This window comes from Crinia signifera, chromosome 6 (genome assembly GCF_055691185.1).
Source record: "Crinia signifera chromosome 6, ASM5569118v1, whole genome shotgun sequence".
In the NCBI taxonomy this organism is placed as follows: Eukaryota; Metazoa; Chordata; class Amphibia; order Anura; family Myobatrachidae; genus Crinia; species Crinia signifera.
The window spans coordinates 264,836,036-264,908,124 of record NC_139222.1 but is presented as its reverse complement, the minus strand read 5'-3'; the positions used below and the strand labels follow the sequence as shown (position 1 = coordinate 264,908,124).

Genomic DNA, 72,089 nt, shown 5'->3' with positions numbered 1-72,089 from the left:
ACCTTTAGTTGGACATACAATAAATTTTTTTAATGCATTTTGAATGCTCTCAAATCTAAACCTAATGCCTGGTCCAAAATATTACTATGTAATGTTGAAAATATGTATCCTACAGTATGTATTTTCTATGCAACTGCAATTTAATATGATTGACTTTTGTTGGCTTATATTTTATAAATGTTATTTTTTCTTTGATTCGGGTGCTTGACAAGTCCCGGAAAAGTGACAGTATATGGATTGTGTTCTTGTGTGTGATGTTAGTTTAGTACAAAATGTTCAGGAAAAAAGTATCTTCTTATTTCCTCAAGCTGCCATTTATTTTCTGTGTGGCTTACATTTGCTTGTTGAAAAACATACAACACTATCAGAAGATTAGAAAACTAATTTAGATGGCCTTAGGAGTTAATGCCTTATATATTGCATTTACAACCTTGATTATTTTCTTTATTTCTATTCTTCACAAATTCCCCTGAAAGAAGATATATGAAATGGGATCCGCCTTGAAGTATTTTCTTTTTTTTCTACTATGAAAGTACATCTATCATGCAACCTATTTAACCTACAGAAGAGTACTGTACAAGAGGATGAGAAGAAGAACATCAGCTTATACCATATTAATACAATATTTGTAATTTTATTTTTATTTTTATTTTACTAGAGGTCAGTGTTCGTTTATTTTTTTTATTTTATTTTTTTACAATTTTAAATTTTGGTTTAGGGGCTAAAACACATTACTGACAGATAAATTTTAATATTCATGTTTAAATGGTATTGAATGTAAACACAACATCGATATAAGATCAAATTAATAATAATAATATTAATAATTAAAAAAAACTCTATAAACATCAACCTTTATTTATTTTATTTACTTATTTACAGTTTCTTATATAGCGCAGCATATTCTGTTGTGCTTTCCAATTGGAATCTACAGCGATAAGACAAACTGATTAATCACAGATACACAGAGGTAGCAAGGCCCCGCTCGCAAGCTTTCATTCTAATAGGAAGGATACACAAGGATGGAGGTGAGTTTTCAGGGAACGCTTGGAAGTTTGGAGGCTGAATGAGAGCCTGATGTGCTTGGGAGGGCATTTCATAGGGTGGGTGCTGTCCGCTACCTTTAGTAAATGAACCTCTTGGTCTACAAAACAACATTTTCATTAACTTTGAAATATTTTCATTAACTTTGAAAAATTTTCATTAACTTTGAAAAACATATTCAAGAATGTACAAAATCATAAAGTTCTATCCAGGGTCGACGCCACCACTAGGCAGCTCTAGGCATTTGCCTAGGGCGCCGGCCACTGGAGGGCAGTAGTTTGGAGCAGGTGCCCCCCCAATGAATGGAGGTGAGTGGCGGCATCATTGTCCCTGGATCCCCCATTCCCCCTCCCCTCCCCTGGCAACCACCACCCCCCCACCTGCCGCCACAAAATCTGGCAACCCGGCCCTGGTTCTATCACCATAGCTGCTATTTTGTAATATTTTGGCATTTCATTCAATCCAAAGTACATAAAGGAATTCAGTTATAAACTAAAAAAAAACATAGATCTTCTTATAGCATTTTGCAATCATGAATATTGCCTAGACTATTTAGAGGACCCTCTGTAAATGCAATATATATTACATTTTTGTAGCTTTTTGCTGAAAAAAAGCTAAATTACTTCCATGTATCGTATAGGAAAAACAATATTGTTTATTATAATTTATACCGATTTTGGGCTATCATTAATAATTATTTCAAATATGCAAATGAGCTGAGAAAACTCCTTATCATTGTTTACTAAAGTTATGATTGTTTACTATAGTCATAAAATATTTTTAATTCTTAGTTTTTATTACTAATGCTGGAATTGCCAGTCATCGCCATCAATCAGGATAATCTGTCATAAATCAATTCTGTATACACAAAACTAGAAATTTTTTTAAAACAATGTACAGTATATATATAGTAAACGTTGGAGCAGAACATCTACAAGTCAAGTTATCTGAAGGTTTACCCCCTTTAATAAGGGACTTAATATTGCGGTTGATAAAAAGGTGGATTTACGGTATAATGGAATATGTATAGGTTTAGCATAATATAAAATTAATTTTAAATTGCAGCAATGGTTGTAACTACAGTTTAAATATAAACATAGCATTAAAATGTTCGATGTGTCTGATGAATTCTAATAAGAATAAACTAAAAATATAAATGTAGAAATAAAATAAATAATGTATTGCTTTATAATAGTTATTTTTAAAAAACATTTCATGTGTACACACTCACTATTTCTAAGGCACAATGTCAACTAATATATTATATTGACCAAGAAAATCTACTGTAAGTCATTAAGATGTACAAACATGTACATTTACACTCACCATACATCCCCTTCCACATAATGCATATGCCAGCATGTCCTAGGACCGAGATCATGATGTCATGTACTGTACCTCAGATCGTTCTCATAACAATTGGTCAAAATAATGCAAAAGCACACAACCCGCATTGTAGGGACTCAGTAAGCATGAGCTATTACAGCTGTGTGACTGTATGCATGGGTCAACTCGAGGTCAATGTAGGCTGATGGGTCCCCCTGTCCACCTTCCATGGACAGGAGGTTCTCTGTGGGGAGCTAGTTTGGCCATTTCAGGAAATCATAGTTGGATAGAGTTGGTAATCTGGGTCTCTTAGCAGAACCTTGGAAGTTTTTGTGGGACCTTTTTTACATACCCTAGACATGCTGTAATGTGTGCATTTATTATAACTGCAGAAGAACATGCACAGAGGAATGACCACTCCTTACTGCCCATTAGGGACAATGTTAAATATATTCATGCCAGGCACATGTGCTTATGTTGATTCATTAAAAATGACCCTCTCTGGTATTGTGTATTGAATTAGGATAGAAAGTGGCTTGAAAGTCCTGTTTTGTATGTATCTATATCTTCTGTGACTTTAAGATGAGTGGTACTTCTGTGAACATCTGTATGATCTATTCCCCCAAAAAGAAGAGTCTTTTTGAAGACGACTTGAGCAATAAACATCTTGCCTTCAAGTATACTGCATCTGTAGAATGCAACAATAATGCCAACAAATGCAATCATGTTCTCCAGCTGTTTGGTGGTTTAGACCAGTGTCTCCAAGCTCCACGATTGCCAGCTATCATGTGGAGCCTTTTTCATGGTGAGGGAACAGTGGAAAACAGCCAATACCAACCAGAAGGCATGGCCACAGCTTGTCTACTCACATGGAGCAGAACATTTTTAAAGTGTCTGTTGAAGGAGCCTGGTGGTTGCAGTAGGTTACCTGCCCACTCACAATGAGTGGAGTCAGTAACAGGCTGTTGCTGGTGGTAAGATGGAACCTCCTATTGGCCCAGTTCCAGCTGATTGCTGTCAAATACATCCTTTACAACATTATAGAGTACAGGTTGAGTATCCCTTATCTAAAATGCTTGGGACTAGAAGAATTTTGGATAATGGATTATTCTGTATTTCAGAATATTTTTATATTTCAATGATGTATCTTGGGGTATCTTATATTTATGTTGTATATATATATATATATATATATATATATATATATATATATATACATCAAACACATGAAATATACACAAATATATTTTATTTGTGCATAAAACAAGGTTTAAAAACATGAAACAAAGTTTGTGTACTATCTCAGGTTCTGAATTTAAATGCCAAGTAATCATTTTCCTGCACATATTTAGTACTAGTTACATATTATGTCCTCAGTAGTGCCAGTTACATATAATTTCCCCAGTAGTGCCAGTTACATATCATGTCCTCAGTAGTGCCAGTTACATATCATGTCCCCAGTGTGCCAGTTACATGTCATGTCCTCAATAGTGCAAGTTACATATCATGTTCTCAGTATTGGCAGTTACATATCATGTCCCCAGTAGTGCCAGTTACATATCATGTCACCAGTAGTGCCAGTTACATATCATGTCCTCAGTACTGCTGTTACAGATGTCCCCAGTAGTGCCAGTTACATACTGTATCATGTCCTCAGTATTGCCAATTACATATCATGTCCTCAGTAGTGCCAGTTACATATCATGTCCCCAGTAGTGCCAGTTACATATCATGTCCTCAGTAGTGCCAGTTACATATCATGTCCTCAGTACTGCTGTTACAGAAGTAGAGCTTTTAGCATAAAAAAAAATTAATTCACTTTCTGGAATGTATGATTTTTGGAATAGTTTAAGGGATAAGGGATATTTGGATAAGGGATACTCAACCTTTATATACAACTTATATGGATCTAAGTCAGTCCATGTTGTGAAACATTCTACCCCATGCACTGATTTGGTTCTAAATAAGTTGTTTATCCTGAGTCATATGTGGGCAAAAAAAAAAAGTGGACTTTTTTTGCCATATTTTGGCGTCCCGGCTATTGATATTTGTTCAGTCTGCATTATATATTATTGATTATTTTGTTGATGCACCAAAACAGTTATTTTACACTACAGTATTTACGTGACTATTCCAGAAACTGTATATATTCAATGATCTTTTATATTATTTATATATACCGTAAACACTCTTTTTGGGGGAAAAGTTGATTATTTCATACTGTTTTCTAAAACTCACGTGGAGGCATTAAATCACACTGTAGACAATCTTTCTTCGTCTTAGACATAAAGGAAAAGAAAAGTGAGATCACTTTTTAAATGTTGTACTTGAATCATCTACATTAACTATGCCTTGGGTAAAGGGCAGAAATCAATCAAATGTTGAACAGATTAACTTATCACCTAGTTAAATAGACTGTCAGTTTAGGCTGTCTCTGCTTGGCAGGGTGAATTCAAATACATGCAAATTTCCCCGGTGGCTGACTAGCTAGTATGGTGGAGCTGTCAAATGATGATGACATGCAAAACTACATTATCATTTTTTAAAATTTTATTTAAAAAAAAGGAGGTGGGAATTTCACAACATTCTTACTGACACATATAGTTTGCATCCCAAATGCACATATTTAAATTTTTTTTTTTACAAAACTTCATTTAAAATAATGCTATTATTTTTTATTTTTATTATTTTAGACATCCATCTGACAATTAACAATTACTACATAAACTGGTTAGGGTCCCATGTGCCGTCATTGTTTAGAGTCAGTGTTCCGGAAGTCATGCTTGTCACTTTCACTTGATCATACACAAAATGATTAGAATTTTGAAAAGAACCAATTATAGAGCCCATTGCATTAGGAACTTGTGAATGTGTAACCACAATGCAGTTTCCCTGTCATTATCATAATTGCAAGAAATGTCCAGAATTCATAAAATGTTTCCTTCCTAAACAGAGGTCTGTAAACAAATTATTCTCAAATTATACCTGGCTGATATTTAGAGGTTACATGGAATGTCTTGACCTTGTCTTATAACCAAAGTGCTTTCAGATGGTTGCGAAACATAGACATTTGCAAATACAATGTAAGATCAGGTGGTTTTGAGTGACATATCCATACAATCCAAACAGGTGGTGTCAGAGTGAGATATGTAGTTATAAAAGTCCAACATAAAGCAGAATAATAGCGGAAAGATGTATCAGTTCTTGGAGAAAGAAGAAATAAAGCACTAACCAATCAACTACTAATGGTAACTTTTTCAGACACAGCCTTTAAAACAACAGAAGGATGTACACAAATTCTGATAGGTGTACAAGTCATAGTTTGTAGTACAAGAATCAGATCAACGATAATAATTGTATCTTGCAAACAGGGCAGCCATCAAGAGGGTGAGGGGTGTGGGGTGTTGGACTGGTGTCCTGGACCCAGACACAGATAGGAGCCTGCCTCATGCGCCTACCACTGATTCATGGAGCTGTACCACTGTACCAGGATGTGCAACAACAGGCCGATGTGTGCAGGACTTTATGTCGTGCAACATAGTTCATGATGTTGCCTATTTTGTCAGCTCCTGGCTTCACATTTACTCATGGCAATCCTGAAGGATGGTGAAAGGCATTTTGGCCGCCTAGACCACAGGTTCTCAAAGTCAGTTCTCAGGACTCCACACAGAGCATGTTTTGAAGGTCTCCTGACAGAATCAAGTGAAATAAATACCTCCGCATGTGGATCTTTTAAAACGTGTCATTGAGTAATGAGTGCACCTGCCAGAAGACCTGGAAAACATGAACTGTGTGGGGTCCTGAAGATCGAGTTTGAAAAACACTGCTCCCTGGCCAACCCCACACTGCCACCCCTATCCACTTTGCCGACCATCATGTGAAAAAGTGGATGTGGTGTCTTAGAAGTTCTACAGATGCCACCTGCATTAAGTACAGCAAGGATGTCTTCCTCATAGACATACTTAATTTTGTGATAGGTAAACATTTTGGCATCCCCAAGATCTCGGTGCCCTAGGAAGCTGTCTAAATCTACCTAACGGTAGAGCTGGCTCTGCCAGTCCTGCTTGCCCATGACTTTAATGTATAGGCTCACACACACGTTCTTAGACCTTTCACTAAATACATTGATTTTCCATTTTTAGCTTCTGTCCTTGCTTCTGGTCTGTGTTGTTATACAATTGGGGTTGTGCATAGTGCCTCAGAATATGGCACCCATCTTCTATGTTTTGGGACTGATTGGTGTATCCACTAATATTTCTATTGCGCAGTGAGAACCTGGAATTAATAAAAGCTGGGAAGACAAAAAAATCTTAAATTTCATCAATCCATTTTAAAATACCTTTTAAAAATTTTTCAAGCTGACTGGAGATGTTATATATTTAAATGAAAACGGGTTCTAAACGTCAACCAACAACCTGTTTTGGGGGTTTCTTGCTGTGGAAGCGGGTTAGATAATTACTCAACAACAATAGAAATATTCTGAAAAAAATTGCATAAAGATCAGTAACAATAATTAATAATAAGTAATGCAATTTAATTGATTAATTTAAAAACACAAATTCAATTCCAGTTCAATTTAAAATATAATTGAGAAAGGAGCTCACCAATTCATTCAGTGTTCATATAATGTACTAATGGTTTCAATGTAGTCAGTGGTAAAATGATACAAGCCAAATGTGGATGTGGTTTACTTATATAATTAAGAACCACGATCCTAAACCTCAACCCTCAAGTATCCCTAACAGGACATGTTTTGAAGGTTTCTTGCTGTGGAAGTGGGTGGCATAATTACTGACCAGCAAAAAAGATTAACTCACCTGAGCATAATTAAAGAAATCCACAAAACATAACCGTTGGGAGTACTTGTGGACTTAAATATGAGAACCGCTAGTTTCATACTACATACGGTACATTAATCAGCTACAGTACCTCCGAGGTGTTTCTGGCTAGGACAATTATTTACTAAAATAGAATTAAAATTAGTTTCATAGCAGAGCATGTTTCCAATTGCGTATCTGGTTGACAGATCAACAGTCACGTGGGTTGACCACTCTTGGTGGAGCACATCTAATTAGATGCCTAAAATAGTCATCATAGTCCAGTATAAATAACAGTGGGGTAGATGTATGAAGCAGTGATAAGGAAGGAGAAGTGAGCCAGAGGAGAAGTAGCCCATGGCATTCAATCAGCACTAAAATAACATCTATAATTTGCATACTATAAAATTATGCAGAGCACCTGATTGGTTGCCATGGCCCCCTTCTTCTCTGGCTTACTTCGCCTCCCTTATATCTGCTTCATACATCTACCCCAGTATTTGCTAAGTAAGATTAACTGTAGTTAAAAAAGCTTAAGCTACTGCCATAAGCCCCATAAAGAGTCATCATCATGTTTCTTATATTTGTCAATTTTCATTCATTAATTATTAGAACATTTTGTAGCTTAGAGAGATTGGTAGAGAAACTCTAAATGAAATGCAACATAAATGATTATTATAATTTATTTATTAACAGTTATTTATATAGTGCACACAAATTTCAATAACATTTATGGAGAATATTTGTTAATTTCACATCAACCAATTCTGCAAATCATTTATTAATTTAAATGAACATTGTTATTTATGTTCCAATCTATTTATTCATCTATAAATGTATATAATTAGCACACAATTAAATAATGTCTTGCCTAAGACCAGGACTTTAGATATACTGTAGTTCTGAAAATAAAATCATATAACAAATGACAATCATTAAATATGTATAGGAGACAATTGAAATCTTCACAATCAAAATAGCAGTTTTTAAAATTTTAATGAGACTCGGTAAGAAACAACAATACAAAACAAGCATTTAGGAAATAAATGACAACACATTCCATTATGGGTTTTTTTTACACATATTTCCCATTTGCAAAATATATAATAATCTATTTTTAATTAAATTAAATTTTAATTTACTGCTTAAGATTTCAATGGTGAATTTAAATGAGACAATAAAAGCCACTGGAAAAAAAAACAGAACACAGACTTTTGAATAAATGCTTCGTTTTTATCATTTGGGATTCTTCTTATGATTCCCTGTAATGTATTTCCTGTTGGTTTTGCCGTCTCTTATTTAAAAACAATCTGCAACTGCAACTCGAGTTTCTTCTTTCAAGGTTAAAAGCTGATGAGATTTAAAAAAAAAAAAAAAAAGTCTTTTTTTCCCCTGTTGAGCTCCGAACAGTGCATTTTACATTTGAACACTTCAGACAGTATATTAATGAATCCTTAATTTGATTCAAGTACAAAATATTTATTAGGCGTTTTTCTGCACTGAAATAGCAATATGCTGATCATGTGAATTTTACATAGAAATACAGAATAATTTATTTAGCTGTTGAAGTTAGTCTACAAATGCATCATTATTGTGAGCTGGCAGTGTCAAAAATACAAATTGGAGAAGAGAAGAAAGTTTTGAAGTAAGGAAGATTTCTGATTTTTTTTTATGATGTTTTGATAAATGATTTATTATTAGATGAATTTGCACTATGTCGAGTATTCCAATTTTTCTTTGCTGTTCTTCATGTCAGTACAGTATATGCAGAGAATAAAGTAGTTATAAAGCTACAGTAAGGACAATTTTAAAGTTTGCATCAGTGAACTTTTGGTATTTTTCAGAATCTTAATTACATTTAATAAAATTTAGCTTTTTTAAAAACTACAATTAGCATTAGAATGTATTTTTCAGCGCTAGCCAACTTCTTTTAGGTCATGATAAACATGATATGTATATGTATCTATCTATCTATCTATCTATCTATCTATCTATCTATCTATCTATCTATCTATCTATAAATAAACAAACACAATTTGCGGCACATTCTATAAAACCTAATAGATTAATTAATTGATAAATAATCTGAATGTATAAAACTGCAAGGAAAAACGGCACTCGCACGACTTTTCAATGCCCAAAAGATGCCATAGCCAGTCAAACATTTTTGGTGGGGCAGCCCCTTTGCCAGGATCACAAACAGGACATAGAAACAAATTACATGAAAACAAAACCCTAATTACCCACCCTAAAACAACATATATACCAGCGGCCATGCTGCTCATCAAGATCCCCTGCCTACAGCCAGGCTCTGTGACATTCACAACCATCTATAGATAATAAATATTGCAGTAAGCCCAAAGCATTTTAAGACATTAAGTATCACATATTCTAGAGCAGTGTTTTTCAACCAGTGTGCCGTGGCACACTAGTGTGCCTTGAGCTGTTCTCAAGTGTGCCCCCACATCTAGAGATGCCCAAACCCATTTACAGCCACCACCAGTTCAAATGTTGTTTACTGGTCTCTTCTTTTCATGTAGAGGGCCACTGTATTTTATTTTTGTTATTTGTGGGGATCAGTGTGATTGTTTTTAATGTGGGGGCCAATAGGTTTGTTTTTTTCCTGTGGTGGCCAATGTGTTTTGTCCTGTGGGGATCTTAGGGTGTGCCTTGGCAATTTTAAAGTCCTATTTAGTGTGCCGCAAGGTAAAAAGGTTGAAAATCACTGTTCTAGAGGATCAACCCATTAGAGCTGCATTGCAACAGATGAAAGGATGATAAATCAATAGCAAATATACATGAAACAAAGGTACTTGTTTCCTAGCACGGCTCCCATCGAGGTAGATTGCATACCTTAAGTTATGGTAATGTAAGGTATGCGATTGACGCGATGGATGCGATTTTCTGTCAATTAAGTGGCTTTATTGCCGGCAATGAGAAAATCCCGTTGATCGCGTCCATCGCATGCCATTATAATGGCATGCGATGGGACCGACGCGATCAATGCGATTTTACATAGGGCTCAATGTTAATTTAGCTTTCAATGATAAAATTGCGTTGATTGCGTCCATCGCATGCCATTATAATGGCATGCGATGCGATTGACGCGATCAACGCGATTTTACATAGGGAACAATGGGAAATGGGCCAATGGGCCCAATTTTTGATTGTATATGCACCGTCATGGGTTTTAAGTATGTGAAATGTCGCCCTATTGTTAGCGCCACACCAATATTGACGCCAACCCGAAGCGTTGCGAGCGCAGCGAGGCCGCGAGGGGCGGCGGTACGCGTCCTCCAACCTTTTCATACCCCCACTATCCATGTCGGCGTGGAGTAGATTTTACAAAGTGTGGCGAGCGCAGCGAGCCACCAAGCCCGAAGCGTGGTGAGCGGCCGCATATACCTGTGAAGTTATGCGCGTCCCCTCGCTCGCCTTGCTTCGGGCTCGGTGGCTCGCTGCGCTCGCCACACTTTATAAAATCAACTCCACGCCGACGTGGATAGTGAGGGTATGGAAAGGTCGGAGGACGCATACCGCCGCCCCTCGCGGGCTCGCTGCGCAAGCCACGCTTCAGGTTGGCGTTCATCGTGGGGTGGCGTTAACAATGGGGGGGGCATTTCACCCATGAGGGGGGTATGCAATGAAAATTGGGGTTTTGGGGGCTTTTTACATTGGGCCCAATGTAAAATTGGGTCTCAGGGACCATTTTACATTGATTCCAATGTAAAAATTGCGTTGATCACGTCGAGCGCATCGCATGCGATTTGGTTGCTTGCAATGCGATCGACGCAAATTTTTAGGTCCCGATGCTTGAGATAAAAATCGCTGGCGCCGTGCTAGGAAACAAGTACCGAAACAATAAATGTAAACACCGAAATGAAAAATAAAAATTAGCAGCAGGATACTAATATATCATTGCAAATACCCAACTGTGGACCAATATAACTTACAGATGGAGCCCCTCTCATTCAGCTCCATGGCTCGCCAGAATGTCCCCATGGGCGAGCACTGGCTGAGAGGGACTCCATCTGACTGAGATGCGTCTCACGTGCACGCGCGTCCCTGTCACTCGGTGGCGGGGATTGGAAGCCCTGCCTGTCTCTGCTTCAGGGAGATGGGCAGGATTAGGGGGGTGAGGGGAGGCAGCGGCGACCGACGGGGACTGGCGGCTAGGCGGCAGGGACCGATGGGGAGCTCCATCGGAACAGGGTGCATGAGTGTCTCATGCGCACTTGCCCCCTTCCAGCGGCTGTCAGCAGATGGCGGAGGCTGGCAATTCCATCACTAGCCCAAGCTTGAATGCAGGGGGCTCCAGCTGTACATGAGTGCCAATTAAATTTTGAGAGAGGTATATATATATATATATATATATATATATATATATATATATAAAAGTTTGGAAAAAAGGTCTAAGCGACTAACAAATATCTGCACCAGAAATGTTTAACTTTTAAAACATATAAAAGTTTTATTCGTATAAAAAAATATATATATATAAAAGTACACAGGAGCAATTTATATAAGAACAAACAGTACACAAAATATCATAGAAAAAACAGTAAAAAATAACTTAATAAAAATGCCTATCAAAAAATATATATTTGTAAAAAATGGGAGATATATAAAAAATTAATAAGATAAGGTGCAGAGGTATCAGAACTTATCTTTCTATGGAGGAGTCAGCAGGCAGTACCCAACGCGTTTCGTCATCTAGGACTTCATCAAGGGGTGAGAGGGATGTGTGCCTGGTGCTCTATTTATACTATGTAGGTCTGGGGGTAGCAATTATGATGTCACATCCTGTAGGATGTGGCTATCGTTTCAGGGATAACAAAAAACTATAGAAGTTTGGATATAAACATATTAGTGTCTAGATATTGGCTCTATGTAGCCTGCGCTTTGGAAAGTTAACAAATATTCACAGTGGCAAATGGAAAAAAACATATATACAATAGCGGGGATGCGTGCGCCCACTTCCGGCGGGCGCACGTCACTTCCGCCCCGCTTCCTGTGTCCGTCTATGCTGTTGGTGGGAGCGTCTTCCGCCTCTCTCTGGCGGATGTTAGAAATCGCCCCACTTCCTTTCTTAGGAGGATTGCGTCTCATTGGTCTGTTTCATTCCTGACGTCAGCTCTGTATAAACGGAGTTTATTTCGATCTCTGTCTCCGTTTCAGCGGCCATTTTGTTAGAGATTTTTCAATCTTTTGCTTGGTGAATCAGCCATTTTTTCGGATACAGATATGCAGACTTTAGAGTAACAGTGCTCGATTTTCTCATGGGACATATGGAAAGATATGAGTAAATGAATACAATACGTTAGTATTTGTACTTGTATGTGCAAAATACATAGCTTATGTTAACCATATAGATGATGTTAACCATATAGATGACTTTATAAAAGCAGCATAAGTTTGTTTCAATAATAAATTATTTTAAAAGCGCACTGCCCTTCATGAATTCATAATGACCCAAATAAAAAGAATACCTATGTACATACAATTATAAATATACATATATATATATATATAAAAAAAGGGGGATAAGAGATATATATAATACCTATAAAATACAAAGATAAGATGATAGCAGCAAAATATTATACAGTGATAAATAAAGGGATTGAAGATCCTCAGTGAAACAGCAGTGATTTTTTTTTATAGAGGAATAATAGTATATATATAAGTGAGTGATATAATAATAAAGTGATATTCAGTGTTTTCAGTATTTTTATTATTTTTATTGTTAATTCATATATATTACAGTGATTTCTGTATATAAAGACATGATAATATATTTGTGCATTGTGAAAGAATAGTGGAGGGAGTTGAGCCATGGTATCTCTATTGAGTCCTTGCCACGAGGTGTACGTTGTCTGTGCATTACAGTACCCGTTCTTCTCAGGTAGTCACCTGTCCTGATACTGTACGGGCCCATACACTGCTTGGCTGCCAAGATCGGACGGGTTTGGGCATTGCCAGTGTGGTATGACTGTAATGTTTGTTCCATGTTTCCTGACCTCTCGGACTTTGTTACCTTATTGCTCGTGTAGTGGGACCAGAGTGAGAGTTAGGGGAAAAAAGGAAGATATGTGGTCCATTTAGTGTTAGGACAGTAACGTTTGCAGGGAATTTACGAAACCTTTACAGGAATGGTGCAATCTCGTATCCTTCATTTAGACCGTTTGGATACAGTGTCTGGAGCTGGAAGATCCAGTACATCTCCCTTTGGGATAATTTCTTAGCCAGGTCACCACCTCTGTCCCCCAGCTGGACATGTTCGATTGCTTTGAACGTCAGATCTTCAGGGTTGGAGGCATGAGTTGCAGTAAAATGTCTGGGGACTGCGTGATTGTCCATTTTATTCTTTATGCTTCTCACATGTTCCTGGATCCTTATTTTTAGGGGGCGTTTCGTCTTGCCGACATATTTCTTCCCACAGGTACATTCTAATAAATAGATAACTGAGGTGGAATTGCAGTTGGTAAAGTCTTTTATTTGGAATTCATTATTATTTCCCGTGTCCGTGAAGCTCTTCCTATTAGGGTGGAGGTACTTGCATATGATGCATTTACCACATTTATACGATCCTTTGCACTTCGGTAGTCTGTTGGATACTGTGGGCATTTTAAGCATACTAGGTGCCAATATGTCCTTTAGATTCTTAGATTTTCTATATACAATGTCTGGTTTCGGTGGTAGAATTCCCTTTAATACTGGATCCATCAGGAGGATTCCCCAATGGTTTGTTAATGACTTCTTGATGGTGTCTTCATGCCTGTTGTAGGTGGTGATAAATGCCACTGACTCTTTTCTTTCCTCTTCTTTCTTCTTTTTATACGTGAGTAGTGAAGTACGGTCTGTGTTTCGTGTTTTTTCTGCTGCTTTTTCGATTAAACTGGGTGGATAATCCTTTTCTGTAAATCTTTGTCCATAGAGGGTCAATTGTTCTTCCATATCTTCTGGCTTGCTGCAATTTCGTTTGATCCTATGGAATTGGGAGAACGGTATATTGTCCTTCCATCGTTTAAGATGGTTACTCTTGTGGTGCAAGTAACTATTCTTGTCCACGCTCTTGACATAGTTTTTAGTTACTACTTTGTTATTTTCGTGTGTCAAGATCAAGTCCAGAAATTCAATGGAATCTTTCTGTACATTAGATGTGAATTTTAAATTCATATCATTAGTATCCAAACTTTTGAAGAATTCCTGGAAACGCAAGTCTGTTCCGTCCCATACGATTAAAATGTCATCTATATAACGTTTGTATAAATTAATTTCATTTGTGAAGTTGGGGTTATTATAAATATGCAGATTTTCCCAGTGTCCCATAAAAAGATTTGCGAAACTCGGCGCAAAGATAGTCCCCATGGCTGTTCCGCACTGCTGTAAATAAAATTGATCCTGAAATTTAAAATAATTATGGTGTAGAATAAAAAACATGACATCGCAGATAAAATCCCTGTGCTCCGGTGTAATTGAGGCATCCTTTTCTAGGTAACTCCTGCTGGCTTCCACTCCTTTTTTGTGTTCGATGCAGGTATACAATGATTGCACGTCTATTGTTACCCATTTGTATGTGTCTTTCCATTCAAAAGGTTCCATTATGTGGAGTACGGATGTTGTATCTTTCAGATAAGAAGGTAAACATTTGACATATTTGTTGAGAAAGCAATCCACATATTGAGACAGGTTCGAAGTTAGTGAGTCTATGCCTGCCACGATAGGTCTTCCGGGCGGGTTGTTAAGGCATTTATGGACTTTAGGTAAAAAGTAAAAAATCGGGGTAATGGGGTCTGATCTTAATAGAAATTGGTACTCGTCTTTTGTTAAAATGTTTTTCCTGAGACCTTGTAACAAAAGACGAGTACCAATTTCTATTAAGATCAGACCCCATTACCCCGATTTTTTACTTTTTACCTAAAGTCCATAAATGCCTTAACAACCCGCCCGGAAGACCTATCGTGGCAGGCATAGACTCACTAACTTCGAACCTGTCGCAATATGTGGATTGCTTTCTCAACAAATATGTCAAATGTTTACCTTCTTATCTAAAAGATACAACATCCGTACTCCACATAATGGAACCTTTTGAATGGAAAGACACATACAAATGGGTAACAATAGACGTGCAATCATTGTATACCTGCATCGAACACAAAAAAGGAGTGGAAGCCAGCAGGAGTTACCTAGAAAAGGATGCCTCAATTACACCGGAGCACAGGGATTTTATCTGCGATGTCATGTTTTTTATTCTACACCATAATTATTTTAAATTTCAGGATCAATTTTATTTACAGCAGTGCGGAACAGCCATGGGGACTATCTTTGCGCCGAGTTTCGCAAATCTTTTTATGGGACACTGGGAAAATCTGCATATTTATAATAACCCCAACTTCACAAATGAAATTATTTTATACAAACGTTATATAGATGACATTTTAATCGTATGGGACGGAACAGACTCGCGTTTCCAGGAATTCTTCAAAAGTTTGGATACTAATGATATGAATTTAAAATTCACATCTAATGTACAGAAAGATTCCATTGAATTTCTGGACTTGATCTTGACACACGAAAATAACAAAGTAGTAACTAAAAACTATGTCAAGAGCGTGGACAAGAATAGTTACTTGCACCACAAGAGTAACCATCTTAAACGATGGAAGGACAATATACCGTTCTCCCAATTCCATAGGATCAAACGAAATTGCAGCAAGCCAGAAGATATGGAAGAACAATTGACCCTCTATGGACAAAGATTTACAGAAAAGGATTATCCACCCAGTTTAATCGAAAAAGCAGCAGAAAAAACACGAAACACAGACCGTACTTCACTACTCACGTATAAAAAGAAGAAAGAAGAGGAAAGAAAAGAGTCAGTGGCATTTATCACCACCTACAACAGGCATGAAGACACCATCAAGAAGTCATTAACAAACCATTGGGGAATCCTCCTGATGGATCCAGTATTAAAGGGAATTCTACCACCGAAACCAGACATTGTATATAGAAAATCTAAGAATCTAAAGGACATATTGGCACCTAGTATGCTTAAAATGCCCACAGTATCCAACAGACTACCGAAGTGCAAAGGATCGTATAAATGTGGTAAATGCATCATATGCAAGTACCTCCACCCTAATAGGAAGAGCTTCACGGACACGGGAAATAATAATGAATTCCAAATAAAAGACTTTACCAACTGCAATTCCACCTCAGTTATCTATTTATTAGAATGTACCTGTGGGAAGAAATATGTCGGCAAGACGAAACGCCCCCTAAAAATAAGGATCCAGGAACATGTGAGAAGCATAAAGAATAAAATGGACAATCACGCAGGAAACATGGAACAAACATTACAGTCATACCACACTGGCAATGCCCAAACCCGTCCGATCTTGGCAGCCAAGCAGTGTATGGGCCCGTACAGTATCAGGACAGGTGACTACCTGAGAAGAACGGGTACTGTAATGCACAGACAACGTACACCTCGTGGCAAGGACTCAATAGAGATACCATGGCTCAACTCCCTCCACTATTCTTTCACAATGCACAAATATATTATCATGTCTTTATATACAGAAATCACTGTAATATATATGAATTAACAATAAAAATAATAAAAATACTGAAAACACTGAATATCACTTTATTATTATATCACTCACTTATATATATACTATTATTCCTCTATAAAAAAAAATCACTGCTGTTTCACTGAGGATCTTCAATCCCTTTATTTATCACTGTATAATATTTTGCTGCTATCATCTTATCTTTGTATTTTATAGGTATTATATATATCTCTTATCCCCTTTTTTTATATATATATATATGTATATTTATAATTGTATGTACATAGGTATTCTTTTTATTTGGGTCATTATGAATTCATGAAGGGCAGTGCGCTCTTAAAATAATTTATTATTGAAACAAACTTATGCTGCTTTTATAAAGTCATCTATATGGTTAACATCATCTATATGGTTAACATAAGCTATGTATTTTGCACATACAAGTACAAATACTAACGTATTGTATTCATTTACTCATATCTTTCCATATGTCCCATGAGAAAATCGAGCACTGTTACTCTAAAGTCTGCATATCTGTATCCGAAAAAATGGCTGATTCACCAAGCAAAAGATTGAAAAATCTCTAACAAAATGGCCGCTGAAACGGAGACAGAGATCGAAATAAACTCCGTTTATACAGAGCTGACGTCAGGAATGAAACAGACCAATGAGACGCAATCCTCCTAAGAAAGGAAGTGGGGCGATTTCTAACATCCGCCAGAGAGAGGCGGAAGACGCTCCCACCAACAGCATAGACGGACACAGGAAGCGGGGCGGAAGTGACGTGCGCCCGCCGGAAGTGGGCGCACGCATCCCCGCTATTGTATATATGTTTTTTTCCATTTGCCACTGTGAATATTTGTTAACTTTCCAAAGCGCAGGCTACATAGAGCCAATATCTAGACACTAATATGTTTATATCCAAACTTCTATAGTTTTTTGTTATCCCTGAAACGATAGCCACATCCTACAGGATGTGACATCATAATTGCTACCCCCAGACCTACATAGTATAAATAGAGCACCAGGCACACATCCCTCTCACCCCTTGATGAAGTCCTAGATGACGAAACGCGTTGGGTACTGCCTGCTGACTCCTCCATAGAAAGATAAGTTCTGATACCTCTGCACCTTATCTTATTAATTTTTTATATATCTCCCATTTTTTACAAATATATATTTTTTGATAGGCATTTTTATTAAGTTATTTTTTACTGTTTTTTCTATGATATTTCGTGTACTGTTTGTTCTTATATAAATTGCTCCTGTGTACTTTTATATATATATATTTTTTTATACGAATAAAACTTTTATATGTTTTAAAAGTTAAACATTTCTGGTGCAGATATTTGTTAGTCGCTTAGACCTTTTTTCCAAACTTTTGTATCCTTCATGTTACACCCCTTACCAAGGTGTTTTTTTTAAAAGGTCAGCTGACACCCTTTTTTCTATAAAAGGTATATCTGTTTTTGTACCAAAAAGCTCAGTTGTTCAGGACACAGGTGGCGCCCTACAATACCCCCTTTTTCCCCATATATATATATATATATATATATATATATATATATATATAGTTCAGATCAGGGCAGCGCTCCTTTTAGAACAGGCATGCGGCCCAGGTCGGCTAGTAATGCGGCCCAGTGCAATTTTTTTTTTTTAAGTAGAAATATCAAATTCGCGGCCCGAGAAAATCTGAAAAGAGAAAAAGAAATCTACTGGGAACGGGCTTCAATGACTGTTGTGGGGCATGATGTTTCTTCTGAAGCCCGTTCCCAGCAGTCCTTTGCGGAGGTGCACGTGTGACGTCACCACGCACCCGCGCACTGGATTACGGCGCTTACACCACGTCAGGCGCCAAAAGGAGTCGGTGGAGGCGGGCACTCTGCATGCAGTCGGTGGCCATAGGGAGGGAAGGAAGCATATCTGGCGGCATAAGAGCAGACAGCGCTGTGTGTTGCTGGTGTCTTGGGGCGGACGGCGCTGTGTCCTGCTGCAGTGCTGAAGGTGGAGGGGCGGACGGTGCAGCAAAAATAGTAAGGCAATACAGGTCTGTGGGGGCATATGTGTTATCTGGCACTGTGGGGGCATATGTGTTATATGGCACTGTGGGGGCACATGTGTTATATGGCACTGTGGGGGCATATGTGCTATATGGCACTGTGGGGGAATATGTGTTATCTGGCACTGTGGGGGCATATGTGTTATCTGGCACTCTGGGGGCATATGTGTTATATGGCACTGTGGGGGCATATGTGTTATCTGGCACCCTGTGTCAGAATGTGGATTTTTATTCATTCCCTGTGTCAGAATATGAATTTCAGCTTATTTTCTGTGTCACAATGTGAATTTTGGCTTATTGTGTGTGTCAAAATGTGAATTACGGCTTATTCCCTGTGTCACAATGTGAATTTTTACTCATTCCCTGTGTCACATTGTGAATTTTGGCTTATTCTCTGTGTCAGAATGTGAATTTCGGCCTATTCTATGTGTCACAATGTGAGAAACAATGTCAAACATCTCACTAACTTCATTTCCAAGTAAGTTTAATATGTTAACTATGTTTTCTATGTTTTTTTTGGATGATCAGGTATCGTTACTGTTATTTTATTTTATGTGTGGCCCAAACCAAATTTTCATCTTCTAATGTGGCCCAGGGAAGGTGAAAGGTTGGACACCCCTATTTTAGAAGATAAAGTCACTGTTGCCTTCCTAGGTACTCCTGTCCTTTTTATGTTCTGATGAAGTAGTAAACTTTGTAATGTTGAATTACTCAGCTGTCTAGGACTATCTTACATTTGAGTGGTTCCTTTATGGTTCCTTTATGGATTGGTGTATATACATTACCATTCAGAAGGTTAGGGTCGCTTAGAAATTTCTTTTTTATAAAAAAGCACTGTTTTTTTTAATGAAGATAACATTAAATTAATCAGAAATAGACTCTATACCGGGGGTGGCCAAACCGGTCCTCGAGATCTACTAACGATCCATGTTTTCCAGATCACCTAGCTGGTGCACAGCTGTAGTCAATACCAACAGTCACATTTTCAAACCTGCTGGATTCATTCCTACTATAGGTCCACAGGTTGCCTGGAAAACATGCACCGTTGGTAGTTCTTGAGGACAGGTTTGGCCACCCCTGCTCTATACATTGTGAATGTGTGTTTTTTAATGGAATATCTACATAGGTGTAAAGAGGCCCATTTCCAGCAACCATCACTCCAGTGTTCTAATAGTACATTGTGTTTGCTAATCATGTTGTGAAATTATGTTAGTACAGCTGAAAATGGTTTTGCTCATTTGAGAAGGTATAAAACTGGCTATCCTTTGAGCTAGTTGAGTATTTAGAGCAGGCCTGGCCAACCTGTGGCTCATCCCAGCATGCTTTGCCAAAGATTTAGCATTCTCTATTACCAAAACAGTGGCAATGCATGCTGGGACTTGTAGTTTCACAGCAGCTGGAGAGCCACAGGTTGGCCAGGCCTGATCTAGAGCATCATATTTGTGGGTTCAATTATACTCTTAAAATGTCCAGAAAATAGAGCTCAACCATCTATTTATGTTCTTAGAAAATGAAGGCTATTCCATGAAAATAATTGCCAAGAAACGTAACATTTTCTACAGCATTGTGTACTACTCCCTTCCGAGAACAGCACAAAAAGGCTCTATCCAGAATAGAAAGGGAAGTGGGAGGATCCGGTGCACAACTGAGCAAGAAGACAAGTACATTAGAGTCTCTAGTTTGAGAAATAGATGCTTCACAGGTCACCAACTGGCAGCTTCATTAAGTGTCAACGTCTACAGGGAAGAGGTGACTCTGGGATGCTGGCCTTCTAGGCAGAGTGGCAAAGAAAAAGCCATATCTGAGACTGGCCAATAAAAGGAAAACATTAATATGGGCAAAAGACACAGATATTGAAAAGAGGAAGATTGAAAAAAAAAGTTTTATGGACAGACGATCAAAGTTTGAGGTGTTTGGATCATAGAGAACATTTGTGAGATGCAGAACAAGTGAAAAGATGCTAAAAGAGTGCCTGGTGCCATCTGTCAAGCATGGTGGAGGTCATGTGATGGTCTGGGGCTGCCTTGGTGCTGGTAAAGTGGGATATTTGTACAAAGTAAAGGGGATTTCGAATGAGGAAGGCTATCACTTTATTTTGATATGCCATACTCTGTTGACAGAGCTTGATTGGAGGCAATTTACTCCTACAACAGGACAATGAACCAAAGCACTCCTCCAAATAATGCAATAACTTTTTAGGGAAGAAGCAGGTAGCTGGTATTCGGTCTGTGATGGAGTGGCCAACAAAGCCACCAGATCTCAACCCCATTGCACCTGGGTGAATAAACAAAGCACAAACTTTACATTAATAGTACAGACAGTAAAAATAGAAACAGGCACACATAGAAAAAAAAAACATAATACAGAAAACAAAGCATCTGAGACTCCAAAATTCAATTGTAGTTTACTCATTCTGGTGCCTTCCTAGGGTATTGGATACCCAGATATATTGAAAACAGAAGCAAAGCAGAGTCGTCACTCAGAGTGTTTCCAAATACGATGATTTATTCACCAACAATAATATCCAACAATTGTTTTGAGCATCTGCTCGTCCCCAGGGATAAATCACAATGTAACATACGGTGTCTAAATATCCACACAGAATCCTCCTAATGAAGTACCCTAAAGCAAAACTCACCTGTGTGGAAATCAGCAGCCCCACCGCCACGCCGTCCGGAAATGTCCAGCAGCACAGAATGGTGGCATCCCTTAACAACGGCACCACGCCAACCACCAGTCCATCAACTCTCTGAACGGAGTGGAAGTGTCAGCTGCTGAGAGCCCCACAGGAAAGCTGCGGACAATAACAACAACATCATTACATTGAAAAGCGTCAAAATCTAAAAACACAATACAGCCAATTTCTAGACAATCTCATTGGCGGTTTTCCAATAGTAATATTTAGGTAATGCAATATGGCAATAGACATGGCATAGATGTCCCAAAAAAAACGCTAGTCAAGCTTTTTTGAAGAACCCAACCCGTTGTGTCTCATACTTGGAAAAGGTATTACAGTAGAAGATACTCCCCGGATGAAGTCTCTATAAGATGAAATGCATCGGGTTCTTCTAATATTTGTGGGTGACCCCTACTCCATGCTATACTGAAGGGGAAGAAAAATTGAGTATGATGCATTATCATAGGTGTGCGCACATTGAGTGTTAAGAGTGCACAGGCACCCCCTAATGCTGTGCCCACCCTTATGAACACCTCCCTGCCGCTAGCAATACCAGCAATACCTTTTACCAGACTTTTGCTTTTTAGAACTGTATTCCATTAAAAGAAGCACCTATCAATCAATTATGTGTGTTTTGCATTGATAATTGTACTAGACCATTGATTGGTGGTGTTAGACACACCCAGTGGGTGGTGTTAGACATGCCCAGTAGGTGGTGCTAGGCATACCCCCTTGACGGTGCACCCCTAATATAATGTGCTGCGCACGCCTATGCGCATTATATATATATATATATATATATAGTAGCTCGATATTTTATATATATGTTTCATAGTTTCATATTATATATACTGTGTGTGTGTGTGTATGTATATATGTATGTATGTATGTATGTATGTATATATGTATGTATATATATATATATATATATATATATATAAAAGCACTTACCCCCTCTTACAGGAAAGGACAGGAAAGGATTGGAACCAGCACACGGATATGAAGTGAAAGAAAAAACGTGGTTTATTGTACAAGCATTATTGCACAACAGACAGCTGTTCACCTGCCAGCCGTTTCAACTGCATGGCAGCAGTTTTCATCAGAGGTGATGAAAACTGCTGCCATGCAGTTGAAACGGCTGTCAGGTGAACAGCTGTCTGTTGTGCAATAATGCTTGTACAATAAACCACGTTTTTTCTTTCACTTCATATCCGTGTGCTGGTTCCAATCCTTTCCTGTAAGAGGGGGTAAGTGCTTTCATGTTTCTCATATGTACCTGGCACCGGACTATTAACAATTACCTGCATTGAGTGCCATCCTGTGACACATCATTCTATATATATATATATATATATATATATATATATATATATATATATATATATATTTATATAATTATATACAATTGAAAGACTTTTTATTTTATTTAAAGACCTTATTCACATTTCCCAACGACAACTGCGTGTGAGAAAATTATTTCGGAGGTAAAAATCAATGGTAATTCTTGAAGCTACATAGTGCATAAAACATAAGATGCATTATTGTATTTTAGGTCTGAACTCCAAGGATTTGGCATTTGAAATCTATATAGCCGTAAAAAAATGTTTTCTTTATTAAAAATTATTTTCGCTTGCAATATACATCAGACAAATAATGATTTGTGCCACGGTACATAAAACAATATAGCGAGACCAGAAATGACTTAGTACAGGCAACAGTAACAGTAATAACAGCAGAAAATAATAATTGAGCGTTTGTCACGGCTGATCTTTATTCATCTGATCGCTCATGTCAACCAGGTGACATAAATATTGCCAGAAAAGGTGCCTGTAATCTATTCACCCTGTACATTCTATTTAGCGCATTGACATTGTGTCCTACAGATGAAATTACTTTTAGTGGAATACTTAAGTACTGAATAGGTTACAGTCTCAGCAATAATATGTCCACTTTGCTGAACTACTTCCATTTGTCTATACTGTATGATCCACTCAAAGAATATGAACAATATTTAAGAAATGTAATTGTCTAAAAATGAAATTTAAAGAAATGTATAAATACAGATGTAGCCCCGGCCATCCTTGGCCGGGGCTCACCAGAACCTCCCCGCTGGCGAGCGCCGGCGGACAGGGGCTACACTGAACCGGGATGTGCGTGCGTCTCATTGCACGCGCGTCCCAGTCTCTTGGCGGGGACTCTGCGTGTCCCTGCCCATCTCCGCTTCAGGGAGACAGGCAGGGTTAGGGGGGCGCTCTGGGCGGCGAGGGGTACCTGCGGCGATGGCGGGGGAGGCGGCGAGGACCGGAGGCAGCTCCATTGCCAGGGGGCGCATGAGACGCTCGCGCGCCTCCTGGCAATGGAGCTGCCTCCGGTCCCCGGCACCTCCCCTGCTGTCACCGCAGGTACCCCTCGCTGCCCCGAGCCCCCCCTAACCCTGCCTGTCTCCCTGAAGCGGAGATGGGCAGGGACACGCACCCCTGGCAGGATTGCGGGATGGCGGGTGCTGGCGATAGAATCGCCAGCCCCTGCAAAGATGGCCTAAGCTCCATCTGTAATATGCAAATAAATGCCTGAGTAGGGTGGCCAATCCCGGGATCGGCGGGATCCTGGTACACCAATCCCGGGATTTCGGGATTAGACTGAGCAGTCTGAGTACCCGCTGCCCAGCTGTTCCTGATCCCCAGTGCGCAGCTCTGCACAGCGTGATGTCAGAGTTCATGCTGCGTAGGCCGCGCCACTGCCACCCGCCTGCTTATGCCATCACTCCAGCACCCGACGACACTCTCTCGACAGCACCCACACCTCCACACACCCCTGCTACCATCCGCCTCTGCACACATTAGTAAATAGGGCACTTTGGAGGGGAATTCTTTTAAACTAGGGAGACCATTCCCGGGATCCCAGAAATTAGCATTTTTATATCCCAAATTCCTGGGATTGAAAAAGTGCCCCGGGATTGGCATCCCTACTTCTGAGATCATTCGTATTTATCTATGCTGCCGAGTGCGTCTCTGGCTACTCCAAGCTTGTGATGACTGGTGCCCAGTGGAAAATTGATTGAGCGGCTTGCAATGGGATTTGGACATTTGCGTTTGGCCGTGAAGTCTTCGCTCGCCACCCACATCCATTCACACAGCGAGCACATTCATTCGCAAGGGGAGATTTCACTATAGCGGAGCGGCTTCTACCTGTTCGCTGGCTTCTGCTGAATTGCTCAGCAGTAATCAGGTCTGAATAGGGCCAAATATCTTTAATTTAAAAAAAAAAAACACTATTGCTCCTAATTCATTAACAATATGATTCTAAAAAAAAAAATCCTGTAAAATCCCCATTTAGGATCCATTGCCTGAACGGATCACAGATGTTGCAGATAAAAGTAATGGTTCGGGTATTGCCTTCCAACAGAATCAATGATTCCATCCTTTCTGCAAATTCACTAAAGGTTCTAAAAATGAAAAGAGGTGATGATGCCCTTAGCAACCAATCAGATCCTGTCTATCATTTGTCTGTTGAATCCTAGAAAATGATAGAGGGAATCGGGTTGGTTGCTATGGACAACATCGCCTCTTTTCCTTTTTTGAAGCTTTAGTAAATTTAATCCTTACAATTAGGGAAGCCAATCTGGGGGCATTTTTTCAATCCCGGGATTGAAAAATGCTCAATCCCGGGATTCCCGGGATTGGCTTTCCTAATAAAAAGACACCCTGGCTGCCCCACATTTACCTTCATTTGAGGGTGCAGCAGGGTTGCCAGGAGCCCGGTTGCTAGGTGGGGGGACGGGTCGTCCATGCTCCTTGCTGGGTGCAGGCTGGCGAGCTGGCACTGGGTGGGCGGGTGGATTTGCTGGCTGGGTGGGCTTGGTGGGCGGGTGGGTGGGCTTGGTGGGCGGGCGGGTGGGTGTTCCTTGCTGGCTTGGCGGACGGAGCGGCATCACACTGCCGGATGCGACCTCTGCCTGCGCAGCGTGACCTCTGATCTCGTCACGCTGCGCAGTGCTACCGGGAGAAGTCGGGCAGCGTCTGAGCAATGCTCAGACGCTGCCCGGCATTAGACTGCGCGCTTGCGCAGTCTAGTCCCGAAATCCCGGGATTGGAAACTCCACTTCCGGGATTGAAATCCCGGCGTTTTTGGGGCCAAATCCCGGGATCCCACCGATCCCGGGATTGGCCACCCTACTTACAATTAAACATGTTTGTTTAAGAACACCGGAAATAATGTTGGCAACTTAATTTAGACACTGTCAAATTGTTTACTTCATACTACTGTATATTTACATTCAGCAGTAACATGTTTCCATCCTCAGGGTTTTAGTTACGTTATGTTTATTATTGAGTTCTTATTTCCTATGAACACCCCTGAGGAAGTCTTTTTAGACAAAACGCATTGGGTGATCTATTATTGGAATGTCTGGGTGCACAGTGATCTATGACAAGTTCCTCACCCTAAGGATAAAAATAAGGGCCTTTACACATTATTATTATTATTATTATTATTAATATTATTATTGGTATTATATGTTATTGCTGAATTTTAATTTAATTTGAAGTATATCATTTTACAGTTCCTAAACGTTATTTCTGGTGTTCTCAGAAAAACATGTTTAATTAATTTGCAGCTGAGCGAATATATCCCAAACCCATTGTTACAGGGGGTGTGGTATAACACAACGACAGTCGGGATTCCGACAGTCATTAGCCGACGTCGGAATCCCTACTGCACAGTGGGGGAGCGCAATGAAGCCCCTTGCAGGCTCGCTGCGCTCTCCACCTATTTTATTCTCCCTCTATGGGGGTCGTGGACCCCCACAAGGAGCAGTTGGGATTCCGACGTCGGAGTAATGACTGTCGGAATCCCGACTGTCGGTGAGTCGTCCGGCACCCGTTACAGGCTCATTATTGACTGCTTGTTACACCGGGCACAAGTCATGGCAGGCTCAGTGCAGCCTGAGGCTTACTCACTGCAATAAAAGCAGGCATATCTGGCCTGGAGCTATCATTACACACCCTCGTCTACAACGCTCAGACACTCCTAGGGTTTCCCTCGTCACTCCCAGCATTTTTCTTAGCACTTCCCCAAAACATCCGGTTACCACCCCCCCCCAGAAGCCTACTTCCTGTCAATCAACTTGCAAATGGCGTGCAAATCGAAAAAAGAAGTAGGACTTCATCGAAGGATGGCCTTGCACATGCCTACTACTGATAATTGGCCACTGTGCAAATTTGCAGCCCTGCGATCAGTTCTGAATTGCCCCCAAAAGTCCCTATTAAGCTGTGAGTGTGGACAAATAGGTAAATCGGTAGCAACCATGCTTCTCCTATGTAACCCATTGGCTCCAATTAGTATTACACCCCCTCCTGCTCCCTTCCTCTGTAAGGTGGGTACACACTATATGATTTTCATTACAATAAGCATGATAACTATATCTTAGTTCATACCGTTTAGTGTGTACCCACAATATCGCTAACTATGAGCACTCCCACAGGTCGTTAACAATATCCCCCTGTCATCTGAACATGCCGTTTAATCTGAATATATCGTCAGTAACTGCATGTTTGGTGTGAGGCCCAGTGACATCACTGAATGATATAGTTAACGATATCATACAGTGTTTAACCCTGTGATCGTTCATTTCGTGGCACCGTCAATATCATTGTACAATGTGTACAGGGCATAACACAGCTCACATGTACTGTAGGCTCACATGCTCTGTCAAAGTCTTACACGTTTTTCAAGAAACACACACTCACCCCCCACAGCCTGCATATGTTACTAGACCTTCCAACAAGACCGCTTCTATCAGGCACTCAACACCCTGGGATTTCCACTTTACTCATGATTGCCACCACCTTTGTTGATACACCTTTCTAATCTATTAACTAGTTCAACCAGTGCCCAATTTCCCATTAGGTACGTGATGCACAGGGCTTTAAGCTCTTTTGCATGGCTGATGCCTCCTCTGGGACTTCCATGGCATCTTCTCTTCATTTCATCTGGTGGGCAGCCTTTAAGCTCTTTTGCATGGACACCACCCATCAAGAACTTTCAGGGTGTCTTCTTGTGCTTTTTCTGGAGGGCAGCGGCTTGTAAGCTCTTTTGCATGGCTGCTGCCCATCAAAGGCTTCCATGGCATCTTTTTGCTCTACAACTTATGGGCGACTGCCTTTATGTTCTTTTGCATGGCTGTCACCCTTCCAGAGTTTCCACATCATCTTCTATCTTCATGAGCTCTTCAATGCTCCTCCTCCACCATCGGACTGCCTCTCCAGCTCTTGTGTAGGCTAATATTTGCCATGCAAGGTAAAGGGGTGATGATACGACAAGCCATGATTGGCTTTCCATGGTCATCTTGGCTTTTCAAAAATGGCACAATCCCATGGTGGAGGAGGAGCATTCAAGAGCTCCTGAGGAGGCAGCAGCCATGCAAAAGAGCTTAAAGGCTGCCGCCTACCACACGCTGATTAAGTGAGCAGTGGACCCTAATAATGCGGTGCCTAGGAGCAGTCTGATTCTTAAATCCGTGCCCGTCTGCACCCCCATACATTTAATGTGGAACATTCCATGTAACCTGTTAATCAGTGGTGAGGAGAATTGTGGAGTAAAGGGTTGATCTCAGATCACCTGGCCATGCTCTCATTGGCTACCTGCAAGTGAGGTATTTGGCTACATTGTACAGTTTCTGGAAATCATCCTAGAGAGAATGTCTTAAGCAGAACCTATTGTTTTTCAGTATTTGCTTTAGTGTTTCTGACTGTCAGTGTATCTGTTATGTAATTGAGTATACCGTGTGTCTTTATTATATTGTCTGTATTTGGTTGATTGTGGTGTACTGAAATTTTGCTTTCAAATGTATTTATTTAAAATCACTCCCCAATTCTCCAATTATTTTTTTTTTTTTAAAACTGAGTGTCCGGTCATAGGTTGAAGGCCGCATCTGGTTGTAAGTTGAAAGTTAACAGTCAATGGGCTGACACCATATAGGCGACATTGTAGAAACGGTCAGTCAACATCTCAATGGTCAACAAAACTGTTTTATTTTTTTAAACAACCTTTTTTCAAAAAAATTTACTTTACCATCCAGTGCACATGGACTCCGTTTGGAAATAGTTAAGTGTACCAACGCAATGGTAGCAGAGTGAGGTACCTTGCTAAAAGCATGGTTAGTGTAGTGAGGCATGCGAGGGGCCAAGTCACACTAATTTGGGGTCCATATGCAAAAATTTACAAATTGACACAACAAAACATAAAAAACTCTTATTGGCCTTCATGTGTTGTCCATTTCCATGTTGACCTTTGCCTTTGCCAACCATTTGTCTATGTCGACCTTGTCCACTTCACCCATTTAATGTCAACCTTTATTACTGTTGACCTTTTGTACCATAACCTTAAAATGTTGTCCCATAATGTTTTGCCACTTTTCAGTGAGAAGCATGCCACTTACTTGTCTCATCAGAGGCGGAACTACCATTGGTGAAGCAGGTGCAGTACATCGGGGGCCGTGAGAACCAAGGGGCTCACTGCTTCCCCGGTCACCCTCTTCCTGTCACCTCTGTGTCCTCCTGCCTCTCCCTGTAACCTTCTGCCTCTCCCTGTCACTCACTGCTGTGTTGCATATTGTAAGTTTGGGGGGGGCAAATTGTAATTTTGCACCTGGGCTCAGCACCCACAAGTTCCACCACTGTGTCTCATAAATATTCAAATTGGTAAAGAATGCTAACATTTTAAAGATGACAACATAGGAGTGGCAGCATAGAGAGGTGAGGGGGTATAATTTGTTCATCTTTGGCTTCCAAGTCATTCCAATTCACTTTATTCTTTTTAACATCATTGCTGAGTACACCGTTCACCTGCTACCTGACTGTTGGCGAAACATGGCTGGCAACCGAACATGTGAAATGACATCGCTGGCCTTGTTTATGGGCTATAGAACAATAGAAAATGCCAGACATTGCGCACCATCACAGCTGCCTTCCTCGAGTTCGCCCAGTACTACGCCTGCTTGTTTGTCTTTAATTGTCTGTCATTTTCGGCTCGGTGACAACAAGATCTTGTTTATACAAATGATTTCCACAGTTGCTTTGCAGATCTTTCTTGTTAACCTCCTTATCTGCATGAACTTTTGTCATATTTTTTCTTTTTTTTCTTCTTCTACGCTGTATTTGAGCGGCCTTCTGAGAGCGTAGGACATGTGTGCAGCAGTTGACATTCTCTGTCCAGGCAGAAAGTCTAAGAGACAGCCTCCGCTGCCTGAGGCTCTGTGCCTTCACACTTGTGCGCTCAGCAACTCCGGCTTATTCAGTTTTCTCAGAAGAGCTTCTTCTAATGTCTACACACCAGCAAACAAAACAGATGGGATGGTGGAAAATGAATAATTAGCCCTTGCACCAGTGAGTTCAAGCTAATACTCTGAACCAGGTATGACATCAAATCATTTCCGCCGGGACGCCAAATCACAAATGTCATGATGGAGATGAGAAATTTTCAGATGCCTCTTGTCACAAGCAAACATGAGAAAGGTTTTAACTCTTCCAGTAGTAGGAAAGTCCCTGAGGTTGTGTTTGTTGGTTACAGGATTGAAATCTTCTCGTTTCTCAGCGCAGCAATGGCTGCAACCAGCGCTGTCGATCCCCGAGGACACAGCATTTTTACTTCAGGCCGAAAGACGTTTTTATATTTTTCCCTAATACAAAGCCTTGGCATGCATAGTCTATTATGTAGGAAAGACTGGCAGTTTGCGGAGAAAGACGTGATTCCGAGCTCAGAAATTGAATTTTTTTTTAAGTGTCGCACGCGCTTTCCGCTACTGGTGGACGACATCCCTGAGGGTCGTTGTTTCAACTTAAAGCCTCAAAACAAAAATATAGAGAGAAACACAATAAAACATTCTATAGGATTCTATGGTGTGAAAATAAAAAATGCTGTCGTTGGTTTATCTTTAAAAGAAAATGTATAATCCCTATGGTGAAAACATTCACAAAAAGAAAATAAAAACAAGTGTTCCAGCTCTGTGATTTATTTAACTATCAAAGGAATCAGGCAAAATCCCTGCCCGTAAAATGATTCGCTGAAATAAAATTACGTTGGTAGTATATGGTATACTATATATACAGTAATATTTACAACTCAGGATCATTTCGACTTTGAGATCATTATATTATTTTGTCATAATTTAGATTTCTTTTTTCTATAGTGGACAGATTTATTGTTATAGTAATATATTTAATAAAAAAAAAAAACACGGAATGCAAATTGTATTTAAATGTGTATAATGGGATAGGAGTATTTTATTGCCTCCTCTTCACATTTCTTCCTTGCACTGCACTGATGTCTCCATAATGATCCCTAATCTCACTGCAACATTTAATTTCCCTCTTTTTTAGCCATCAGAAATGGGGCATACAATACCTCCCAACTGTCCCGATTACAGCAGGACGGTCCCCTTATTTGGATACTGCACCTGCTGTCCCACCTGTGTTTGACAGTGTCCAATAAGCAGGACTGGCCCACTGTAATTGAGACAGTTGGGAGTAGGGATGTCAATCCCGGGCCATTTTTTCAATCCCGGAATTCGGGATTGAAAAATACCCAATCCCAAGATTCCCGGGATTGGCTTTCCTAATACAAAAACCTGCCACGGCCGCCCTGCATATTTACTTACATGTGCGGTGTGGCCGGGAGGGTGGGCGGTGAAGTTGGGAGAAGGGCGGGCATTTTGAGCCCGGTTGGTGGTGTCGAGAAGGCGGAAGCCAAGTGAAGCAGAGTGGGAGGGGAGGCTGTACGGGTGTATGGCCTGCGGAAGAAGAGCCACACGGAAGAAACAACAGCACTTGCGCATCCCAAAATCCCAGCGTTTTAGAGGCCAAATCCGGAGAACCTGTAGATCCCGATCCCAGGAATGGCCACCCTAGTTGGGAGGTGTAATATGTAAATTTCTGTCTCTCCTCTGCAGAGCATTCGATGATCACTGAATAGATGCCTTGCACATGCACACCGCATCAATGCATGGGGCGGGAGCCGGTGGCTACTCTGCTCTGGCACGGTAAAGTTGTACTCCGTAAGAGTTGTTTTCTTGCATCTCGCCTTGGAATATCTCAGTGTCCCTGTGTATTTTGCATAGTATGCATGGCTGTTGACAGTGGGGACAGGTCTGGGGATGGGTCCGGGTATGGGTATTAAGGCCAAATTAGGTTTGCATGGCACACCCTCTACAAAAATGTTAAAAATTCTATGCATATGGGGCCACACAGCTTGGTAAGGGCGGATCCAGTTTGTGTGTGTGTGTGTGTGCGATCATTTGTGATCACTCCTGCCTGCACATCATGCAGTAGCAGCAGGGGCAGATTTAAGGCCCCCATACACTAGGGCGACTTGTCCTTAGGACAAGTCGCCCCCGACTACCCCCTGAGCTTCCCCGGCTGCTCCCCGGGGGAGCTTGATTAGATTGGCACTTGATGTGCCATTTTTTACATGTGATAAATCGTCTCGATTTATCACATGTAAAAAACCCGGGGAGCAGGGGGGGGGGGGGCTACAGAGCAGGGCTGCTGGTGGGAGCAGGGGGGGCTGGGGACGCTGCGGGGGACACAGGCGGTATAGAGCCGGGAGCTGTCAGTGCTTGAAAAAAAAGCCTATACAATGAATGGGCAGCCTGTGATTGGCTGAGCGCTCTCTCAGCCAATTGCTGACTGGCTGAGAGCGCTCAGCCAATCACAGGCCGCCCATTCATTATATGGTTTTTTTTTTTAATTCAGTACTGACAGCTCCCGCCGGCTCCCCCTGCCCGGCTCTATGCCGCCTGTGTCCCCCGCAGCGTCCCCAGCCCCCCCTGCTCCCTCCACCGCCGCGCCGCCCCACTAGGTCCCAAGTCGGGTGGTCGGACGTGCAGCAGGTCCGACCACCCGACGCAGATCCGATGCGCACGGGACCGCGCATCGGATCTGAGGGGACATCAAAACTAGCCGATTTTGGTCCGATTTCGGCCAGATCCGACTGATCTGGCTGAAATCTGACCAAAATCGGCTAGTGTATGGGGGCCTTTAGACCTCATGGGGCCCTAGGAAAGATACCAGTTTAGGCCTCGCTCTTAAACAACCCATAGCACTATATTTTTGCTTCTGATTCATGCGCCTTACATAAGGGTGGCCTGTGTACATAAAGAACATTTAAAGAAACAGTGCACAGTAAAGGGTGTGTCCTCTTCTCCCCTCTAAAAAAATGAGTGTGGTCTCAATGGGGAGGGATGTGTCCATAAAATAGTATCTACAATTCAAATTGTTCCACACGCCGTAGTAATGCCAATCATGACCCATTAAACTACACAACAAAGTAGTTCCCATTATGACCCATTATGCCACACACAGTAATGCCCACTACAATACATTATGCCACACAGTAATGCCCACTACAATACATTATGCCACACAGTAATGCCCACTATAATACATTATTCCACACACAGTAATGCCCATCATACCACACACAGTAATGCCCAATTTGCACACACAGTAATTCCCAATCAGCACATTGGGCTTGATGCTCGAGTTCAGTGGGTGTGCGGGATGCTGACCGGCCGTTTTTATAAAGGGGCAATCATTTACAAGGCATAATATTGTCATGTAAGTGATTGCCCATTTAAAAAAAAGTCATTGTTTGGACGGCATCCCGCCTATTATGCCACACACAGTAATAGTGCCCAACAGGAGATATCGAACAAAGAAAAACAGTACAATCATGTCAGACACCGCAAGGGTGTTACTCACTGGGAAAAGAGTATTTCTGGTGGTCTCAGGGGCATGTTTAATATCCCTTCTGAATTCTGTGGCCACTGACTGAACTGGGCCTTCTCCTCTGGCTGCTTACTACCAGGTGCTGACATCTTGCCAGTGTGTTCCGTGTGTTCCTGCAGTTTCCAGACTCCTCAATGTCTGCTGGGTGGTGCTGCGGTAGTGGTGCACCGGGTCTTGCAGCTGCTGAGGCTGGCTGGGCCTATAGACAGGTGTCAGACATTGTTCAGTGCAGATTGGAAGTGCGGGCGGGTTACCCTCATGACATCATGATGCTGTGTGACATCTGCCGCACCAGCACTCCTGCAATGCTCATCTGGGAACAGAGTACACCACAGGGGCATAGAGAGACTGAGGCTCCGTATGCCGAGAGCAGCAGAGAAAGTAAATAAAGCAGGAGGGAGGTGGAACCAGGACCCTGTCTGTCTCCCTCCACCAAATCTGGGTCTGGATAAAAAGTATTGCCCCAGACTCTTGGTGTCCTCTGGTGGTATGGTGTATGAGGTGCATGAGGAACCAGTTGAAACAGTCAGGTGTCTATCTTACTGTTGGCTAGACATGTTTCCACAGCTTGAAACCTTGAGATCAATATAGATTATGCTTCTTACTCTCCTAATCATATATCAATTAGGTGAGATGACATCTGAGTTGAAAGGATTACCGTTTTCTTAGGCATTGCTGTAACAGTGGAGGCGGTTTGTCAAATGGAGATTACGGTTACACCGGGCTGTTGAAGATATGCATCAGCATCCAAATAATTAGCAACACCCAATGGACACTGTGGATTATTGTGAATCATCCAATGCCCTATCGAGAAGCTGACCCTCTCATATAGTGTGATTAATTAATTAATGAATTAATTAAGTAAGTAATTAATTAATGTTAATCCCTGACTAATCTTCCTATGTGACTTTCTCAAGAAATGGTCCTAGATATATAACCACTAAGAATAAAACTCAGACAACAGTGCTGGTATTTAACATTTTGACAGATTTATCACTGACAAATAATTCTTTAAAATTTACATTTTTAAATTAAACAGAACTTACCATTCAACTCTCCGTGCCAGAGAGATATTATATATACGGCAGTAGATGCACCAGTAGAGAGGTATTATATATGCAGCAGTAGATGCACCAGCAGAGAGGTATTATATATATATATATATATATATATATATATATATATATATATATATATATATATGGCAGTAGATGCACCAGTAGACTGGTATTATTTATACGGCAGTAGATGCACCAGTATAGTTGACTGGTATTATTTATACGGCAGTAGATGCACCAGCAGAGAGGTATTATATATATACGGCAGTAGATGCACCAGTAGACTGATATTATTTATACGGCAGTAGATGCATCAAGGGCTTTAACAAGGTACAGGTGGGAGACATTCTTCACAGGAAGAGGAGCAGCAGAACACGAGGACATGCACTGAAACTAGAGGGAGGAAGATTCAGGAGAAATTTGAGGAAGAATTCATTCACAGAAAGAGTAGTAGATAAGTGGAATAGCCTCCCATCAGAGGTGGTAGAGGCAAATACAGTAGTACATTTAAACATGCTTGGGATAGGCATATTGATATCCTTACAAAAAAAAAAGGATCAAATATGGTTTGAGGTAACATGTTTAAAAAAGGGGCAGACTAGATGGGCCAAGTGGTTCTTATCTGCCGTCAAATTCTCTATTTCTATGTTTCTATGACTGGTATTATTTATATGGCAGTAGATGCACCAGCAGAGAGAGATAATATATATATGGCAGTAGATGCACCAGCAGGGAGGTATTATATATATACGGCAGTACATGCACAAGCAGACTGGTATACAAGTGGTTAACACAAATGCACATATACTGAAGTGGCCAGGTAGTACTGGCTGGGCTGGCAGCCAATGGCAGTGCAGGGCACCCACCAGAGAGCAGAGCAGACAGTGGCACTAGTAGGCACTGGCAATCGCCCCAGCAGCACAAAAAAAAAAAGCTCCCTAACCTACCTAGCCTAACAAAGCTCTGCACAGTCACAGCCTCCTACCCAAACATTCACTCACGAGTGACAAATGGTGCCGGATTCTCGTGGTTTATATATAGATCCAGATCTCACGAGAATCTCGCGCCGGGCAATGACATTTTGCCCGGATCCGAGTCAGGCGGGAAGCTCCGAGTGCCGCTCGGATCCGGGCTCGGATTGCTACCATTCAGATCTGGGAAATCTGAGCCCGCACCTCTCTAATGCGAACGCCCCCTGCCCATTTCCAGCACGCCCCACTGCTGCAAGCGCAAGACTATGCAAGTCTCCGAGGGAGCCAGCAGTGAAGACCTGCTCAGTGATTATGCGCATGCGCAGGCCGTCAATATTGATCCCTGTTGCGAATTCGCAACTAGCCGAAAGGGACCAGAATGACCCCCGAGAAGCAGAAAAAAGAATCAGTCAGCAACACTCCCAATCAGAAGAACAATACAGCGAGTGCCTATTATCAGAGATGCCTAAATGAGACGCAGTCATCGTATTCTTTCCGTGGAAGAAACATATCATCTATATGATGTAGAAGCACCTACTGTACGGGCCATACACATAAACCACCTTCATTACGCATTGTATTAGTGCAGTATGCGTTCTATTTCTATCGGGTCCCCATAGAACACCATTGTTATTGCTGCCTGCTTGTAAAATAGTTTCTTATTGGAAATTAAGCCTCTATCGGCGTTCAATGTAAATTCAACACATAGAAATGTAAAGAAATCAAATGAAATACTGTGATTTGTCGTCTGTTAATTAAAAGTTGTAATCACAGTAATATTGGAAAGCTGGCGTGTGTAGCCAAACAGGATAGTGGAGTGGTATCATCTGGTCCATAGCATACCGTGGGCCTAATTCGGCGTCAGCAAAGATTCACAATACTCCAACTCTAGCATGCACAGCACTGGGCACAGCCATCCGGCATGCTGGGTCCCTCGCGGCAAATTGATTGCAACGTTTTGTAATTGCATCGCTATTATGAGAGCGTGTTGCTATACAGCGAAGTGTTGGTATGTTATGGGAAGCCCCATGGCTGTGCAGCCGAGATGTGAAGCCAGTCTCTGGTTTAAGGTTGCATCGGCTGTGTGTGATGTCACAAAGACACCATGGCCCGCCCCGCGAATGGTCCGGACATGCCGGCTTTGTCTGGACCACACCCCCGCAATGCCATTCCAATGCCTTAGCAATGCTGCTTCGCCATTCCCACTCACACATGCTCCTGAATTTTAAGTCCTCGCGCATGTGCACAGCAGCGTGCGTTCATGTGCAGATTACTGTAAATCGTCCGGATAGTGAATTTCTTGAATCTGCGGCAGCACCTGAGTTAGACCCCGTACATACATGTCTCCAAACCAGAAGAGAACTGAGAGGTGAGCACTGTGTGACGGAAGTGCAGATCTTTGGGTGCAGGAAGAATACATCAAGCTTGCAGCTACTGTCATCGATGGTTCTTTAATGGGTGCAATATGTGCAGTGCACATTGGGTGCCTAGGTCCAGGGGTGCCCAAACCAAACACACTACACCCAGGTTGTGCTACTCACCTCTTTGGAGTCCTGCACCGAAAGTTCCATCTCAGCAAGAATATGGCCACTGCTCATGCACAGTTAGAATTTTGTCTCCTTTACGTGGTGGGCGCCATGTTTCCGGAGACCTGTGCATGTGTATTAGACTCTGGCACAATGCCAGACTTTACTGCACTGTAAAGAGGAGGGGACCCACCCGCAGACCCCTCCTCTGAAAGAATGCCCCAGGCTCCTGTAGTATTATGAATTATCCATACAACATTGTAGCATTGAGCCACCTACTGTAGTTCACCTTTGGCACAATGGGCCTGATTCAGTTTAGTTGGAACTGCGCCCATCGTCGTGAAGTACAAATTTCTGGGAACTTTGCGCATACACAGGACCAGTTCTACGTGTGTGAGAAGGGGTCCTGTGACACTGGAGGTATCTTTGAAAGACGGAGGTGTGTCCCTGGCATGTAGGTCAGAGAATTTCATCATAGAATAGAGATTTCCTGTCCTCTACGCGGCGACTTTCAGGGCAGCATGGGTGCATCGTTGCCACAACTGTAGTACTAATACTTGTAGTAAACGCCTCCTGCTGCATTACCATACAGCACTGTCACTGTTGCTTCCAAGGAAGTGATAGCTATAGGGTCAATTCAGACCCGTTCGTTCGGGTCTGAATTAAGTCCGGTGGTCTATGGTGGGGCAGTGGCGTAAGTTCATCACAGTTGCCCGGCAATATATATATATTGGTTCCCCCCCCCCCCCTCCACACACATAACCTTATATAATATATGTTCTGAAATATATGTGTTTTATACAGAGAGAGAGAGAGAGAGAACACATATATATTGCAGAACTCAGCTACAGAAGGGATATCAATGGCTTGCAATTAACTGATTAAAACTAGCAGGGGAGGAGAGGTGCCCCCTTGGGAGCAGGAGCCCGGCAGCAGATGACTCCATTGCCTCCCAGAGTTCTGCCCCTGGGTGGGGGGTTGCTGGTGCATGCATACACCCCAGGAGCGAATGGAGTTTCACAATTGCCGAGTCGTTCACTCCAGGATGGGTGGAATGGGGGCAGGTAGGGGGCGGTAGCAGGGGAACGCCAGTGTTTTATGGGCATCCACATAAAAACATTGGTCGTTCTATTGGTGTGGCCAGTGCCCTAGGCGGGGGTGTTTGATACGGCCGTCGAGTCCGGGGGGGATCCGCCGCCACCTAGTCCGGGTGTGTGTGTGTGAGAGACGCGGCTGAGTCCAGGTTTTTTCACGGAGTGGGGCCTTGCGGCCACTCCACCACCGCCACGTGACTCTACTGGGGTGTGGGGGGGAGGGGGATGTGGGTGCCACTCACCTGGTTCCACGGTGGCCAGTGGCCGGCGCCCCCAGGCAAATGCCTGATGGTGGCGCCGGCCCTGGGTGTGGCGATGCCTGCTCAGGGCCGGCAGTTGACGTCACATGACTTCAGCGCCCGCCCCCTATTCCGCAATCTGCAGGCCGAAGGGAAGAGAAATCGTTTGATGGCGTGCGACCATAACATGTGAAGGGATGTGTTAGGGAACACATTCCCTCGCATACTAGTGACGGGATTCGGGTGCCGGGAGGGGGGCGGACATTCGGCCGGGTGACATTTACCTGTTCCCTAGGCTGCAAACATCCGCAGCCTAGCAAACTAGTCTGAATTAGGCCCTATGTTTCCTTTGGCGTTCTAAATAATACAGGTTAGCGGTTACCTTTGCCATTAAGAAGTGCGGATAATGGGACTGTAAAATCACTACAGTACATGATAGTTTTGGTTAACATCATTAAATAAAATAAATAAATAAAACTCGTCTGCTAAATTCATAAATTAAATCCTTGCTTTTGTCAAATGTCAGAGAGCTTCTCTGTTGTCTTAAATAGGATAAGATATAAACCCTCAGCATCTGGTCCCTAATTGAGTTCACTAAAATCTCTGACATTTCTCACTAGGTGATAGGAATGAACACAAGACTCCAACATGAAAAGCTCCTAATATCATCTGCAGGATCCAATACGCACAGGCTGCACTTAACCTCTGGTGATTAATTGTATTGTCTGTATACTACATGCAGATTACAGGTCGTTCAGCAAGATAAGGATATTAATTATCATACAGTATATGCTAGTAAGTTTAGGGTAGCACATACGGTATTGTATAGGTAGTACTGAAACGAAGCATTGTCTAAGAAGTTTGAAGAACTATAGTTGCATTCTGCAGGAGACTCCCTGAAATAACAGCAATCTCCCTCTCTCCCTCATTAGTCTACCAATCTCCCTCATGTCACCTAGCCCACATTACACTGTTACATCATAGTTATCTCCCCTCCTGCATTCTTGAGGAGACTCCCTGAAATAACAGCAATCTCCCTCTCTCCCTCATTAGTCTAGCAATCTCCCTCATGTCACCTAGCCCACATTACACTGTTACATCATAGTTACCTACCCTCCTGCATACTGCAGGAGACTCCCTGACATAGCAGCAATCTCCCTCTCTCCCTCATTAGTCTAGTAATCTCCCTCATTTTACCTAGCCCACATTACACTGTTACATCATAGTTACCTCCCCTCCTGCATTCTGCAGGAGACCCCCTGACATTACAGCAATCTCCCTCATTAGTCTACCAATCTCCCTCATGTCACCTAGCCCACATTACACTGTTACATCATAGTTACCTCCCCTCCTGCATTCTGCAGGAGACTCCATGAAATAGCAGCAATCTCCCTCTCTCCCTCATTAGTCTAACAATCTCCCTCATGTCACCTAGCCCACATTACACTGTTACATTTTTGAGGAAAAAAAGAAATGAAAGACAGATACATTTACATTGAATCATCAGCACCATTTCCCAGCACTTTAGCAAGTATAGTAGCTCTTACTAACTGCTTTGGGGCTCATCTACATTTGTATATAAGTCATTTTAAAAGATTCCTCTCAGATATAGCAGTACACACCCACGATTCTAGGTGCCACGTTCACAATATCTTTTCACAATATGGAACTAGGCACGCCCTGTGGGTGGAGCCTGACACACCCCCCCCCCCCCGCAATGGGGCACTGTGCAAAATTCTACTACCAACTATAATCTCCATGAAACTAGTTTTCAAAAGTAGGCAAGTATGGTAAAGGCCCATACATACTGGGCATTTTTGAGCTGAAAGCCACTCAAAATTGGTGTTTTTAGCTGCTTTCAGCTGAAAGCTCCCCAGTGTATACGGCTCGGCGATGAGCGGTGATGTGCGGTCCCGCATCATCGCTGGGAAAGCCGCTCATCTGCTTGTATTACCAGCAGATAAGTGGCTTTGTGGACGGCTTTGCATAGCGCTGCGCTTTTTAGAACGGTCCTGCGTCCCGCCGGGCAAGCAGTGTCCCGAGGTGAGGAGGGGCAGTTGGGAGACCCCCCTGCCAGATGCAACATCTATTCCCAGAGACAAAGGAGCCAGGGGCATGGCCAATGGCCCACAGGCTTTGACACTAGGCCACGCCCCAAATTTTTAGAAGGTGCGTAAATCAGATGTTGGGATGTATGTGTCAATAAGGCAGGATGTGCTGCTGTCAGTGATGCAGGGATGTGCTGCTGTCAGAGAGGCAGGAATGTGCTGCTGTCAGTGAGGCAGGGATGTGCTGCTGTCAGTGAGGCAGGAATGTGCTGCTGTTAGTGAGGCAGCGATGTGCTGCAGTCAGTGAGGCAGGGATGTGCTGCTGTCAGTGAGGCAGGGATGTGCTGCTGTCAGTGAGGCAGGGATGTGTTGCTGTCATTGAGTATGGGAAACACTGCTGATACATCCACCCCTTCAATGAGGCATCACCTGCCACAGTGCTCAACTCCTTGGACCTGCAGATGCTGGTCCCCATCTACCCTACGTCTCTTCTCCACTACCACATAGTCCATCTGCTAAGGCATTCCCATTACTGCTGCCTCGCTGGACCCTCTGCCAGTCTCCCCATGTTTCTGCTGCTATCCATGATTATATATTTCCCCACAATTCTGTCATGGCTGTACCAGACAATGGCCTCAATACACCACCACGTTTATACTGTACCTGCTGTAGAGAAGAAGGAATGACTGATTTTTTATTATTCGATTGGAGCACAACCCTTTAGTAGCAGACTATGTAAATTATAATATAATTATAATATTTTACATAAATATGTGTCTTTTTTTAGTTACAATAAACTTATCTAAATGGTTACTTGGATATTGTTAATTACACAGATGACTATTTAGCTCAGAAACGAAACCCTATCACTAGCAATAAAAGTCTATTTCTTTAGAAGGACATTTGCCCTTAGTTAATCAGCTCCTGAGTTCTATAACAATGACCAGGCCTCTATTAGAATAATATTCAACCCTCTGCCACACACCCCTCTGAACTTGTGATGTCATGTTGTCACAACAGGTGACGGGAGGCAGATGGGACCAGGAAGATGAGCACCAGAGTATCTCAAGGATTACTTTTGGGTTGCTCTATAGGCTGTAGAGTACTTTTCCAGGCACCTTGAAAACCAAATTCCAAATTCAAGTACCACTGAGCTATGGCAGGGGTCACACCTTAGCCCAGTGCCCCATCATTTGCCTTTGTGATCCAGTTCTTAACTGGTTCAAATCCCTACCTATGGTATTTAAAAACTCCTTCTCAGTCTCATTTCCTCACTTGGGGTCTACAGAGTGCATCGAAAATGGCAAGCATAGTCTTTGCATGCATTGCATAAACCGTGATCAGGGGCAGATCCGGAATGGGGGGGGGGGGGGGAGAAGGTGGGGTGTCATTGCGATAACAGCCCCGTCCTTGTAAATCATATCAAAACTCAGTGAATTTCCAGCAGTATATACAGTACTGCTGCACTTGTGTATATTGCCGGCATGTACCCCATGGCTCTTGTGTGCAAATCTGGCTCTGGTACTTGCCAGGGACTCCTCGGCCATTTACCTCACTGCACGTCCCTGATATATATATATATATATATATATATAGATATATCTCTATATATATATCTATATATATATATATATATATATAGATACAGAAGTACCAACACACTCGCCATTCCTAGGAATGGGGTGCAAACAGCACCCACATCCCAGGGTGGGGTGCGGTGGCCTGTGACCACACACTCTAGTAAATACAAACACAGGGGGCCCAGCACTCACTACAACAAACTAACTCACCTTAACATTCAAATAATCAATAAATAATATATATATATATGTGTGTATATGTTTTAGATATGTGTGCGGACCCTGGTGGTTTCTGTTTCAGAGAGCGTATCCCCTTCCTCAGGAGACAAACATTAACGTTTCAGAAAGTGTATCTCCTTCTTCAGGACAAACGTTTCTGAGAGTGTATATATGTGTATATTTTAGATATGTGTGTGGACCCTGGTGGTTTCTGTTTTACAAAACCACCAGCAATTTTCTTTTCTTTCATTTGGACCTGTTTTTGTTCTTATAGCATCATTCACAACAATAATATTAATTTTCAGTAATTACCAGTCAATTTTACCCATCGAAACGGCACTTGAAAATTATTGAAATGCAATCCAAAACATTGAAAATCCAAGATTCAACACTATAGGGCAGTGGATCCCAACCCTGGTCCTCAAGTACCCCCAACAGTGGACGTTTTCCAGGTCACCCAGCAGGTGCACTCATTATTCAGACACGTTTTAAAAGATCCACAGGTGGAGCTAATTATGTCACCTGTGATTTTGTGTGGAGACTGTTGGGGGTACTTGAGGACCAGGGTTGGGAACCACTGCTATAGGGAGCTCCAAAATTGGGATTTGGTTCAACTCGGAATCCCAAGAGATCCAAACCAGTACTCAATTAGACTTGTAGCCCCAACCGCAACTGAGCCGCAATAAAACTTCTATGAAATACTGTACAGAGAAATTGTTGGTAAGTTTTCGGATCCTTGTTTAAGTTTGCAATGCCTGCTGTCTCCCATGTTACTGAGCACAGTGTTTAATCTAACTGGAGACTGTCCGTCACCAACCACAAACAAAAAAAAAAAGATGTGCACATGAGATTTTACTTGACTGCATGATTAAATCACTGTTCTCCTACTGATGTTTTTTATTTGGTCTGGTCAAGACAAGATGTCTCCTAGTTTATTGAATGGAGATACTAATGCATAGTTTATCAGGTCAGAGCGAGGAGAGGTAATTACTTGTCAAAAGTTGTATCAGAAACCTGATGAATGTAAACGGACAGATGTGGATGGGTCAAGAAGGAGTTGGCAGTTCTCTTAGCACCTGGTACACTTAATTTTAGTGCCATAACGGTTACTTATTATTTCTTGCAACCCTGTAGATTTCTGCACGTTGCTTTCTACATCTGTGAAAGGAACTCAAACCACAGTTGTCAGCTGTTGTCACCTAGGGACGATCTCATTCACCTATTATTGTGTGCTGTGTGGCGCAAGACACCTGGCGCAATTTGGGCACTAAGACACAGATAGCATATTGTGATTTTGGATCCTATTCACACCATAGCCACATAGAATGGTGCTTATAGTTTACCAGGTCATATTTATGTCACATAGGAATTGGTGCTAAGTAACAGCTTTAGCCTAGAGATACATGGTGGTAGGCAGGGGACAAATCACTCATATTAGAAACACATATCAGCTGCAGTGCTAAACCATTACACACCATTACAAAGACACACCATTGGACATTGCACCAACCCTTGGACGTGCATAATGTCCATCTGAACAGGGCCACCAGTGTCATCCGAACTGGACCACTGACCAAGAGATTCCAACAACACCCAAATTACATCAGACTGTCAGTCACTGACAATTTGGTAAGCAAATCCTGGGGCTTATTTTCAATCCTGGGATTCAGGATTGAAAAATGCTCAATCCCTGGATTCCCGGGATTGGCTTTCCTAATAAGAAAAATAGCCAGGCCGCCCCACATAATTATTTACATCGTCAGGTGTGGCTGGAGGTCGGGCAGGCGGTGCGGCCGAAAGCGAGGCAGGCGGTACGGCTGTGTGGCTTGCACAGTGTGACCTCTGACACATCCGGGGATGGGAGAGCTGGGCAGCATCTAAGCGGGTGCTCAGAAGCAGCCCAACATGCGCAGTCTAATCCCAAAATCCCGGGATTGGAAACTCCAATCCCGGTATTGAAATCCCAGCAATTTTGGGGCCAAATCCTGGGATCCCGTAGATCCCAATCCCGGGATTCCGACGATCCCGATCCCAGGATTGGCCACCCTACTGACAATCTGATCTTAACATTATCAGTCATGTTCCTGCGCATGCAAAAATGTACCGAACATCGGTCATTTGCAGCATGCATTGCAGATCCTTCAGCAGCCGAATGAAGGCCAATATCTACAGATGAGCGGCTGCAAAGTTTTCTCACTGGCACAAGAGGACGCGTCGACTGTTTACTTTCCATCCACAAATGCCAAAGTTACACAACTTAGGGTGATTAGCTACACAATTAATTTATATATCTGCACGCTGATACGATTGCCACACTTTCGTGATTTCCCAGTTAAATAGATGGCTTTCTCCTTCATTTGCTGCAACAACACCAAGAATTACTGCCAAGCGCAAATACGGCTGATGTCAGTGGTTTCTGAGCAGACCCCCCTTTACGACTCGTCTTAATGCCTGGTCTCTGAGCGCTTCACATTGGCCGCCTGAAGTCTGCCTTCATTTCAGGGCTGCTGGGATTGGAGTTATCAAGACACAACTTTCCCGACGCCAACTAGGATCACGTTATCAAGGAAAACAGTCGAATAAAGGGAGAGAGCTACAGCTCGCTGCCGTCAGATAACTAAATTATTACTGCACTGCCCAAAGAGCCTTTTTAATGTATAATCATGTAGCAGATCATGTATTCATTTGTATTATTAAATAAAGACTAACATGGTTGTACACCCAGTAGAGCATATGGAATGCACAAAGGATCATGGGTTCCCATAATCCCCTGCTCCCTCTTGGAAAAGCCTGTGACTCATTCCCTTAAGCAATCAGCGTTGTGTGCCATTACAAATGGGTTGGTTAATAGGCCTGCATCCATTATCATTAGTGCATCTCAGCACGCAGGTACATGATGGGTCCTGCCAGAACGTTTGCTCCAGCTCACTGAGCCAAGGGCCATGCTCCATTGCAAATGAGGATGAGGAACACCTGCTCCAGGGTTTTTCAGCAGATCGGCGTCATCCTTCACATCTCATGCAACACTTGTTCTGTCAGAATGCAATGCTGGCACAGGCCAAAACAGTGGTTTGCCAGCCGTCCAACTAAACATTATAGACTTCCCTGTGGTCTTCTGCCGAAAGTTCAGCTTTGAATATTTTCAAACAGACCTTTTTAAAAATTTAGCATTCCCCGGTATTAGGAATTCAGTCATTATGTTGAGAGTTAAAAATAAACTGCCGAAACTTTTTTTTTTTAAATTAAGTTATTTTAATTCTTTAACTTTTTTTTTTTCTTTTTCTTTTGCTTGGCGGATGCAGGGAGAAATCTGTCGTGCCAAGAGCGAGGTGACGTTTTATAAAGTGTGCAATGTGGTCTTCAGTAAATATAACCGCTGTGTCACACCGGTAGTTTTTTTTTGTAAGAGTTTATTATATGTATACTTTCGATGGGGTGCGTGTAATTATTTCTATCCTCGGCTGCCTCGTGCCACCTGGGTCCAGGCAAACAAACATCAATCAATGCGATGCCACATGAGGAGGATTTAAATGGCCTCTCTCCGCATTCCTCTCCCCTACATTTTTTCACAAATGATTTTGGCTTGGTACGGAACATTGGCAGCGTATCAGACGGATGATATTGTGCTCTCTGTTTTCTAAAACAAACAATATTGGTGTACAGTGGAGCGACCCTGAGATTTGTAACTCGCACAGTGAAGTAAAAAAAAAATGCAACCTAATAAATTTTTATTATAATTAATGTAAAAAAAACCTAAATGTTGATAATATATTATTTTTATTTATGTTATTATTATTGTTATCATTAGCATTATTATAATCATATTTAATATTATCACTATTATTATCATTAATATTATTCATAATAATAATTACTATGATGATAATAATGCTAATAATAATAATGCTAATAATAATAATAATAATAATAATTTTTAAATGTATCCGTTCATTAGCTAGTCCTCTCAATCGTTCTGTGAATATATTAACAGGGTAAGAATAAGAATACAATAATCCCGGGGGGATTACATATATTTCTTTTTACTCTGTAAAAAAGAGTCACTTCTAGGCCCTTATTCAGATCTGATCGCAGTACAAATTTGTTTGGAAAATAGGCAAAACCAGGTGGGGCAGGTGTAACATGGGCAGAGAGAGTTAAATTTGGATGGGGCGTGAGATGTGCAGGCTCTGATTTACTCCGATTTTCCCGGTGCGATGTGTGCTATGAGATGCGCGCTCCCGCGGCATCTCATTGCACAGTACAAAAAGTATGTGCTGCACAAACTTTTTGTACTCTCTTTTGATCGCATTACATCGCATGCACAACGCATGCAATGTGATGCGATGCTATTTAGCACAAAACGCACTGCAAAATTGGTGCGTGTATGGGCACCTTTACTTTGATTTCAAAGCAGTAAATCAGTAGTAAATCAGAGCATGCACATCTCTAAAAATAATGCAGCCAATATTTACCCTGTACAGTAACAAAATAACTCACCCAAATCTAATTCTCTATGCACATGTTACATCTGCCCCACCTGCAGTGCACATGGTTTTGGCCATTTTTCAAAAAATTTGTACTGCAATGCTCTTGCATTGGGGCAGGCTGCAAAACCTTTTCATTCCCCTACTATCCACGTCGGCGTGGAGTTGAGAATAGAATAGTGTGGCGAGCGCAGCGAGCCACCGAGCCCGAAGCGTGGAGAGCGCAGCGAGCCCCGCGAGGGGACGCGTATACCTGTGAAGTTATGCTCGCTGCGCTCGCCACGCTTCGGGCTCGGTGGCTCGCTGCGCTAGCCACACTATTCTATTCGCAACTCCACGCCGACGTGGATAGTAGGGGAATGAAAAGGTCGGAGGACGCGCACCGCCGCCCCTCGCGGGCTCGCTGCGCTCGCCACGCTTCGGGTTGGCGTCTATCGTGGGGTGACGACGGGGACATCTATAATGTGAAATGGGTCATATTGGCCCATTTCACATTTTTCAAATTTTTTCACGATTTCAATGTTAAAAAATATTTTAACATTGAAGCCTATGGAAAAATCGGGGGCATCGCGTCTGGACCAATGTTAATGGTCCCGACCGACGCGATGCCCCCGATATTTTACCTTTCCCGACACGATTTCAATGTTAAAATATTTTTTAACATTGAAGCCTATGGAAATATCGGGGGCATCGCGTCGGTCGCGTCGGGACCAATGTTAATGGTCCCGACCGACGCGATGCCCCCGATATTGTGTCCTAGCCGGCAAAATGGACCTGATTTCAAAGGAAATCGGGTCCATCTTATGGATCGTGTACCTTAACTTAAAGGTACACGATCCATAAGATTGTGGCCGTGCTAGGAAACAAGTACCCGGATATCTAAAGTGTGCAGAATGAACAATTACCTAAGCACATAACGAAGTCCAACACATAAGTCGAAATATTCTGCAGCTCAGATCAGCATGTAGAATGTTGGTCATTACCTAAGCAATTAAAACATATTACTAATACAGTAAGATAACTTGTCCCACCAATAATACCCAGAAAAGGTAAGGGTGTTTTTGGTATATATCTCCAACAAAGAATCCAATTTGGAGCAGATACCAGGGTATCCAATTTAAAAAAAAATAGTCTTATACCCCTCTGGTGGTCTCTGCTTCTCCCAGTGGTCTCCCCATCTTCTGCATCTGGGGGAGATCACACACACACACACACACACACACACACACACACACACACACACACACACACAGAGCAAACTTGGTAGAAGCTGCTACCATTGGTCATGTTCAGCAGCTCTGTTCTGTCCTTTAAATGGGTGCCGAATGACCTCCTGACAGTCAGGATTCCGTCAGGCATTACACCATCTTCGGAATCCTGACTGTTAAAACTCCGGCAGTCAGGATCTGACTGACAGGGGTTATTCTCCTTCATAGGAGTCCACAACCCCCATAGAGGGAGAATAGAATAGGTGCCGAGCGCAGCCAGCCAGCAAGCAAGGGGCTTCTTTGCCCTCGCACCCTTGTCAGAGTACCGGCAGTCAGGATTCCAAGATTGGACTAATGACTGTTGGAATCCTGACTGTGGGCGCGCTATTCCCCACCCCTTTAAACTGCATGATGTTGGGGCAGTCTTAGTAATTATATTAAATACCATTGCTACTGTGTTGTGTAATTTGAGCGACTTGTGTTTGCCTATGTGTCAGGTATTAAATTCTCTTAAATGAGTAGTATTAAATCGACCAAGGTATAGTTATCCATTAGTAAGTTCCCACCACTCATGAAAGAAGCCACATAGGTTTCTAATCTAGACAGAAATATGAGAAATCACACCGTGGGAGATGTATCAAGCTTTGTAGAGGTAGTAAATGCCGTACAGTAGTTGCCCATGGCAACCAATCCCTTACTAACTGTCTTTTCACAGACATACTAGATGGGTTACCTCACGATATTGAAAAATATACTTGTAGGTCAGCGCTCAGAGGCTGAGCCTGAGTCTGCTGTCTGCTATGCCACGTCATTGACCTTACTGCGCATGCGCGGCACCCTCAATCTGCGTTCCGCACTATCTGTGGTGGCTGCCTTGCCCTTTGGAGTTCAGTTTTGCCCTGCTGCTGTGGTCCTCCTGCAGACACCAGACTGAGATTATATTCTAAATAAAAGCCCGCCCCCCGATCCTCAATGGAATAGGTGAGGAGTAGACTAAGGAGGGAAGGGAGGCAAGGAGCTGCCTGGAGCTCATCTCAGAGTGATCTAGGCATGGCCGCATGGCAGTGTGCTGGTGGTGTTGTTAAGTCTTATTTTTTTATTTGGAGCAATAGCAATAAAGATCCCCTGGTGTAAGTTATAAATGGCTGCAAATCTACACTTTCATTCATTTGGAATACGGGGGGAGAGGGGGGGGGGTTAAGGGCGGGGGACCCCAGAAATATCAGTGTACAGGGCCCCAAGATTTCTGTTTCCGGCCCTGGGTGTAACATGTAGAGAGAGTTAGATTTGGGTGAGTTATTTTGTTTCTGTGCAGGGTAAATACTGGCTGCATTATTCTTACACTGAAATTTAGATTTCAATTTGAATACACCTCCCCCAAATCTAACTCTTTCTGCATGTTACATTTGTCCCATCTGCAGTGCACATGGGGGGGCAATTAAGAGTCAGATCCGCTCGTTGCGGGCTGTGTTTGCTTCCCCGTCCGATGTTAGGGGTTTGCACATAAGGAGGATGGGCGGGCTGGGGGTGGGCAGGAGGCGGATGCAGGTGGCCGGCCAGTGTTTCATGGGCATGCCCACAATAACAGTGGGCGAGCCCTTAGAAACACTGGGCGTACCTCTGCAAATGCAGGCGTGTCAATGCCTACTTGGGGTGTATGGCTGATTTCACCTTTTGTCCGTCCTGAAATTGCCCATCTCCGGCCAGAATAATAGACTGTCTTTTATTAGCAAGGGGAATTAAATAATTCAACGGAGACCATTTATAAGTTAGCTTTACCCCTTTTACCCCTTTTAGGTGTGCCTTTGTGCTAATACTAATACCAAGGTGTGGTGGCAGTGGCGTAACTATGATTTGGGCGCCCCCCCCGCAACTAAAATTTATGCACCTCCCCTCCTCACCTCCGCTGCCCAGTCCATTGCTGCCCGCCGGGACCAGCAGATCCTCCTGTCTGCAATCCCAGCGCTCCTCCTGTTAGAATGTCACTTGCAAAGTGGCCGCCGTCTTAAAGCAGACCGTTATTTAGGATGCAAGAGGAGGTCGCCGCCTCCTCTAGCATCCTTAATAACCATCTGCTCTGAGGGGGTGGCCATTTTGCAAGTGACATTCTAATAGGAGGAGTGCTGGGACTGCAGACAGGAGGATCTGCTGGTACCGGCGGGTAGCAGTGAACTGGGCGGCAGCGGTGAGGAGGGGAGGATGGGGAGGCCCAACAGCCATCAGTGACGGATTTGGTGGCAGCAGCCCCATTAAACCCCAGCAATAGCTTCCGCAGACCCCACGGCGCCCAAACTTACCTAGCGCCCCCAAGCCACTGCTGGGTCTGCGGAGCTATTAAATACATATACAGTATATATTATATATATATATATATATATATATATATATATATATATTATGTATATATTATACATTATAAATATTTGTTTGTGTTGGGAAATTTTAACTGGCCACCAGTCAATTTGCACATCTGAACATTATTGTATTATGGATGGAACTTGTCTGGCATGAAGGGATACATCGAACCGGAGACCCTCAATGTTGCATTTATCTTACAGTGCTTATCATTTATTGCAAGACGTAGTTGACAGGGAAGGCATTTACAGGCCGGCTTATTGCACAGGTGGACAGGAATCCACCAGGTTCCTCACAAATAAGCCTCTGTTCTCTGACTCTACAATCAGCCACAGGGAGTCACATCTGTAAAATTATACAGGAAGCTTTCTTCAGCAACTGATTCACCCTGACAGTTTTACTGGAGTATATGAAAATTAGTATTAAAGATGTGATATGTAGGCTTCTTTCCAAGAATTCCAATCTGGTTTCAATAAAATGGAAATACTGATTAGAACTGAAGACACCTCCCGGTTTTGCCTTTAGCTATTATGTGTTCATTCATGAAATGAGGGAATTCTGCAACTACTTTTAATATTCGCCTTTTTTTAGTTTATCTCCGGTCCTGGACACCGTGGAATGATTAAAATAGCACTGCCAGCCCATGCCCAATTCCTGCTAATGTGACAGAGCCTTGTCGGTGGAGACAAATGAGGGTGTCTCAGAAGTCCGTCCTTTCTTTTCATTTCATTGCTCAGGAACACACCTACAGCGGAATATTAATTGTGTTATTCCGTATCTGTGGAACATGCACTGCATGATTTGTACTTATTTTGTGCTATTTTATGCGTTTTTTTGTTCTTCGGCTTCATTGTGTCCCACCGATTTATTTTCAAGCGTACTGATCCTGGAATTATGGGGGAAAAAACGAACGAAAATAACAGAATAAAATTGAAATTTAAAATTTCACCCTTTAGTAATAAAAGGACTGATTCAGGAAGGCTTGCTAAGCAGAGGTCATTCGCTGCTTAGCAAGCCCTGAAATGTCGCCGACAAGTCTGAACTGACTTTTATTTCCTTCTGTGTCTGCCGAAGAGGGGGTCATATGATGTCAGCCACCCACCCCTAACAGGCATAGGCCCACCCGCAGTCCCGGGGGGAGAAGGCCCAGCATTTCCATGGGGATGTCCATAACACCCTGGACGTTCTCCTAATCCGGCCCCCTGTTCGTCTGTGCCCACTCCCTCTGGATTGAATGGCTCAGCGAGTATGATTTGCTCCCGGGGTCTAGACAGTGGAGATGAATTATGCCAAAAGTCTATTAAGAATGTTTTGTATAACTCATAAAACCCCAAAAATGGTTTCATGCGCCATTTTGAACAACTGATTGTTTGAGGTAGTAATTAAAGAATCGACACAATATTGTGAACTACAGATGGAGCGCCTCTCTTCTTTGGCCGGGGATTGCCAGAATGTCCTCGCTGGCGATTGCCGGCGCAGACGCGCTCCATCTGACTGGGACACGCATGCGTCTCGCACGCTCGCGTCCCAGTTTCAGGACGCGCTGCTGCAGGTCCCTGCCGGTCTCCACAGGGAGACCGGCAGGTACAGGTGGACGGCGGGGTGGCGAGGGGCACCGGGGGAGGTGGCGGGGACCTGTAGCCAGCTCCTTAGCCACAGGGCGCGCACGGTCTCGTGTGCGCGCACCCCTGGTGAGAGCTGGCCGCTGGCAGGGGCTGGCAATACTATCGCCAGCCCCTGCAAAAATGAGGCCGACTCCATCTGTATTGCTCATATCTAGCAACAGGACAACTGAATGTTCTCGGGATAATGTACCGGGGGAATAATGTGTCTTTGAGAATATTCCTATTTTTGGAGAAATGTCAACATGGCTATGGTCAACACTGAAAAGAGTCAAACTGAGTTTTAAGCAAGTTTCTTTGTTTTTTGAACTTTTACATAATCTACCATCCACGTAGACAAGTAAAGTGTGCCGAGCGCAGTGGTATGAAGCGGATTACCTAGCCCGAGGCATGGCAAGTGAAGTGACCCATGCAAGGGTATGTGGTACACAAATTGTGTGCTCAGTTGTCAGTGTGGCCCTAGACACTGATCCATACCCAACTAGCCAATATGGCCTCCTATTGTGCTCTTTGGCTTTTAAAAGGACCAATAGATATTTTGGATCATATCAAGCTAGGGGACGTTTTAGAAAATCTAGCCACTAATGCTACAAAAATGTTTTGTGACAGCTTTCATTAAATTTCCTACAATCATTTTCTCATTAAATGACGTTCTTAGGATCAATAGATTGTAAGCTTGGGAGCAGGGCCCTCCTACCTGTTTTGACAGTCTGTAAATACCCAGGCCCTTATTCTGGTGTGTTCATTCGCACGGGGACCGATAACTCATGCGCAGCCACATTTCTGTGCATGTGGATACGCTGGGTGCAGGAGGGGGACGTGGAGTGGCGGTAGTCAAGAGCATGGGAACGCCTAGAATTTCATGGGCGTTCCCATGAAAACGCTGGGCGTTCCCACGGAAATCACCTGGTGATGTGGGCACCGGTGGCGGGCAGCTGACATCACCAGATGTCAGCTGCCCGTCCACTTCCTGACGAATGTCCATGCAGATCTAAGGTTACCTCAGAGTAACCCAGTGGCGTAACTATATAATTTGCGCCCCCCCCGCCGCACTTTTTTCGGCGCCCCCCTCCCCCTCTCCCTCCCCTCCCCTGCCCATACCTGACAGAGTGCCCGGCTGCATCTGTGGTCACTCCAGTCTCTCCCGGCGCCGGCTCCTGCTGATAATGAAAAGTGACTCTTAGAAAATGGCTGCCAAAACTGTCTGCAATTTGGGGGCAGCCATTTTCTAAGTGTCAGTTTTTATTATCAGCAGGAGCCGGCACCGGGAGCGAGTGACGGGACACATACCCTCCAACATGACCCATTCCATTAGGTACAAAATTCTCTGTTTCTGGACTTCCCTGCCAGTGGCAGTTGCAGATGTGAGGCTGCAGCACAGTCCAATATTCAAAGAGGGGAGCCACACCTACTGACACCCCAAACATCACTGTCCTGGACTCACTGACCGTTGATGTGACCCCCCTCTTTGAATTTTGGACTGTGCAGGAGCCCCACCTCTGTAATTGCCACTGGTAAGGAAGTCCAGGAACAGAGCATTTTGTACCTAATGGAATGGGTCATGTTGGAGGGTATGGGGACAGTGACCGCAGATGCGGCAGAGTAGACAGCAGCGCAGCAGGTAACTATAGCCCCGCAGCCCCCCCCCCCCCGGCGCCCATAGTTACTCTGCACCTCCCCGCCACGGCGGGGGCTGCGGAGGCATAGTTATGCCACTGGAGTAACCTTAGATCTGCCCCCCCGCCTTCTACATCATTCGATGGTCGGCGACCATCGAGTGATGTGAGTGTTCCCCACAGCCTGCGAATGGATGGTTATATTAAACATCCATTAGCAGCCCGTGTGTACAATAGCGGCATACAAGGGAGGGTGCGTATCGGCGGCGTCTAGTGGACTCCCAAGGCCTTACGAATCAACCAAAATAACCCCATAGTTTGTTGTATCGCTGCAACCAATTGTAAAGCGCAATTGAATTTTCTGCTGTTAATAAATAAATAACTTATGATCATTATAAACTTTTATTTGTGCAATGCCCCGCAACGCTTTACAGTTGGGATCCTGGTAAGAACATCATGTTTAGAACTCCAAGAGTTATATTTCCGGAAGTGTATGTACAAAAAACAAATGACTATCAGAGGACTGAAATAAAGTACAAGGTTATGTCAGGTTTATTACACTGACAATATGTCATATTAAGTATTCCTGAACGGCAATCGTATGTTGCGAAGACAGAATTGGAATACAAGAATTTTCCATCTCCTTAAAACTGATTTCCCCTTTCATCTCTTTACCGTCCTGGTTTGTGTCTTTTACAATGCAAAGTAAGCATGGTCTTCGTTGCAACCATATTAATAACATTCCAAGGTCACAGAGATATCCACGCCGGCCTTGTGAAGTTATCTAAGTCAGAGAACAGCCGAGGAGCGGGTAGTTAGTAGCTGAAAAGGCTTCTGTTTTATTGAAGAACATCGATAACTGTTGGAATCTGCACGGGACTGAAAATCCAATACTCCTTCGCATGTGGTCAGATAACAGTAATGTTCCCTTTGTACATAAAATTTCTGCTTATGTCTAGCATTGAAGGCCAAAATGACACGTCTCTTAGATTATAATCTGTCCCCCAGGTTTTGGAAGAAACCTTTCCATGCAATCATGAAATCTCGGCCGTCTCATAGAAACATATATGCCCCTACATATATAATGTAGTACCCATGATTAACATGTTTGTTCGTTTAGGGGTCAGAAGGCAAAGTAAGACTGAAGATAAACACTGGATGGTTTATTTTTTATGCTTGTATGTTGGTTCTACTACGAATAACCAAATCTTTTTTTGACACATACATGGTAGGTGTGTGAATCCCAGATGCCACAGGACCTACCACGTTTGTAGGCTACCTCAATCTTATCCACTTTGTATTGGGGGTGGGGCATCATCTGTTCTTGCGAGCCCGGTTGCATTATCTTCGCCAACCACCATACTCCCAGCCCATTACGGGCATGGTGCCGCTTTACAGGTAACAATCACTTTCCGAGTTACAGCCATGATGCTGGTCTTGCTCATTAGAGAAAATATACATATAAACTAGGAACAATGGCATTAAATATGAACATGTTGTAACCAAATGTTAAACTATTTAATCATTAGAACAGGTCACTGTGCATGTTAAGGCCCCATATGCTTGAGCGATTTGGCCTCTATTCATCGAATTCAGAAAGAAAATAAATCACGGTCCGGCACCTGTACACTACAGGTAACAGGCCCCGAGACCGGTGCATGGGCAGTGTCGGCCTCGGTACTTCGCATGCGCATACCCCAAATTCTATGGGCTGCAGCCGAAGCAGCCCATAAAAGCATCCCTGAGGGAGGGAAAACATCCCAATGGGATTGCCTTGGGTGACTGTCAGGTTGGACTTCCAATAGGAAGTCACTGCCAATGACAGTGAAGACAATGTAGTCTTACAGACTGCATCTGGCTTAACTTATTCAGAGCACGGAGGCAGATTGGTGGTGGTGGTAGAGGGGGGGCTGCAGCCCATGCAGCCCATAGGTAAAACCACCACTGCTCCCTACAACGATCCTCTGCCCCCAAGTTTTGGTGTTTGAAGATGAGCATTGAAATGACAGCCAGTTGCCAGCAATAAAATAATAATAATAAGATGAAAGTGATTAAAGTCCATTCGAAAATCCAGCAAACCTATTAAACCATCAGCCTCGTTACTTTAATCCATTCCTTAAGCGAAAGCGCGTTTCTGATCAGGCAATTAAGCGTTTGCATCTCAGTCTGTCTTGTCACTTTTCTTTGCTTCATCCCCAGTAAACACGGCTAACTACGAAGTCATAAAACATATCAGCTGGGTTCATTACTTTTAAACATCTTTCCAAATGTGCAGTAAAATAAAGGCAGATGCCATTTTAAAATCTTATTATTATCAAGGGCCAACTCCTCTAGCAGCACCTGCTTAGCGGCAATCTGCTTCCGAAGAGACGGAATTATTTTTTATATATTATCTTTTTATATCCATGTCAGTTTAAGGATCTCCCCCCCTCCTTATATTTCCGTGATCTCCTCTTACGGTCCAGGACGGTGGAGGCAGGAGGTCAGACCTTTGAATTGTCCATTGAAACTGAGCAGGGGTCGAGGGTTCACCTGTGATACTCGCTTGACAGCTTCGCCACACACGTCAGGCCCTGCCAAATGCTCCGCCATTAATTTATGATTTAAAGTAATTAACTTTTGCTGATTAAAGTAATTATTTCAAGTGCATTGCACTCAAGCCCAAATGATGCACGCAGCCCCCTCTCCAGTTTGAGGTAGCAGCGTGCCAAATGCTTAAAAGCTGCACGAGGGAGCTTGCTGTGGCTTCTGCCAGTCTTACAGATATGCCATGTTTATGGCTGACTTGTACTAAACTGCTCATTTTAATGCCGATTGCTGGCAGAACATTGACACAGTGTGAAACCTTCATCCGGTAAACAAGACAAGCTTCAAATCGGTGACATCGATGACAGAGAGAACAGTTTAAATGAATTTTGCCTGAAGCCTTCCAGAGGTATCCTGTTTTGGCTGCCATATATTCTCTACCTAGTTTGACTGTTAACAAAATATACAGCTTTATCCCTGCCCTGCCTTTAAGGTGCCTTTTATTAATGCTGATAAACCAAATAAAAATACAATCAAACGCACAACATGAAAGAAGTAAACGGTTACATTCCTGCGTTCCCGGGAAGATCATCCTTCGGTGGAACATAGATGTCTTATTAACTGCTGATCATTTTCCTGAGCGTACAACCCCACCTTCCTTCCCTCTAGGTCTGGCTGTTTTATTGAGAGGGCATGTTAAATCTTCTTTGATACGTCCCTCTTCAGAAATCCGAGACTCAGGGATAGAAGATGCTATTTATTAGCTGTAAGGGAAATCCAAATCATGTCCTGGTGATAGATCTGAGGACACAGCTAACAGAAGCATATTACCAGCCAAATATACAGTACACAGCCCATGATGGTACTGTACTTTACAGTGTTACATTTATAAATACTGTAATAAGTGAAAACATAATAGTATTAAAAATAACAACAACTATAATAATAACAGTAATAATAATAATAATAATAATAATAATAATATTAATAATAACAATAAAAACAACTATAATAATATCAGTAATGATAAAATAATAATACTATTAATAATAACAACAACAACTCTAATAATAATAGTAATGATAAAATAATGATAATAATAATAACAACAACAATAATGATAAATAATAATAATAAATTGTTTAAACTAAACATCATAACCAGTAACTTTACACGTTATTACAGGTTGAGTATCCCTTATCCGAAATGCTCGGGACCACGAGTATTCCGAATAAGGGATTTTTACGTTTTTTGGAATGTTTTGTTTTTTACATACTTACCTGTCCCCTGGTGGGTCCCAGATGATCCCTCGGCGTCAATGGAGTCCTCCGGCGTCCATGGCAGGCCTTCAACTTCATCTCCGGCATCTCCAGCAGTCCCAGGAGTGTATTGCGCGAGTTCCCAGGCGAGCCGGTGACGGCACCGGCGTGCCTGGGAACTCGCGCAATGCACTCCTGGGACCGCTGGAGACGCTGGAGATGAAACTGAAGGCCTGCCGTGGACGCCAGGGGACTAGGTAAGTATAAAAAAGGGTCGGGGGGGGGGGGGGGGGGAGAAAAATTCGAACTATTCCAAAAAAAAACACGGTTTTTGGAATAATTCCGATAACGGATATCCGGATACCGGATACTCGACCTGTACAACTTTAACATTCATTAGGAAAATTATGTTTTTTCATTTTTCTTTTTACCTATAAATAGCAGAAGGATGACTTTTATGTGCGATGTACTTACAGCAGTGGTGGGGGGAGGGGGGCTGCAGCGCAGTTGAAAATTCAAATAGGGGAACCACAAGAACTGCCAGTGAGTCAGTTTGGAATAGCAGTTGGTAGCAGTGGGTGTGTCTCCCCTATTTAAATATTAAACTGTGCTGCGCCCCCCCTGGAGCTGCCACTGCATTTCTCTATGATGCCAATGTCTGAGAAGGTCACACCAAATGCCAAATTAAAGGTGTTGGTCCGTGGATTGTAATAATTGGTTGCTTTCTTTTGGAATTATGTGGCAAACAGTCCCCCTGCCATGTACAATGCATCACCAATGTTCTCTGGAAAATGTGACAGTTGGTGAACTCTCCATTTTCGAATGGTTGAAAGAAGCAGAAGCTCCCGGAGAAAACTCTAGCAAACATGGGGAGAACAAACAAACACCACACAGATTAGTCAGGAATTGAACTCGGGACCTCAGGGCAGTGTGAGGCAGTAATGCCATTCACTATGACAATAAAATTCAATGACCTGTGATGCATCATACCCTACACAGGTTCATAATAGTGAATTTCACTATTCAGATTGCCATTGCTCTGCAGCGCTCCTCACAGTGACTTTTGTGATCATGGCTGAGTGTGTGATATTACTTCATTGCACCAATTGTTTTCATTTATTTTTTTCCATTTTTTTTTTTAAATGAGACCCATAACTTTAACTTTGTCTGTTGATATGATCAGTCCCAAACCTCATTTTCCATTTGGCTTGTCAGGCACTTGTCTAGGGGCCCGGTACAACCCCCTGAGTCCCACAGCGAATGAAGATGTCCCATCTCGTATAGCAGCAGCTGCCCACCTCCTCTGGTCCTCGAGCATCTCCTGCTATAGACAAGTGTGCGGAATGCCCGGCTAACCCTTGTCGCTCTCCAGCTGTCTGCAGTGGGTGGCATGCACTCAACTCCTAATTCTGCCCACACAGCATGCCTGCAGAACACTAATGCTTGGTACACACTAGGTGATATATTAGCTGTTTGAATGGGTCAGCAGGTGTAGGCAAATGATATAAACGACATTCACAGAAATATTGTATCGGCTGTGCACAGCTCATGGCCGACATACTGTATATTTTCATAAATTCAGCTATGTCCGCATCTTGATGTATATTCAAGGTGGCCACCAACTGCCTGTACACTTGCTGAAGGAGCTGATGTCACAGCTGGGTGGGCAAGTTCAAATGCTTATCTGCCTGTGATGGGAGCAGTCAGTGAATATACTCATTTGGATAGGCTACTCTTACAGAGCAACTCTCAGTCTGCCATCAAGTCATGGCGGTGTGTATCCAGCCTTAAGACCCCCATACATTCAGCCGACTTGTCCGACTTCCCCTGAGCTCCCCAGCAGCTCCCCAGGAGAGCTCAAGGATTTGGCACTTGATGTGCTCTCAGCCAATCAGTGGCCACTCAGTTTTTTTTAACAGGATTTTTTCTATTCTCCCGCTGCTTGCCACCTGACGCTACCCTGGACCCAGCTCTCCGGTCCCTGCCTACTGCACCAGGGCCCTGCTCCCCCGGCATCGCTCTATCTGCCGCATTGATGGCTGCACATAAGATTTATCTTATGTGCAGACCGTCTGATCTCCGAGTCCCATCCGGTGCGCACTGGACCTTGCATCGGATCAGATCAGATGTCATACACTATGCAATTTCACCCGATTTCACCCGATTACTCTGCCCGATCCTCCGGAATCAGGTGAAATCGTGCCCAAATCACCAGTGGCGTAACTATGTTGAGGCAGACCCCGCGGTGGCTTGGGTGAGCCAGTACCGGCGGGGACACCATAACGTCGACATACATACGGTTGACATGGGCAAATGTCAACATGGCTATGGTCCACAATGAAAAGGTCAAAATAAGTTTTGGGGGATTTATATTTATTTTTTGAACTTTTTTATACTATAACATCCTGTGGACTCTGAGGGATTTATTTAATAAGATGGGAGTTATATTAAAGATGCGATGTTGCTATAGGCAACCAATCATATAGTATATATTATCTTCTAGAAGATGCTAAATAATTAAGAAGTAGATTCGGGCTGGTTGCTACGGGCAACATCCGATCTTTATAAGAACTTGCATCTTAGTAAATAAACCCCTGATTCGTAATACCAGTGAGGCACCTGCCTCCAAACTACGGGGATCCACAGGCTCTGGTATAGAATTTGACGGCGGATAAGATCCACTTGGCCCATCTAGTCGGCCCCTTTTTTAAACATGTTACCGCAAACCATATTTGATCCTTATTTTTTTTGTAAGCATATCAATATGCCGACATTGACACCAATTAAAAAAAAAAAAAAAAAACAACTCATGTCAATTTTTTGTTTTTGCTTTTTCCAGCATCAATATTTTGTGTGTCTACTTTTTGGTATTGACCTAGACACTGTTTGCCTAATAGACCACACCCAGTATATTGATATACTAATATTGGCACAGCATTCATACCACTTGGTGTTAAAGGGTTAATTTAATCTTATTTCCGAGAGAAAAGGATTAGTTTGTACAGTGGTGGTTTAATGTTTCATGTGAAAGGTAGAACCATTAGTATAACCAACATGCCTGGAATAATCACCTCTCTGTTGACTGTTTCCCCCCCAGGAGTTTAGTAAACACCTCCGTAATCCTTCCTTGTCCAATGGGGCCGCGTCACGTTGCTTTGAAATTTTCCTGCAAGAGCCTCTGGCTGCAAAACACTTCTACATCTTTGATTTAAGAGTTCAGAAGTGTCGGGAGCTTAGGAATACTCCCCCGCCCCCACCACCACCACCACCACAAACAACAACAACCCCCCCCCCCCCCCCATTCCATTGTACGAGTACCACAAGGAGAAATGAATAAACTTATATATACAGTGATTACTGTTTCAGGCTTCTTTTCATTACGGGTTGATAGTGTTGTCTTCTGATGGGGTGCCTGACACCTTCGGCCCATCTGCTGACCCTTACAAGCAATCCCTGGCAGTCTGTAATATGTAATGGTGAATTATCCCTTTTTCTTCTTTATTACTTAATTTGTAAAACCAGTGAAATAACATTTAACCAGTATAACCTAATAGTGAGACAGTCCGGGGTCCTACAGATTGGTCCTTTTTTTTATATATATGTACCGGCATATTTCTTTCGTCTTACAGGTACTTGTGAGTTATCCGGGCTGCCGATTTTGTCCTTAAGTTTAGTTAACTTAAGGACACCCGACCGACGCGATGCCCGCGATTTAGCCCCAAATCGGGGGCATCGCGTCGGTCGTGGCCGTTATAAGGGGCCGCGACGCGATGCCCGCGATTTCCCATAGACAGTAATGTTAAAAGACACGATGGACCCGATTTCCCATAGACAGTAATGTTAAAAGACGCGATGGACCCGATTTCCCATAGCCAGCAATGTTAAAATAAAATGACAATGTGAAATTGGCCAATATGGGCATTTCACATTGGATATGTTTTAAAAAAAAATGTTTCATGGCCCCCCACCACCGTTAACGCCACCCCGCTATTGACGCCAACCCGAAGCGTGGCGAGCGCAGCGAGCCCGCGAGGGGCGGCGGTACGCGTCCTCCGACCTTTTCATACCCCTACTATCCACTAGGGCGTGGAGTGAGAATAGAATAGTGTGGCGAGCGCAGCGAGCCACCGAGCCCGAAGCGTGGCGAGCGCAGCGAGCCCCGCGAGGGGACGCGGATACCTTCACAGGCATCCGCGTGCCCTTGCGGGCTTCACAGGTGTCCGCGTCCCCTCGCGGGGCTCGCTGCGCTCGCCACGCTTCGGGCTCGGTGGCTCGCTGCGCTCGCCACACTATTCTATTCTCACTCCACGCCCTAGTGGATAGTAGGGGTATGAAAAGGTCGGAGGACGCGTACCCGCCGTCCCTCGCGGGCTCGCTGCGCTCGCTCGCTTCGGGTTGGCGTCAATAGCGGGGTGGCGTTAACGGTGGTGGGGGGCCATGAAACATTTTTTTTTAAAACATATCCAATGTGAAATGCCCATATTGGCCAATTTCACATTGTCATTTTATTTTAACATTGCTGTCTATGGGAAATCGGGTCCATCGCGTCTTTTAACATTACTGTCTATGGGAAATCGGGTTGGAAATCGGGTCCATCGTGTCTTTTAACATTACTGTCTATGGGAAATCGCGGGCATCGCGTCGCGGCTCCTTATAACGGCCACGACCGACGCGATGCCCACGATTTCGGGCGCGATGAAAAAATCGGCAGCCCGGATAACTCACAAGTACCGTCTTACATGCTTAGCAAGGCATGATGGGATGTCGTTAATGTCACAAACCAAGGTCAATACAGAGATTTGTTCAATTCATTTTTTCTAATTAGGAATTTGCAGATGAATAGTACCCCTTTCAGAACCGGCCAACCGGCAATTACCCAGCATTTTTGAATGCCGGATCATTTTGCCGGGTTTAACCGGACTCTATTCACACCACCCGCAAATTACAGGGTTGTGCTATATACGAAACTGGTAATAAGTAAATAAAGCATATTGGTTTCCTGACGGAACTGAGAGTGAAGTGTGACCATGGAAGAAAGCCCCCATTCCATATTGGGAATAGAACCACCTTTACTTGTGTCACACTGGATGATACTAATACCCCTTTCACACCAAGAATCAAATCACTGGGTTAAAACTTTTCAACCCGGTAATTTGCAGAAAACCTGGGTTTTTCGGTAGTGTGAAAGGGTCAACACGGGTCTTAAAAACTGGCACTCCGACCCTGGTCAAGAGCCGGGTCGGAGTGCTGGGATTTAAGACCCGTGTTGACCCTTTATGGGCATGTCCATGAATAGCGGGTTCTGGAGAAGTCAGTCCAGGCTGACTTTTCTTAGCGAGCAGTGGGAAAATCATTCCACGGTGGGCACCCATCAAATGATTTCTCTCCTGTTCAGGTGAATGCGAGCGGATGTGTATGTGAACGCATGCTAGGGAACCGATTCGGCCGGTGGAGGGTGGACATTTGGAGGGGTGGAGGGCGGCATACATGAAATCTAGCGAAAAGGTCTCAATCAGCTGCTAAGTACATTGGGTGTGGTATGACGGCGTCACAGTTGGGATTCAGACGATAAGTATACTGACATCGGAATCCTGACCACCAGTGCTTCAACGGGGGGGGGGGGGGGGGGCATTTGAACAGTCGGGAATCCAATGTCGGTATACTTAATTTTGTGATAGACTTGTGGATCCTACTCTGCTGCCTACAGCTGCCTAATGGTAGATCTGGCTTTGCACTTGCTTTATATATACCTCTCGCTGGGGACAGCTATTATAATATTATAATACAATATATACTGCAAGCAAAAATCTTTATGTGTTTAACTAGATAAATGACTGCTTAGTCCCCATCTGTTCCTACCTCCAATCTCCGTCCTCACAGCTCCCTCTCTCCATATGCAGCAAGTTTTAAATAGATCATTTTGGTTTCACTCTCTATTAAGAATTTGGTCCGTTGAGTGGCCTCTAGTGGTCACTGAAGGTACTTCATTTAAAAAAAAAGGTGAGGTTTTAGCCTTTTATATATATAGGGCGGTATTCAATGTGAATACCTGCGAGGTGCAGCGAATCCTTTTTTGGATTCGCTGCACATTCGCCATGTTCCGGAGCCGGCGGGCTCCGGTATTCAACGAGTCAGGGGCAGCGAGCCCCTGACTGGCGAATATGAGCTCCTGCGGCGATTGCCGCAGGGAGCCTCAGGACGGTGCCAGGCAGAGAGATGGTAGTCTCTCTGCCTAGCCCAGACCTTTGTGGGGGGTTAGGTGTGCTCCCCGGGTGCCAGGCAGCACAGGCTGCCCCCCCGGGGGTGCCAGCAGGCGAGCGTATATTCACTACACAGGATCGTAATGATCGTGCAGTGAATATATGAATATGTAATGAGCGGCTCCGCTCTGGCGCCACCTGCTGGCTGCTGTGTAAAAAAAAAAAATAAAAAAAAATATTATTTTTAAAATTAAATATATATTCATGTGCTTACAGCACATGAATAAAAATAGCATGCCCCTCCTCAGAATAAAATTCCTGATTTTTTTACACCAAATGTAAAAAACAAAACACTTTATTTTAAAAGTTCACATTCCACTTCACCATAAAAAGATAGCGATTGCTACTCGGTGAATCATGGCGAAAAAAACCTTCAAATGTATTCGCCATGTGGTCATTGAATAGGGTGATTCATCGTTTTTGACAGAAATTCGCCAAACAGCACAAATTCGCCATAAAAACCTGGCGAATCAGGCTCATTGAATACCGCCCACTGTGGTGATGACCGGTGAATTCTCTTTAAGATGATATACTGCATTATCATATAAATAAGATAGAAAACAGTTCACTATGGCATAAAATTGCTTCAATTGTGACTTAACATGGGGGACAGACTTTCAGACATTTCTGGCAATGTGCACTGATGCCAATACCGAATATGAATGAAATGTTACAGTTTGCATTCTCTTGTTTTCATTTCACTTTATAAAACAAATTACAGTGATGACAGTTCAATGCACACGTTTATAATAAATATTTGTTACCGTTGACAATTCTATTATCTGGGGTCAAACTAGTTATGTGACATTTATGGGCTAGAAAACAATAAGGGCATAACACCGTAATAATTGTCAGCTTTGGGGTTGCGGAGCTGAAATCCTCTGTAGCAGATAGTGTAGGAGTTGTTCATTTAATCGCCCCGTTAATCAGAGGCAGATCAAGTCAGTATAGTGTGTGAACTCATTAATATAGAACGTGATACATTGAAAGGAAATTGAACCCAAAGGAGTTAGCATGAAAACATTGCAACTGCTTTACTATTTCCACTGGGCTACTCAGATTTGCAAATAGGAAACTTTAATAAAATCTCTCTGTAGACCGTGGTATGGTAAGTTCCAGTACATGATAGTGTCACTTGGGGGTGCTATAATGACTGACAGAAAGCCTGTTTAATTACCCGCTCACTGTACGCTGGGAGCACAATCTTTCCATACATTCATTTAACCCATCTACGTGCCATGGACTTGCAAAGCAATTTCTCTACTTTAAAATGTGAAGGATAAATAACACAGCTGGATAGTGTATGGGATCGACATGCACAAAGTTGACACAGTTAAAAGCAGTGGCAAAGTTCAAAATTCAAATAGGTGAGCCACACCCACTGCCAGTGAGCCAGTTTGTAATGGCAGTTGGTGTCACTCCCCTATTTGAATTTTGAACTGCCCTGCAGCCCCTCCCCTGGAGCCGCCACTGATTAAAATGTCACCACAAGCAAACGGTCGACATGGAAAATGTCGACACGTGTAAATGTTGACGTGAATTTTTAATGTTTTTTTGTGTGTCAATGTTGACACCTGAGCATGTGAACAGCCAATTAGTGTACCGCGTCCCCTTGCGTGACTTGCTTTGCTCACCATGCGCTCTGTACACCTGACCATTTGCAATCCAATTCCAAAGGATGGTAAAGTGTGAAACAGGTCAAATTGAAATAAAAAATCCTAAAAATCTAAAAATTTAAATTTTCACGTATTGACCTGCCATGCCAGCCTTTTGCTTGTGTTAACCTTTTTCCAAGTTGACCATATGGTATTGATCTATTGACCGTCAAATTAGACACTGTTTGTCAGCCATCCAGATACCAAGGGCCTGATTCAGACCCGCTAGCTAAGCAGCGTTCTTTCGCTGCTTAGCGAGCAGATAAACACATCCCGCAGACGTGGTACACTTAGACACCCTAAAAACATTAAAAACGCATGTCGACCTTTTTCCACGTCGACTTTTTTTACTGTCGACCATTAGTGGACTATGTTTTATACCATAACCGATGCACAAATGCATATTGACGCCCATACGCAAGAGCAGACCTGCAACATCGGTCCCCGGAACGAACTCGTTAAATAGTGAGTGAACCTGAATCACCCCCTAAGTGTATATAGATACCAAGTAGTGCTGCAGGATACTGGAATAGAGTCTGGAACCACAGGTAACAACAGGTCTCACTGAAGATAAGTGGTTACTGTCTTTCGCTGTGGCATTTTAACACAGTCTCAAGATGGCTCTGCACATGCTCAGTTGTAGCCTCGGTGGCCATCTTGGTACAGAGAATGAATCCTCCCTGCAGGAGCAGCAATATGGAGTAGCGCGCTCCACTTTCTAGAATAATGCAATAATTCACTAAATACCGAAGGAGCTTTCATTAGTGGAAATTGCATTAATAGAGATGGTGAATCCAAATTAGGCTATATTGTAGATCAAGACACCCAATTTTACTGGCAATAGTCATTTAGATTGTATTAATGAATATACAGTATTGTACTGTTGGCTACTGGCAGCCTCAGTGTTTACCGTCCTATATGGCTACAATCATTTGGGAAACAGTAAGAGTAGTCATCAAATACTGTACTAAATGTCCCAGTATGCTACTCTCAATTGCAACACCTCATTTTGGCACCCAGGTCACTAGCTAGGACAGCTTCATAGTAGCATTTTTCAAGTACATCCTTTAAATTGCTAATGTTCAGTAAAAGCTGATTGGCGGCTATGAGCAATTTGTCCACCGGTCAACTTCTCCGCTCCTTGATACGTCGACCCCCCCCCCCCCCAGTTTGTTTTGTCTGCTGGTCCACTCTGTGTATTTTACACTTTAACAACAGCCACACTCGAGCAATTCACCAGTGCAGCTGTGATTAGCTGATGCCGGTTCTGTCACATTGCATTGTTTATCCAGTAATTCATAAGTGATGCACTTCATTGGTGTTTCCATGCCTTTGACTTCCCGTTCTTTCACAGATTGAGGCATACTGCATCAGCATTATCAGTGGGAGAGGTCCCATGCATAATATAGTCTTGTAGCCAGAATAATTCTGTGTGTGTGTGTGTGTATTTACTAAAGATTCATTTTCGAATTTAAAATACATTTTTTTAAATGCCTAATGTTGGCCAATTTTGACAGCCTAAAATCCGTCAGTTTTTGTGTTCCATTCAAAAGCAACTGCAAATAAATATACGGATGTGTCCAGTTACATTTTGGCGTGGGTACACTCTCGATACCTGAACTTCACTGTACCAGAAGCATTATGGCCAGCGGTGAAGTGATACTCCTTCTGCCTGGAATAACACGGCAGAGCCAGTGGTGGTTGAGTCAAGAAGAGTAGTGGGTTGAACCATAGCTAACCATAGCTTTATTCTATCTATCTATCTATCTATCTATCTATCTATCTATCTATCTATCTATCTATTTTTTTTTTATTGTGACAAGGAATCACATACACCTGTTAAAGATGAAGTGTGTTTCTTTATTCTCAGCAGGTAGACAGCATTCCAGGATAACAGACTGGCATTTCTTAAGTTACAGCATGGCAGTTCTCAGGTTACAGCAATGACAGTTCTCATAATAAGGGTACTTCCAGAGAATCCGTAACGTAATTCCTATGGCATTAACTGGCATTGGGAACACCAACCTTCTGTCTTGAACACACATATAACAGGAAGCACCAGGTGCTGATAATCAGCCAGTGATTCCAAATACATCCTAGGAAAACCTGGGTTGGATCTCCCTAGCCCTTCTGCTCCAGCTGTTCTAAATCTTGGACTGGATCGTCCACATTACCCTCAGGTGGAATTACAGATGGAGCCGCTCTCATTTGAGCGTCTCCCGGCACGCCGATCGCCAGCCCCAACCGACGATTGTGGTGCACATACGTCGGAGATGCTCGCGCTCCCCATTCTCAGCAATGGACTCATGAATGTGTGAGACGCTTCATTCGACCATGTTTGCCGGCGCACCACCTGCCAGATACCAGCGGCTTGGGCATTGGCGACAACAAAGTCAGCGGCTCTATCTGTATGCTGTCCCTGCAAGATTATTTATTATTGCCATTTTACTCATTATTGTTGTCATCATTTTTATTACCTCACTTCAAGAATCAAATTGTTGTGGTAGTTTTTCTTATTACATTGGAGATTTCATGTCAATTGCTAGGTGCCCCTATTATCTCGTTCTCTTCCGTCCAGCGTGAAGTGGTGGTAATAGGCACCAATGTTAATGTCCTTTCTAACGGGCTGTGCAATATGACTGAATTATGTTATTAATGTAATTGTCTATTTTAATTTCCTCTTTATTTCCCACTTGGACTATAGTTCTCATACTGAATTTTTGTGTGTGTGTGTGTGTGTGTGTGTGTATCTGGACCCCCACTAGTTCCTCTTCTATGTCTGTTATGAAGGGATGTGAATTGTCCGGCACATAGAGGAGGTGCTGGGGGGTGTGTGTGTGTGGGGGGGGGGGGGGGGGGGGTGGTTTTGGTTGCTGGACACAAATGTGGCAGACTGTGTTTGTAAGTTAAGGTGATCCTTTTTATTCCACCTTTGCATCTGGAACAAATGTTTTCCCTTTTCCAAGTGTAACTTACACTGTGAATACGCCATACGTAAAACTATGTCTGAGAATGACATATCCAATTACTGCCAGTCATGGGTGGATTTAGGGATGAGGCCTCCCCTAGGCCCGGCGTTATCAGCCATCCACCTCCAAGAGAGAGAGAGAGAGAGAGAGAGAGAGAGAGAGATGAGAGAAAGAGAGGCGTTTTCTTCTCCCCTGGAGAAGTCGTAGTCGATTCCTCCTGACTCACCCAGGAAGTTCTTGGGCATCATCATCTAATGCGATCTATCGAATGCGGTCCATGTGATATATCGCATGCAATCCCATTCCCTGCTGACAGAGGCGGTCCGAGTCAGACATGCAAGTAGGTCCGATCTCCGACTCCGATCCGATGCGCGATCCAGCTGTCAACCACCTGCAGTTTGGCCACTTTTCACCTGATTTCTTGACCCCATCTGTTGGGATTCGGTGAGTAGACAAATGTAAGACCAGCTTTTGGATTTTTGTTACCCAAGACAGAACTTTAAGTTACTGCCCCATCCCCCAACCCCACACCGCCAACAATATCCACTTCCCAGACCCTCAAGTGTGGAGTTGATGTCCTAGAAGTTCCACAGCCACCACTTGCATTATCTGCAACAAGGATGTCTTTCTCATAGACATCCTCAATTTTGTGATAGGCAGAGTCAGTGGAGCCTCACCAGATTGCGGCACCATAGGCAGCTGCCTAAAGCTGCCTAATGTAGATCCGGCCCTGGGCATAATAAAATGACATTTCTAAGGATAAAAAGCAAGATAAACAAAGCATGCTACACCCATGCACCGTATTCAGTAGCATAATAAGTCGTGGGTAATTCACGCCATTAGTCTGTTATTTACAGTAAGTGAGCGGCAGAGGTTAAATGATAATGTATACGCCTTTCTGCTAGGTCGTTATTATCACAAGAGTTTTCTCTTTACTATTTATCTCTGTAAAGAGGTTTCTTAGCCTGATATAATGAATTAGTCCCATTTTCACGCCGGTCATGGCCTCCAGTCTACAAAAGATATTACAAGTAATTTGTAGTCAACGGACGGGTTTGTTTTCCCTCAAATATTATCAATGAGGCTGTCAGCGCACACCTTAACCTTCTCCGCTCATTTCCTCTGCTCTCCTTTCAGATGTCTGTCCTCGTACCCGCGGCCCCAAATGACTCGCAACAGGATGTCATACACCTGTTTTGCTTAAGGCTGGGGCTTGGAGTCCTGTGCGATATTGTGTACTCATTGGCTGGCTTGCTGCTTCGCTCAACGTATATGTCAGGATGTCAGATGATAGTTGTTGTATCCGCAGCTGTTGCATAAGAACAGTGCCAGGGGCACAACTTTCCTGCAGTGAGCCTTAATTTGCTGCGCCCTCCCTAAAGAGATCCCTCAATTCACCTTGCTGAATGTGCCGTGGCTGTAGAAGAATAGCCATGTTCATATCAGACAACCTTCACAGGAGGAGGGGAGGAGAGGGGAGGAGGAGGAGGGGGGGTACTACCAGCTAAAACGGAGAGAGCAGGATGCCAGTGAGGATGCTGCATCCAGATGAGACAGATTTTGCTGGGAAATTAGAGTTGGCCGTTGGTGCAGATATACAAATGAGTGCAGTGGCGGGAGAATGGGGCACATATAAAGGAATGTGTGTGTGTGTGTGTGTGTGAGTCATTTCCCATTACAGTTAGATAATGACAGAGGACAGAGTATGGTAACCTGAGTAAGCCGTAACCTGACAAGATATTCATGAGCGATGTGACTGGGTTCCTGACTGGTTGCAGAATTAGGTTGACAATCAAAACAGCTGTAGAGTAAAACTGCAACCAGATTGCCAAAGGCAAGGAAAGGCCTGTCACATTACTTAAAGGAACTAGCTGACAACACACACACTGCAATGCATGTATATAATGTACAGGACATTCCTGACTACTGCCGTCTCTCTCTCTGTCTCTCTCTGTGTCTCTCTGTGTACTTTGGGGGAAAATGCCTTTCTGGCGCTAATCTCATAGACATAGTAGTAATACAATAATACAATACTGACTTTTTTTGCACCATAAGTACCATCCTGATTTATGCTTAATTAGCATCTGTGACATTATTCTGTCTCCTCTGCTGTCTGCACTTGGGGAAAAATAATAGTCAGATCGTTCCTAATTAGTTAAAAAAAAAAAAAAAAAACATTCTTAAGATGTCATGAAAGTCACTGACCAACCAGGGTGCTGAATTATTGGAGTAGTTTAATTTAAAAGTGCAGTGTCCTATTGCACAAGCTCTGTGTTGCTACTCATCTAAGGACGCTTTATTACCTGTTCCAAGATGGCCATAGAGGCTACTACTGAGCCGTAGTGAACTTTATGACACCCTGTTCATGCTCTACTCCATCTATCAGTGTGTATAACAGTGAGTACGGGTGAACATGCTTATCTTCAATAATACCACTTCATTGGTTAAGTAATTGGGCAGTTTGTAGTTGTAAGGCCAGTGGCGTAACTATAGCACCGCAGCCCCCGCCACCGCGCGGGGGGGCGCTGTGCATGTGGGGGCGCCGGGTGTGCGGTGCTATAGTTACACCCCCCCCCCCAATCCCCCGCAGACTTACCTATCTCGCTGGTCCCGGCGGCTCCGTTCTTCTGCTGAGGACCACCACAAAATGGCCGCCCCCATATAGCAGACAGTTCTCTGAAACTGTCTGCTGTATGGGGGCGGTCATTTTGTGGTGGTCCTCAGCAGAAGAAGAACGGAGCCGCCGGGACCAGCGCTATGGTAAGGCTGCAGGGTATTGGGGGGGGGGGTTGCATGGGCGGCGGGGGATTGGGGGTGCTTGGCGGGGCGGCGGTGTGGGGGGGGGGGCACCCCCCCCTAACGGCAGGGGGCGCCCAAAACTTAGTTACGCCACTGTGTAAGGCATTGGCTGGTGTGAACAGAAACTTTGCTACAGTACATCCAGTGGCATAATTATAAAACACTCCCAAGTTTCAGGTGCCCCCCCCCCCCCCAATTATCTGCACGCTGTCTGAGGATCCCCCTTTAATGTTGTTCTCTGCTTGTTGTCAGGTGTTCTTCTCGTTGTCAGGGGTTTACGTCCTTGTGAGTTTTATGGGGTGCATCCCCCTACCCACCGCTACTGCTGCTGGTCTATCGTGTGTGTCTCCATTTAAAATGTTCCTCTCAAAATGGGCGTTGGTGGCCATTTTGTGATGGACTTTTGACAATTGTCTACAGGTCCTGCAGCGATGTTGCCCCTGCAGCTCCCAGGCACCGACACCTACTGTAGCTAATACCCCTAAGCCGCCATGGTATCAGCGGCGGCTGTTGCTATGCCACTGTCTACTTGATGTTTCTGTGTCCTTTATTGTGTTAGCTACCTGAAGTATACAGAAACTTTTGATAAAACAGTATAACCACATGGACAGGTTTATATACCCCATCTTGTTATGATTTCCAGCCAAATCAATTTCCTGTCACCTTCCTTTGCTTAGTTAGATATATATACGCTGTGCATTAATTCGCAAATCAAAGAACATTTTTTTTTAGCCATAAACAAATAAAGCAGCTTCGAAACATGCCGGAGTATTTATATAAATGCATATTTTTTATAATACGCACACACAAAGCTGTCTTTCATTCAACTTAATAAATCCTACCAAGCCCTGATATATGAATAAAACATCTATAAAAGTCAGAATTTTGAATCTAAATGACAAATTTGCACCACTGCTATAAAACATATTAAGGGTATATAATCAATTAAGAGTCTGTAAGCAAAACAATAACCTCTATTTTTATGCTTTCTGACTAATTTAGAAGCTATTATTACGTGACTGCTTCTTCATGTGCGAGTCTGATGCATATTTCCTAATGTTAATGAGTAAAAATGAACATTTTCCAAAGCAGCCTTGTAAAATGTACGTCTACATTTCCTCATTGTACTAAATTACATCTGACAGCATTATAATTCATACTAGACAACTTAGCCTGAGCAGGTGGCCATAATTTTCAAGAAACAATGTGATTTCGTATTATGCCTACAGAATTTTCGAAATAATGGTCGATTCAACCTCCACAATTACACCAGAGGATTTGTGGGACCACGTATTATGTGTCAGTTCTTACCAGCTG

At 43.0% G+C, this 72,089-nt stretch overlaps 2 pseudogenes; one reads left to right on the top strand and one right to left on the bottom strand.

Annotated features, from left to right (window-relative positions):
- Positions 1-13,067: 13,067 nt before the first annotated feature.
- LOC146011513 (5S ribosomal RNA) lies at positions 13,068-13,187 on the bottom strand (annotated as a pseudogene).
- Positions 13,188-16,544: 3,357 nt separating this feature from the next.
- Positions 16,545-16,664, top strand: LOC146011512 (5S ribosomal RNA; annotated as a pseudogene).
- Positions 16,665-72,089: the final 55,425 nt, after the last annotated feature.